The sequence below is a fragment of the Martes martes genome (genome assembly GCF_963455335.1).
Source record: "Martes martes genome assembly, chromosome: 7".
Classification (NCBI taxonomy): Eukaryota; Metazoa; Chordata; class Mammalia; order Carnivora; family Mustelidae; genus Martes; species Martes martes.
The window spans coordinates 50833198-50905286 of NC_137894.1; the positions used below are offsets into that span (position 1 = coordinate 50833198).

The window sequence follows — 72089 nt, forward strand, 5'->3', positions numbered from 1 at the left end:
TCTATAATATCAAAGATACTAAGTTATATAAAAGGAAAAATGGAGAGTATACAAAAATTGCAGTGGTAGGATAGGGCATAATTTAGATCAGATGGTCAGAGAGAGTTTTTGTGAGGTGATATTTTAAACTAAGGGAATAAACTATGCAGAAACCTAGGGGACCTAAATTCCACATAAGTACAGGTATATTATGGAGTTTTCAAAGACAATAAAGATTAATTTTGGCCATGCAGAAGAGAATGGTACATGAGGCTGGAGACATAGTCAGTATTAGATATCTAGAAGGTTGAGGTCACAATGAATTTATCTGAATTCTGGGGAAGCCTGCTCAATAGTATACACTAAGGATAAGGCTTAATAAAATTTCTAATTAAGTAAAAATACTATCTTAATAAAAATCTTACCTTCTAAGCAATTCTTAACTTGGGACTACTTATTTACCAAAATGTTTAATTAAAAATGCATTTATTGGGGTGCCTCGTGGCTCATGTGATGGAGCATGTGACTCTTGATCTTGGGGTTGTAATATGCAATCCCATTTGAGTTTAGAAATTACTTAAATATAAAATCTTTTGGGGTACTTGGGTGGCTCAGTGGGTTAAGTCTCTGCCTTCGGCTCAGGTCATGATCTCAGGGTCCTGGGATTGAGCCCTGCATCAGGCTTTCTGCTCAGTGGGAAGCCTGCTTCCCCCTCTCTCTCTGCCTGCCTCTTTGCCTACTTGTGATCTCTCTGTCACAAAAATAGATAAAAAAAACTTAAAAAAATCTTTTAAAAAATGCATTTATTTAATATATTCCTCTTTGTTCCACCAAGGATTTGATGTATCAACCAAAAATGTACAAAAAGAAAGAAGAGAAATATTAAGTTAAAAAGAAAAGAATGAGGAGCCTGGGTGATGCAGTTGGTTGAGCATCTGACTCTTGGTTTTTGGGTCAAGTCGAGATCTCCGTGTCGTGGGATTGGGCCCTGTGTTGGGTTATTTGCCCAGTCCTGAGTTTATTTAGGACCCTCTCTGCCCCTTCCCCCTGGTCTCTCTCTAGCTCTCAAATAAATCTTTAAAAAAATGAAAAGGATAAAATGAAGATTTGTGACTCATAAGACCTTGTATTTGTTAAAAAGTCAAGTCTTCAGTTATGAATTTCCTTTAAAGCAAATTTGACACTTCTCTATTTAAACTGTATTAGATAATGTAGTTAAATACCCCAGTTGGTACATAAAAATCAAAGTAATACATAATATACCTGTAAATATGAAACTATATTCCAACTAACACCCATCCTGGGAAAAGTTCTTAGCAAACTGGGGATAGACAGAAACAACTTCTTTGATCTGTAGACATTTTCAAAGATCTGTATCTAAAATCATACTTGTGAAAATGAATGATTTTCCTCTAAAATCAGGAATAAGATGTCTGCTCACCACTTCTATTCAAATGTTAGTGCAGTCAGGTTAAGGGAAAAAATGGCATCTAGATTGACAGAAATAGGATTGTCTTTCATTAGATATGAAATGATTATGTAGAAAATTTGGTGAAATCTACAAAAAAGGCTACTAGAAGTATTACATAAGTTTTTCAAGATTTCAAGATACAAGGTACATATAGGAAATTTTTGTACTTCTATATGCAATTACAAGTAACAATCAGAAGTTGATTAAAAATGCCATTTACAAGTCACAGAAACATTAAATAGAGGTAAGTCTGGTAAAAGATGGGAAAGACATATGATGAATACTACAAAACTTTGCCAAGGAAAATTAAAGATGTAAATAAATGTAAATATATAACTTGTTCATGGGTTGGAAAACTCTATATATTTTTTAAATTTGAGTTGATACACAATGTTACATTAGTTTTAGGTATAGAACACAGTGATTCAGCAGCTCTATACATTGTGCTATTCTCACCACAAGTGTAGCTAACTGTCTGTCATGATATGACACTATTACAACACCATTGACTATCTTCCCTAAGCTGTATCTTTTATTCCTGTGACTTATTAATTCCATAACTGGAAGCCTGTATCTTGCATTCCTTTTCACTCTTCATTTTGCCCATCCCCAATCCCCCTCCCTTCTGGCAAACATCAGTTTGTTCTCTGTATAGGCGTGATTCTGCTTTTTGTTTGTTTATTCATTTGTTTTTTAGATTCCACATGTAAATGAAATCATATGGTATTTGTCTTTTTTTGTCTGACTTGTTTCACTTAGCATAATACTTTCTAGATGCATCCATGTTCTCCCAAATGACAAGATCTCTCCTTTTTATGTCTACAGAATACTCTGTTTTATGTATATACTAATTCTTCTCTTTTTATTTTTAATTTTTATTTGCATTTATTCTGTGCAGAATTTACTCCAGGGCTATAAGTTTTTGTTTCTTCAGTTTCTTCTGGGATATCTTTCTCTTCTGTGCAACCTCCTTTTTTGGTTTAGGAATAATCTGCTCTTTTGCAGTAAGGATCATCTCAGTGTGGCAGGGAGAGCTTATGAATGAATTAATCTGACCATGAGCCCTCCATGAACCTTGTAAGTTTTATGCTTCATCTTGGGGGCTTTGTTCACCTGGATGTGCTCAATGACCAGAGAATCGACATCTAAACCCTTAAGTTCAGCATTACTCTCTCCATTTTTTAAGCATGTGCAGTAAAAATTCAGCACTCTTCTTGGGCCACTGACCCTTTGTCCAGCCCCACTGTCTGGCCTGGGCATTCCTACCAACTCCACCACTGTAGTGACAGAATGGCACACACTGCTTCTGCAAAATTACATCTTTCAGATACTTGGTGGATTTTTGTATATGCATATCCTTGATGGCCTGGGAGTTTGACGTGTGTTGTTAAAGTGAACACATATATTTGAACCTCTTGATTTTCATGATTTTGTAGGGTTTTCTGGATCAAGCAAATAGGGAAACATTTTCAGAGGTCACCTCAGGCCGCTTAGGGGAAGAGGAAGAGCGGTGGCTCCTGGGAGTATGCTGATTCTTCTTTATTCATTAACCTCTCAATGGACATTTGAATTGCTTCCATATCTTGGCTAGTATAAATACTGCAAAAAATATAGAGGCGCATACACATTTTTGTAGTATTTTCATTCACTGGGTAAATGCCCAGCAATGGAATTATTGAATCATGTGGTCTTTCTTTCTTTTTTTCTTATTTCTTTTTTGAGGAAACTTCATACTCTTTTTCACAGTGGCCACACCAGTTTGCATTGCCACCACTTGTGCTCCGCAAAGGTTTTTTATTATGACGTAGTTGCAATAGTTTAATTTTGCTTTTGTTTCCCTTGCCAGAGGAGACATATTTAGAAAAATGTTGCTAAGGTCGATGTCAAAGAAATTACTGGCTGTTTTCTTCCAGGAATTTTATATTTTCCCATCTCATATTTAGGTCTTTAATCCATTTTGAGTTTATTTTTGTGTGTAGTGTAAGAAAATGGTCCATTTTGTTCTTTTGCTCTTGGTTGTTTAGATTTCCAAACATCCTTTGTTGAAGAGACTGTCTTTTCCCCATTATATATTCTTGCCTCTTTTGTTGTAGATTAATTGACCATAAAATTGTGGCTTCATTTCTGGACTCCATTCTGTTCTGTTATGTATCTATTTTTCTGCCAGTACCATACTGTTTTGATTACTAGCTTTGTAGGATATATTGAAATCTGGAATTGTGGTGCCTTCAGCTTTGTTCTTCTTTTCAAGATTGTTTTGGCTATTTGAGGTATTTTGTGGTTTTATACAAATTTTAGTATTGTGTGTTCTAATTCTGTGAAAAATGTTTTTGGTATTTTGATGGGAATTGCTTTGAATCTGTAGATTGTTTTGGATAGGGTGAACATTTTGACAGTATTGGTTCTTCCAGTACATAAGCATGGAATATCTTCCCATTTGTTTGTATCATCATTAATTTCTTTAATCATTTTATAGTTTAGGAGTACAGGTCTTTTACCTCCTTGGTTAAGTTTATTCCTGAGTATTTTATTCTTTTTGGTACACTTTTATTTTTTTTATTTTTTTTTTTTAAAGATTTTATTCATTTATTTGACAGACAGAGATCACAAGTAGGCAGAGAGTCAGGCAGAGAGAGAGGAAGGGAAGCAGGCTCCCCGCTGAGCAGAGAGCCCCATGTGGGGCTCGATCCCAGGACCCTGGGATCATGACCCGAGCTGAAGGCAGAGGCTTTAACCCACTGAGCCACCCAGGCGCCCCTCTTTTTGGTACACTTTTAAATAGGATTGTTTTAACTGCCCTTTCTGTTATCCCATTACTTGTGTATGGAAATGCCACAGATCTGTGTATTAATTTTGTATCTTGTGAATTTACTGAGTCCATTTATCATGATCCAATGTTTTTTTCTTTCTGTTATTAATATGATGTATCACAATGATTGATTTGTAAATATTGAACCATCCTTGCATCCCCAGAATAAATTCTACTTGATTATGGTGAGTGATTTTTAAATTTAACTTGATTTAATTTAATTTTTTTTTATTATTATTTTGGGGAGGGCAGAGGGAGAGAGAGAATCTTATGCAGGCTCCACACCAAATGCAAGCTCCACATGGGGCTCGATCTCATGACCCTGAGATCATGACCTGAGCTGAAATTAAGAGTTAGACACTTAACTTAGACATCCAGGCCCCCCCCCGACCAAAGCAGTTATTAAATTGCTTATTTTCTCTTTTTCTTGAATACAGATCTTAACAAAAGGAAAGAGAAAGCTAGTAGTTCCCCCAAGACCAGCAGGTCCACATGGGATTCCATGGTCTTGCTGGTGAGGACTTGAGAAGCATTTGTTGTAACCACCAGATTTCGATGACCCCCCAATCCCTGATGGAGGACCTCTTCTGAATTGCCTCTGATGTTTACATTGATTCATCTGACAAGGTCCTCTCCCACATTTTCAAAATGGCAGTCTTATTTGTGGTCCTGCTGAGCCCAGATTAAGCAACCATGGTTTTAGAAGTGTATTGCTCTCTCTCTCTGATGTGCTCTAGGAGAGACTTGAGTGCACATCTTACTCTAGGCAAGACACTTTCGACAGACCAAATGACATCTCTTTGAAATGCCAGGGAGAAAGCGAGTGGTGCTGGTGTTGTGACTTGTACACAGAGTACGTTGCTATAATCTCGCACGAAAGTGGGTCTTAGGAACTACTTAATTACTTTCTAAATGCTTTCAGGGATTTTCTGGTTCTCAGAGGATTTTTTGAAGGAAAAAGTTTTAAAATTTCAGCTTTATTGAGGAACAAAAGTGTAAGATATTTGAAGTGTACATCATGGTGATCTGATCTATGTGTGGTGAGAGGATTTGTTCCACCTAGTTAAACATAAGTATCACCTCACTTTACAGCTTTCTTATTTTTTGTGAGCACATTTAAGTCCTACTACAGTAAATTTCAAGTGCACAGTACAGTATTAGCAATTATAGTCACTGCACTATATCTTAGATTCTCAAACCTTATTCATCTTATAGCTGAAGTTTGTACACTTTTAAAAAATTTTTTAAAAATTTAATTTCTTCTCAGTGTAACAGAATTCATTGTTTATGCACCACACCCTGTGCTCGATGCAATACATGCCCTCCATAATACCCACCACCTGGCTCCCCCAACCTCCCACCCCCACCCCTTCATAACCCTCAGATTGTTTTTCAGAGTCCATAGTCTCTCATGGTTCATCTCCCCCTCCAATTTCTGTCAACTCCCTTCTCCTCTTCATCTCCTCATGTCCTCCATGTTATTTCTTATGCTCCACAAATAAGTGAAACCATATGATAATTGACTCTCTCTGTTTGACTTATTTCACTCAGCATAATCTCTTCCTGTCCCGTCCATGTTGATACAAAAGTTGGGTATTCATCCTTTCTGACGGAGGCACAATACTCCATTGTATATATGGACCATATCTTCTGACCCATTCGTCCATTGAAGGGCATTGTGGCTCTTTCCACAGTTTGGTGACTGTGGCCACTGCTGCCATGAACATTGGGGTACAGGTGGCCCTTATTTTCACTACATCTGTATCTTTGGGGATAACTACCCAGTAGTGCAATTGCAGGGTCTTAGGGAAGCTCTATTTTTAATTTCTTAAGGAATGTCCACACTGTCCTCCAAATTGCTACACCAACTTGCGTTCCCACCAACGTGTGTTGAAGTTTGTACCCTTTTATCAAACTCCCTATTTTCCCCACTGTCCCCAGCCCCAGACCACCACCATTCTACTCTGTTTCTGCAAGTTTGAACCTTTCTTTCTTTCTTTCTTTCTTTCTTTCTTTCTTTCTTTCTTTCTTTCTTTCTTTCTTTCTTTCTTTCTTTCTTTCTTTCTTTCTTTCTTTCTTTTTTTTAAGATTCCATGTATAAGTGACACCAGACAGTATTTGTCTTTCTCTGTCTGACTTATTTAATAATGCTGTCAAGGTCCATCTATGCTGTTGCAAATGGCAGAATTTCCTTCTTTCTCATGGCTGAGTAATATTCTATTATAAATGTGTACCACACCTTCTTTATATATTCATTCACTGAGGGATACTATACTTCTGTGTCCTGACTATTGTAAATAATCCTGCAAAGAACATGGGGGTTCAGACATCTTTTTGAGATACTGTTTCATTTCCTATGGGTATATTCCCAGGAATAGAATTACTGGATCATATGGTAGTTATATTTTTAGTTTTTTAAGGAACCTCCATTCTGTTTTCCACAGTGGCTGCACCACTTTGCAATCCGACCAACAGTGCATGAGGGTTTTCTCCACATCCTTGCCAACACTTATTTCTTGTCCTTTTTAAAAAAATTAACATATAATGTATTATTTGTTTTGGGGGACAGGTCAGTGATTCTTCAGTCTTAACACAATTCTCAGCACTTACCATAGCACATACGCTCCTTGATGTCCATCGTCCAGCCACCCCATCCATCCCACTGCCCTCCACTTCAGCAACCCTCAGTTTGTTTCCTAATATTAAAACTCTGTTATGGTTTGTCTCCTCTTGTTTCATCTTGTTTCATTTTTCCCTCCCTTCTACAATGACCCTCTGTCTTTCTTCTCAAATTCCACATATCAATGAGAGAAAATGATAATTGTCTTTCTCTGATTGACTTATTTTGCTTAGCATATTACCCGCTCATTCCGTCCATGTCATTGCAAATGGCAAGATTTCATTTTTTGATGGCTGCATAATATTTCATTGTATATATATATCACATCTTCTTTATCCATTCATCTGTTGTTGGACCTCTAGGTTCCTTCCATAGTTTGGCTATTGTGGACATTGCTGCTATATACATTCAGGTGCATGTGCCCCTTTGGATCACTATGTTTTTATCTTTAGGGTAAATACCCAGTGGTGCAATTGCTGGGTCATAAGGTAGCTTTATTTTCAACTTTTTGAGGAACCTCCATGCTGTTTTCCAGAGTGGTTGCACCAGCTTACATTCCCACCAACAGTGTAGGAGAGTTCCCCTGTCTTTGCATCCTCGCCAGCATCTGTCATTTCCTGACTTGTTAATTTTAGCCATTCTGACTGGTGTGAGGTGGTATCTCATTGTGGTTTTGATTTGTATTTCCCTGATGCCAAATGATGTGCATCTGTGCATTGGTTTTATATCCTGACACTTTCCTGAATTCCTGTATGAGTTCTAGCAGTTTTGGGGTGCAATGTTTTGGGTTTTCCACAAAAACAATCATATCATCTGCAAAGAGTGAGAGTTTGACTTCTTACTTGTCATTTTGGATGCCTTTTGTTTCTTTTTGTTGTCTGGTTGCTGAAGCTAGGTCTTCTAGTATTATACTAAGTAGCAGTGGTGGTAGTGGACAGCCCTGCCGTGTTCCTTACCTTAGCAGAAAAGCTTTCAGTTTTCCCCATTGAGAATGATATTTGCTGTGGGTTTTTCATAGATGGCTTTGATGATATTGAGGTATGTACCCTCTATGCCTACACTGATGAATTTTGATAATGGATGCTATACTTTGTCAAATGCTTTTTCTCCATCTATTGAGAGTATCATATAGTTCTTGTTCTTTCTTTTATTAATGTATTGTATCACACTGATTGATTTGAAAATGTTGATCCAAACTTGCAGCTCAGGAATAAATCCCACTTGGTCATCGTGAATAATCCTTTTAATGTACTGTTGGATCCTATTGGCTGGTATTTTGTTGAGAATTTTTGTATCCATGTCCTTCAGGGATATTGGTCTGTAATTCTCCTTTTTGATGGGGTCTTAGTCTGACTTTGGGATCAAGGTAATGCTGGCCTCATAGAATGAGTTTGGCAGTTTTCCTTCCATTTCTATGTTTTGGAACAGTTTTAGGAGAATATTCAGGAGTTTGTATTCAGTATATGTGCTGCTGAAGCGAGCACCAGGAGTTTGTATTCAGAAGAATACAAACATTCTCTGAATGTTTGGTAAAATTCCCCTCGGAAGCTGTCCTGCCCTCGGCTCTTGTTGGGAGATTTTGATGACTGCTTCAATTTCCTTACTGGAAATGGGTCTGTTCAGGTTTTCTATTTCTTCCTGGTTCAGTTTTGGTAGTTTATATGTTTCTAGGAATGCATCCATTTCTTCCAGATTGGCTAATTTGTTGGCATATAGTTGCTCATAATTTGTTCTTATAATTGTTTCTATTTCTTTAGTGTTCGTTGTGATCGCTCCTCTTTCATTCATGATTTTATTAATTTGGGCCCTTTCTCTTTTTGATAAGTCTGGCCAGGGGTTTATCAATCTTATTAATTTTTTCAAAGGACCAGCTCCTAGTTTTATTGATGTGTTCTACTGTTCTTTGGTTTCTATTTCATTGATTTTTCTTCTCCTGCTGAGTTTAGGCCTTCTTTGCTCTTCTTTCTCTAGGTCCTTTAGGTGTAGGTTTAGGTTGTGTACTTGAGACCTTGCTTCTTGAGAGTGGCTTGTATCGCTATATACTTTCCTCTCAGGATTGCCTTTGCTGTGTCCCAAAGTTTTTGAACAGTGGTGTTTTCATTGTCATTTGTTTCCATGAATATTTTAAATTCTTCTTTGATTTCCTGGTTGACCCATTCATTCTTTAGTAGGATGCTCTTTAGCCTCCATGTATTTGAGTTCTTTCCAACTTTCCTCTTTGATTGAGTTCTAGCTTCAGAGCATTGTGGTGTGAAAATATGCAGGGAATGATCCCAGTCTTTTGGTACCGGTCAAGACCTGATTTGTGACCCAGGGTGTGATCTGTTCTGGAGAATGTTCCATGTGCATTAGAGAAGAATGCGTATTCTGTTGCTTTGGGATGGAATGTTCTGAATATATCTGTGATGTCCATTTGGTCCAGTGTGTCTTTTAAAACCTTTATTTCCTTTTTGTTCTTTTGCTTTTAGATGATCTGTCCATTTCAGTGAGGGCGGGAGTGGTAAAGTCCGCTACTATTATTATATTATTTTTGATGTGTTTCTTTGATTTTGTTACTAATTGGTTTAAATAATTGGCTGCTCCTATATTAGGGACATAGATACTTAAAATTGTTAGATCTTCTTGTTGGACAGACCCTTTGAGTATGATATAGCGCCCTTCCTCATCTCTTATTATAGTCTCTGGCTTAATCTAATTGATCTGATATAAAGATTGCCACCCCATCTTTCTTTTTATGTCCATTAGCATGGTAAATGGTTTTCCACCCCCTCACTTTAAATCTGGAGGTGTCTTTGGGTCTAAAATGAGTTTCTTTTAGACAGCATATTGATGGTTCTTGTTTTTTTATCCATTCTGATAGCCTATGTCTTTTGATTGGGGCATTTAGGCCATTTACATTCTGGGTAACTATTGAAAGATATGAATTTAGTGCCATTGTGGTGCCTGTAAAGTGACTGTTACTGTATATTGTCTTTGTTCCTTTATGGTGTACTACTTTTAGGCTCTCTTTGCTTAGAGGACCCTTTTCAATATTTCCTGTAGGACTGGTTTGGTGTTTGCAAAATCTTTTAATATTTGTTTGTCCTGGAAGCTTTTTCTCTCTCCTTCTATTTTCAATGAAAGCTTAGCTGGATATAGTAATCTTGCTGCACATTTTTCTCATTTAGTGCTCTGAATATATCATTTCAGTCCTTTCTGGTCTGCCAGGTCTCTGTGGATAGGTCTACTGCCAATCTATTATTTCTACCATTGTAGGTTATAGATCTCTTGTCCTGAGATGCTTTCAGGATTTTCTCTTTGTCTCTGAGATTTGTAAGTTTTATTATTAGATGACAGGGTGCGGACCTATTTTTATTGATTTTGATTGGGGTTCTCTGTGCCTCCTGGATAATGATGCCTGTTTCCTTCTCCCAAATTAGGTAACTTCTCCATGATGATTTGCTCCAATATAACTTCTGCCCCCTCTCTTTCTTCTTCTGTGATCCTAGTTATTCTAATATTATTTTGTCTTATGGTGTCACTTATCTCTTGAGTTCTCCCTTCATGATCCAGTAGTTGTTTATCTCTCTTTTTCTCAGCTTCTTTATTCTCAAACATTTAGTCTTCTATATCACTAATTCTCTCTTCTGCCTCATTTATCCTAGCCTCATTTATCCTAGTAAAAACCTCCATTTTTAAAAATTTTTATTTATTTTTTAAAATTCCTTTTCAATGTAATAGAATTCATTGTTTATGTACCACACCCTGTGCTCCATGCAGTATGTGCCCTCCATAATACCCACCACCTGGCTCCCCCAACCTCCCACCCCCCACCCCTTCAAAATCCTCAGGTTGTTTTTCAGAGTCCATAATCTCTCATGGTTCATCTCCCTTTCCAATTTCCCTGAACTCCCTTCTCCTCTCCATCTCCCCTTGTCCTCCATGTTATTTGTTATGCTCCACAAATAAGTGAAACCATATGATAATTGACTCTCTCTGCTTGACTTATTTCACTCAACATAATCTCTTCCAGTCCCGTCCATGTTGATACAAAAGTTGGGTATTCATCCTTTCTGATGGAGGCATAATACTCCATAGTGTATATGGACCACATCTTCCTTATCCACTCATCCATTGAAGGGCATCTTGGTTCTTTCCACAGTTTGGCAACCATGGCCATTGCTGCTATAAACATTGGGAGTACAGATGGCCCTTCTTTTCACTACATCTTCTTTTCACTACATCATTGTATCTCTGGGGTAAATACCCAGTAGTGCAATTGCAGGGTCATAGGGAAGCTCTATATTTAATTTCTTAAGGAATCTCCACACTCTTTCCCAAAGTAGAGCCTCCATTTTTTTTTATTGCACCTCATTAATAGCCGTTTTGATTTCGACTTGGTTAGATTTCAGTTCTTTTGTTTCCCCAGAAAGGGATTCTCTAGTATATTCTATTTTTTTGAGCCCAGCTAGTATCTTTATAATCATCATTCTGAACTCTAGTTCTGACATCCTACTAATGTCTGTAGTGATTAGGTCCCTGGCAGTTGGTATTGCCTCGTGTTCTTTTTTTTGAGGTGAGTTTTTCCATTTTGTTATTTGTCCAGAGAAGAATAGGTGAATAAGAGGACAAAATGCTAAAAGGGAACAATGACCCCAGAAAAATATACACTAAACAAAAGAGAAGAGTCCCAAAAAAGAAAGGGAAAAAAATATGAATATGATCGGGCCAATGAATAGAACAGTGCCACACTCTAGATTTTGGGTATATTTTGGCCTGTTAGAAGAAAGTGCCTCCCAAAATTTTAAAGAAAGATAAACACACACACACACACACACACACACAACCACAAAATAAGGTTAAATACAATGAAGGGATAGAATATAGTGGTAAAAATGAAAATGAAATAGATTTTAAAAAAGAAATTGATAAGATGGTAGTTGAAAAAGGCTAGAAGAAAAATTGAAAAAATAGGAGAAAAAGAAAGAAATGAAGAAAATTAAAAAAAAATTAACTCTGAGGGGCCCTTGTGTGGCTCAGTGGTTAAGCCTCTGCCTTCAGCCCAGGTCATGATCGCATTGGACTCTCTGCTCAGCAGGGATCCTGCTTCCCCCTTTCTCTCTGCCTGCCTATCTGCCTACTTGTGATCTCTCTTTCTGTCAAATAAATAAATAAAATCTTAAAAAAAATTAACTCTGAAAGACTAAAGAATCATGGGGAAAAAAACCCATGAATTCTAAGTGCTATATTACCCTAGCACTGGTGTTTTGCAGTTCTGTTTCATCAGTAAACTTGGTCTTGACTGAAGGTTCTTGCTGATCTTCTTGGGGAGGGGCCTGTTGCAGTGATTCTCAAATGTGTTTGCCCAAGGTGGAGTTGCACCATTCTTGTCAGGGGCCAGGCTAAGCAATCTGCTCGGGTTTGCTATGGGTAGCTTTTGTTCCCTGAATGCTTTCTGTACAGCTTTGGAAGATGGGAATGAAAATGGCAGCCTCTCAGTCTCTGGCCTGGAGGATCCAAGAGCTCAGTACCCTACTCCTCAGTGCACCCTCAGAGAAAAGCAGTCTGTATTCCCATTTCCCTGGTCTCTGGCCACACTCTATGCTCACCCATACTGTGACCAAGCATTTCTATCTCTGGCACACAGCCCCATTTGGAGTCTCCAAACCCAGCAGATTCCTGCAGCACACTCCTCCCAGAAGAGGATTGAAGGAGTCTCTCAGATCTGTCACTTGTGGGATCCCTGCTTGAAGAGTAGTGGCCCAACTTTGCCTTGGATCATGGTTTATAGCGACCCCAAGCTGCGAACCCACTCCTTGGCTCCATCTTTGCAACTGGCTTCCCCTTCTGATACCTGGGAGCTCTGCCACACTCAGGCACCCCTGGTCTTTCTGTGCCCCTGAGGGTCCTGAGACCACACTGTCCCACCAAGGGCTCAAACCCCTGCTTAGCCTCTGGAGTGACATCCCTCAGCAGAGCATACTTTTAAAAGTTCCAAGTTTATCCTCCATTGTTCTACAGCTTGCTATGATCTGGCCTCTCTCCCTGTGGTCTTTCTTTCCATATATCACCTCAGATTCACTTCTCCACACATCCTACCTTCCAGAAAGTGGTCACTTCTCTGCTCATAGAATTGCTGCTCTTCTGTACTTTGATCTCCTGTTGAGTTCATAGGTGTTCAGAATGATAATTCTAATATATAATGATAATTTGATAATTATTTAGCTGAACTCCTGGGATGACAACATTTAGGTCTCCTCCTCCACCATCTTGCTCTTCCTGTTGGTGAGTGATTTTTTAAAAATGTGTTGTTGGATTAAGTTTGCTAATATTTTATCGAGAATATTTACATCTGTGTTTATCAGAGTTATTCAACCAGTTTTGTTTTTTTGTGTGTGTCTTTATCTGGTTTTGGTATAAGAGTTATGAGGCCTCATAGAATGTATTTAGAAGCTCTCCTTATTCTATATTTCACAACAGTTTGAGAATAATAGGTATTAACTCTTTAAATGTTTAGTAGAATTCACTTGTGAAGCTGTCTGGTCCTGGACTTTTGTTTGCTGGGAGGGTTTATTTATTATTATTATTTTTTTGATTGTTCATTGGTAGTAATTGGTCTGTTCTAATTTTCTATTTCTTCCTGAGTCAGTTTTGGAAAGTTATATGGTTCTAGGAATTTATCCATTTCTTCTAGGTTGTCCAATTTGTTGGCATATAATTTTTTGTAATAATCTCTTATCTTTTGTATTTCTGTGGTGTCAATCATTATTTCTCCTTGTTCCTTTCTAATTTATTTGAGTCTTTTTTTGATGGATCTGGCTGAAGGTTTCTAAATTTTATTGGCCTTTTCAAAGAAGTTGCTTTAGTTTTTATCAATCTGTTCTATTGCTTTTTTAGTCTCTATATCAATTATTTCTGCTCCAATATTTATTATTTCTTTGCTTCTGCTGGCCTTGGGCTTTGTTCTTCTTTTTCCAACTCCTTTAGGTGTAAGGTTAGGTTGCTTATTTGGTACCCTTCTTGTTGTATTGCCTGTATTGCTAAATCTCTTTCCTTAGATGAGTTTTTGCCTGCATCCCAAAGATTTTGCACCATTGTTTTCATTTCCATTTGTCTCTGTGAATTTTCTTATTTCCTTTTTGATTTCTTGGTTTACCCGTTCATTGTTTAGGAGCATGATATTCAGCCTCTATGTATTTGTGTTCTTTCCTTATATTTTCCTGTGATTGAATTCTAGTTTCATACCATTGTGGTTGGAAAAGATGCATGATATGATTTAAGTCATTTTGAATTTATTGAGACTTTTTTGTGGCCTAACACCTGAACTATTTTGGAGAATGCTCCATGTGCACTTGAAAAAAATGTATTCTGTTGTTTTGGGATAGTATGTTCTGTATATATCTCTTATGTCCATCTTGTCTAATGTGTCATTCAAAGGCATTGTTTCCTTATTGATTTTCTTTTTTTTTTGTAGCTCAGTAAAATTTTTAATCACCATCTAGTTCAAAGTATAGAACATGTCCAGCATCCCAGAATGTTCCCTTCTGCACTCTTCCCCACCTCCCCCAAAAAGATAACCACTATTTTCTATCGCCACAGATGATATTTGCCTGAGTTTGAACTTTTATATAAAGGGAATCATGTATCCTTATTGATTTTCTGCCTAGATGATCTATTCATCGATGTAAGTGGAGTGTTAAATCTTCTATTATTAGAATATTATCATCAGTTTCTCCTTTTATTTTTCTTCATATTTGCTTTGTGTATTTAAGTGTTTTAATGTTGGGTATATAGATATTTCCAGTTGTTATATCCTCTTGTTGGATTAATCCTTCTATGTAATCCTTCTTTGTCTCTTGTTAAGTCTTTGTTTTAAAGTCTGTTTTGTGTGATACAATTATTGCTATTTTTTTTCTTTCTTACATTTGCAAGGTAAGTGTTTTTCCATTCCTTCATTTTCTGTCTGTATGTGTCTTTAGACTCTTATAAACACCATATAGATCGGGCCCTTTTTTTTTTTTATCCTTTCTGCCACCCTGTGTCTTAATTGGAGCATTTAGACCATTTACATATAAAGTAGTTATTGATAGGTATGTATTTATTACCATTTTGTACTACAATTACAATATTAAATGAAAAAAATAAGGTATATCTATTTATATTGTACCTGCATAGAAAATTACAAAATTTTAGAAGAATAACAACTATGACATAGTCTGTATAATGTAATCATTTTAAAGACATCAAAACCATTATATATATATGCATTTGCTTTTTTAAAATAGATAAGTTCCTTAAATATTAAAAAATGTAAATAACCAGTTAATGGTTTTGTGACTAAAATATATTTAATACTAGTGAGGACTGATTTAAGAACTAACTCACTCATCCAATTCTAAAAACTCTTCTTTTCTGGGGTGCCTGGGTGGTGCAGTTGATTAAGCATCCAAGTCTTGGTTTTGGCTCAGGTAATGATCTTAGTGTTGTGAGATGGAGCCCTGCTGATCATGGAGTCTACTTGCGACTTTTTCTCCATTTGTCCCTCCCACTGTGCTTTCCCTCTCTCTAAAAAAACAAAAAACAAAAAACCAAACAAAAACAACAAAAAAACAAACCCCAAAACTCTTCCTTTCTTTACACACTTACTATAAGTCGGTCAATTATCCTGTAACATGCTGGGAATGAAAAGATAAGATCCTCTCCTCATCCTCAAAGGGCTTCCACTCTGGGGGAAGAGACAGACACATAATAGACTCACCTCAAAGAGTGTAAGGACAATGATGAAAAATTATTTTATTTTTTAGTGTATTTTAGATGCATTATGAAGGACACATAGCACAGCCTGGGGATGTTTGGAAGGCTTTCTAGTGGAAGTGTTGTGTGAATCAAATCTTAACAAAAGAATAGGTGTTTGACAAGTATAGCTACATATTCAACCTCTAATACATTGCAGTAGTAAGATACATGTGAGCTATTTTATACAAAATACTTTTTGTTCCTTCTTTAGGTAATGAGTTCAGTTGAATCACTAAAATATTAGTGCTGACTTAAGACAAAACTGTAGTAGATAGTTCAAACTTGTCCTTAGTAGCCTCCCAAGTAGATTTTATGATTCCCTTCCCACCTTTTTTCGATCCCTCTACTTACCTTGAAATATAGTGCTATCCAGTTGCACGATAACACTTTCAGAGAGATATCTTTTGGTCTTCAGGTGAGGGTTTTCTTCCCTTTAGGCTATAGCATTTTAAAAATATTTTTTACTTTAATTATTTAATTGCTTGTTTTAGACTTGGCAGGGTATAAATACAAAGGAATTTTATTTTTTTCTCACCACTTCTACTTCAAACATTTTCTGATGTTCAGTTTTCTCCATCTGTGGATAATACCTTGGGCCAATGTGGTAGTTTTCTGATTATCTTTAGTATTAATACAGGGTCTCCTTTATCCAGATACTGGAAGGTCTAAAGCCAAAATTTTAATTTTAATTTTTTTATCCAAATTAAAACTTATTCCTCAAGACTGGGTCATGTACTTCTTTCCCTCTGCCTTTTTACTCCTCTTCTCCCACATGACTACACTGCCTCTGTTTACTCTAGGTTCCAGGTGGGAGAAAAGTAAAGGTAAAAAGCTTTTCCTTGACTGGTATTGTTGCCCTATTATTTGACAGATATTTGTATGTTGATTTTTCTCTCATGGAGTACTTTTTTGGTGGTGGTGTGGGGTGCTCTCTAAACTGTAGTTCGATGGTGTAGGTAATGCTTCATTGATTGGCTACTTAGGACTTCTTTCATCCCTGGATTCTGGTGACACACACCATATAGACTCACTTTTGGAGTTGCTTTATTCCCCAAGTAGTGCTTTTGGGTGAAATCCCTTTCAAGATGGTCTAAGTTTGTTACTTTCCATAAGCCCTAACTAGGCTAAAGGTGAGTATTCTATATTTGCTCTGTTACAGGTGGGAATTCAGTTTGCTTCTGTTATGGCCCATTTTCTTTGTGGTAATTGCATACTAACAACTCACCAAATATGTTTTTCCTCATGGCTTATACCAAACTTCCAGCCTCCCCTTATATACAGTTGATGAGGGTAATGAGTAAGAACTGTGAAACTGAAGTTACAACCTCTCAGTGTACTGATATTGATGTGTGGGGTGTCTGCCAAAATCCAATAAAAGGTGAAAGATTTGTATGATCTGGAGGGAAACCAGAATATTCTGCCAAAAATCCAGGACAAAAGGCATTTTATGTGTTATGTGTCTTTTTGGCAAAGCATTAGACAGCCATATAAGCAAATAACCAATATAATTAATATCTTTTAACAAAGTTGTATGGGCAGAAATTGCATACTGAAAAAGTCTAAACTTTCCTGGAAATAAATATTAAGATTTTTGAGAGTTATTTTTTTCTCTGTAAGGGGTGGAAATCTCTTTCCATGGAAACACATTTGTGAAACTAAAAGCACATCAAAATACAGTAAAAAACATGATGAATTTTGCCTTACAACACAGGACCATCATGATTATGAATAAAGCCAAGTCCATTTGGGTTGGAAGAAGAGGATTACTGTTTGACTTTCAGAAAATGAGTCACTGTTTTTCACAAAACCTATTCACAAAGGTTGGATGATTTTCATTCCACAAATGACCTGACGGAGGGCAAATTTCATGTCCTTGTTGCGTAGGCTATAGATGACGGGGTTTAAGACTGGTGTCACTACAGAGTATATCAGTGTGATGATCTTATGCATAGCAACTGAGTCGCCAGATGTGGGACTCACATACATCACCATTATGGTTCCATAGAACAAAGACACTACAACTAAATGGGATCCACAGGTAGAGAAGGCCTTTTGCCGCCCAGCTGAAGAAGGAACCTTAAGGACAGCTCTGAGCACCAGGGCATAGGACCCAAGAATGTACCAAATGGTGGTAATGATGATAAGAGAGCTCACCGAATGGAATACGTGCTCTATGATGGGTGCAGGGGCACAGGACAATGCCATCAGTGGGTCCACATCACACAGAAAGTGATCAATAATGTTGGGACCACAAAAGGGTAGTTGAGAAATGAAGAAAATAGTAATTGCATGTCCAAGGAAACCAGTGAGCCAACAAAGAGACACCAGAGTGACACAGAGTTGCCCAGTCATAATGGAGGGATAGTGCAGTGGATGGCAGATGGCCAGGTACCGATCATAGGCCATGACACAGAGGAAGAAGCACTCAGTTGTGCCCAGTGAAAAGAAGAAGTAGAATTGAGTGAAGCAACCAGAGAATGATATGGTCTTGGTTTTGGAAAGAAAATTGACCAGCATGTTGGGGACTGTGCAAGTCACATACCAGATTTCTAGGAAGGAGAAGTTGGCCAGGAGCACATACATAGGGGTATGGAGCCGATGGTCCCATCTTACTGCACAAATGATGGCTGTATTCCCAGTTAGAGTCAAGATATAGATCAACAAAATCATTGAGAAAAGGGTGATCTGTATTTTCCAGGGACCAGGAAAGCCCAATAAGATGAACTGTGTCACAGTAGATATCCCTGACTTATTCATTGTCTCCAGACTGTGGAGAGAAGAGAGATAGATAGCAATAAGTCACTTTGCTGCTGAAACCTTTGAAACGTTTCTTAGGACAGGCAATTTGAGTGATCAGGCAAATGTATTAAAAATCCTAAAACAAGTCTTGAATAAATCCTGCTCTGTTCCGAGTGAGCCATTTGGTCCTGATTCTTTGTAAATGTACAATTCTAGGCTGCTTGAACTATTTGTCAGTGGGCACAATCAGTTAAATTTCACCTTTCTTTTGGTAGAAAGAAATACTTGAGTTAGAGACAAAAAGGGTTTGTTTTATATTTAATTTTTTTCAGTGAAAGTTGTTCATATATAGCAGTGCAATTCACTTCAAAATGTGAGTACACATATGCTATCATTTAAAAATAGGTGTGTATCTGACACATTCTGTAGATTTGAATGGTTTGAACTTTGACATTATTAAAGTTTCTCTCCCTGTCCATCTCTCCCACCATTTTCTTGAGCTATTCCCATTACATTTATTTTCTCTCACTTTTTCATGATGCTGGAAGAAAATCAACAAAGATATCCTAATAGTAAACTCTTACTGCTATTTCTTATTTAAAGATGTTTACATTGCACTAAAGCTCATTTACAATTTTGTATTTAATCCTTTGTTTTTAGCCATGAAAAGTCACTATAATTCACCTAATGATTAATTTCACATGATAATTTATCATGTTTCATGTCCATTTAAAATATCTCATTAAAGATTAATATAACATTGGCAGCATATTGGGGAAGAAAATGAAAATTACCAGGAGATTGTCTTCTAAAGCTCTTCTCATTGCTGTCACAAGTCTTTCTTCAAGTTCACTGTTTGGAAGATTTTACTTTAGTTTACTCAAATAATACTCCCAATTCTGATAGAAAACAAGACTTGCCCTTATTCCCTTTACAACACCATCACCAAAGATGTCTTTTTTTTTCAAAGATGTCTTTTTAAGAATCAAATACAACTCAGAGAACAATGGTAGATTTCAGAAATTTTTTAACAAGATATTTCTAACTCCGATAAGAGGAGAATTTTCCTTAAAAACAGTTTTGATAGAAGTGGTGTGTATAGAATATTCATAGTACTCACTGAACATAATCAAATGGAAAAAATCCTTCTATTCAGTGAGGTTATATTAAGTAACATAAATGTATTAAACCCACTGAGCCACCCAGGTGCCCCGACATAAATGTATTTATAATGAAGCAGTTGTTGCAGTTTCACTAAATGAATAATGCCTAAAGTGAACTATTAACCTATTTATCTAGAAGCAAACATAACCTTCTTATTGGACTGGTTAAGTTAAAGAACATTATAGTCTTGAGGACAAGAAACCAAGAGAAAGACATTGAAAGATGGGGATAAATTCTTTTTAATTTTTTGAACTAGGATGATTATGAAGAAGTAAACTAACCTGCATTGATCATTGTTTTCGTTCAGGGTTCCATAGAACACATCATTATGCAAGAAACAAATGGTTCCCCACTATGGGAACTCTGCATTTTCAAGCAAGAGAACTCTCTTCTCAACAAGACAAGAAAGCAATGAGGCAGAGAGCAGCCACTTACTACCTGGAACAATAACAACAATAACTTGAATCAGATTCACAGACTTTGACTAAAAATCAAAATATGCAAGACTTAGGTCTATGTATTTGAGCTATAGACTACTCTTAAAAAAAAAAAAAGACCTCACAGAATAACTATTAGCTATAGGGAAAGCATGGTAAATGAATTTCACAAATAATTTTCAACATGATTATAAGAGGCAATTCCTAATATATTCACCATTAAATTCTCTGTGAATCTTACTCATTATATACACTGATTTGATTTTGTCCTTAAAAAAATTTTTTTTTAATGCCACCTCTCCTGAAGATGGAGATGAGTAATGGAATGGACAAAGAGGGGAGAGCTGGGAGAGAAGACCAAAACGAAAACAAAACAAATTCCTGTTTTCTCTTGGTTTTGGTCCCAGTGGGTGGAACTAGTTCCATACTGTTTTGTTCAAAATATCTATGTAAATCACATCATTCGTGTGTTCCAGCCACTTCCTGAGAAGGGAAAGATCTTTGGATGGCTTTGGCACCATTTAGTGCACTAATCTGGGGGAATGTAAGTTCCAGGATGATCTAAATACTCTACAAATTTCATCTTTTTGAATTTCATCTTTTTGACTTCAATATTCCTTGGTACTCAGTCTCTTGAGCATATTCAATGAACAAATGTGAAATAGGTGAATAGGCCTACCTGTGGTGCGTAATAGCAATGCCCATTAGAGATGATGTTTCCTATATACTGGGAAGCTTTCCCAGGTCCTGGGGAGAATTCGTAGGGAGGTCACAAAGATTCTCTCCTTCACTGCCCTTGATGTGGAAGCCCTGTGTGAGAGCTTCTTGCATGGCTTATTTCTCTGCCCTTGTACTGTAAGATTCTAGTGGCCCATTTCCAACAGAGTGTGCTAAAGCTATATGCTGGTTTTAATTTATGTGTCAGTTTAGCCATTGTTGAGAATTCTGAGGTATGTCTTCATATGATCCTAAACTTTACATTCCTTCCCTAGGGACTTTCTTTCTTCTTGCCCAGGGATTTCATTAGTATGTCTGATAAGTTGGCCTAAAGTGACTAGTAGGTAATGTGCTACGTTGCCTCTCTGGAGACCTCATAATCTCCTTAAGTTTGTGTTTCTCAAACGGAGTATGTGATTCTGTGCCATGGGATACACACAGCCCCTAATTAAATGTCTTCCTGAAGGGACAGTTTCACTCAGAGAAAATTATTTTGTATTGCACCAAATATGTACATGGAACAGAAAGTATAATTTGTGATTATTTTTAAGATAAAACCTTGACTTTAAAAGGAATATTGCCCCCAAATGCCCCATGTTCTCTGATCACTGTTGCCAAAAACTCTTTGGTGGTGAAAAGGTTTGAGAAATGCTGTATGAGAAGCAAGCCTATCTTCCTGGAACACCTAATTTCACTTCCAGTATGGCCATAACTAAAAGGATATACTTTGATTTTAAGAAGATTGGCCTTTCAGCTAATGGCTTTCCTGTTTCAACATGGTGTTTGGGCACAAAGATGGAATTTATTCTTAGTATAATTTTCTCTTAGTAATTTTCTGACTGGGATTTGCCCTATAGCTTTCTGAGAGGCAAAAAATACATTTAGGACATTGTTATTGCATATTACAAGTGGTATTGTCACAGTTGATTTGGGAAAGCTATGAATAAAGATGTCCAGTTGGGAGAACATATAGATTGATTATTGTGAAGTGCAAGGGTTAGGGACTGAATGGGCATTGTGGCAAATGAGGGCTTTGAATGGTGGAAGAGTTTGTATTTTATGTAATGGAAGTATAAAGTCTACTCTGTTTTTGGTGTGAAAGACAGCTTTAAACAATGGCAAATGTCCATTACTGGGTGGATTTATTAATTTTTTTTGTGGTCCTTTGGTCCATTGTTTTTAAAGAATATTTTCTGAACTTAGAAGATCGCACACCTATTGAAAGGCTCCAGGTACACATGCATTTCATTCTTTCCACCAGCGAAGATTAAACAAGTGAAGAGACATCAAAGACAAATAACATACATATAATAACAGAATGTAATTACTTAGCAAAGTAATGCATGTTTACAATATTTTATTTAGCCTTTTTCATTGATGAGCTGAACTTGAGCTGCTAAGGAACTGTGGGAAAAAAGTATCTTCCTCTACTTAAGTATGAGCCAGAACATGAATTACTGAAGCCATTCTCTATTGCTTTTATAAATAATTAAGGTCGGAAGTGACAAATTCTGCTTTTCTTTATTTTTTTCTCCATTTTTAATTTAAATTCAATTTAGTAAACATAAAGTGTATTATTAGATTCAAGAGTAGATATTAGTGATTCATCAGTTGCATATAACATCCAGTGCTCATTATATCACATGCCCTCCTTAATGCCCATCACACAGTTACCCCATCTCCCCACCCACCACCCCTCCAGCAGCCCTCAGTTTGTTTTCTAGAGTTAAGAGTCTCTTATGGTTTACCTCTCTCTCTGTTTTTATTTTATTTTATTTTTCCTTCCCTTCCCCTGTGTTCATCTGTTTTGTTTCTTAAATTCTACATATGAGTGAAATCATAAGGTATTTGTCTTTCCCTGACTGACATATTTTGCTTAGCATAATACCCTCTAAAACATCTCAGTTTTGGTTAGTTCTTAATCCTAGGACTCTCTTTAGGGCATCTTTCATGTCTTTGTTTCGGAGACTATAGATAAGGGGATTTAAGAGTGGAGTCACTGCTGAGTATACCAAAGTGATGATCTTCTGTATTCCTGTTGGGTTCCCTGATGTTGGGCTCACATACATCACCATAAGTGTTCCGTAGAATAGAGACACCACCATTAGATGGGACCCACATGTGGAGAAAGCTTTAGTTCGACCAGCACCAGAAGGAACACGAAGCACAGCTCTGAGTACCAGAGTATAAGATCCCAGGATGGAAAGGAAGGGCCCAAAGATAATCAGTGAGTTGAAGGTGTAACATATGAGCTCAGTGGAAGGAGCAGGGATGCAGGCAAGTGCGAACAGTGGGCCTGGGTCACACACAAAGTGGTCAATGATATTGGGTCCACAGAAGGGAAGTTGGGAGATGAGGACAATGGGGACTGGATAGCAGAGAAATCCACTCACCCAGCAAACACAGACCAGGATCACACAGAGCTTCCCAGTCATGATGGAGGGGTAATGTAGTGGGCGACAGATGGCAAGGTATCGATCATAAGCCATGACTGATAAGAAGAAACATTCTGTGGTACCCAGTGAAAAAAAGAAATAGAACTGGAGGAAGCATCCAGTGAAGGAGATGGTCTTGGTCTCAGAGAGGATGTTGACCAGCATGTTTGGGATAGTGGAGGAAATGTACCAGATCTCTAGGAAGGCAAAGTTTCCCAAGAAGATGTACATGGGTGTGTGAAGACGCTTGTCCCATTTCACTATGCAGACAATAATCCCGTTCCCCAGTAGGGTGAGGAGATAGACCACCAGGATGAATGAGAAGAAAAAGTTCTGCATCTCCCTTTGACCAGGGAAACCCAGAAGGACAAATTCAGTCACAAAATGCATTGTTGTGTTCTGGGATTCCAAAGCTGCTAGAAAAACAGAAGTAACTAAGGAGTGAATAATAATAATAAACATTTTTAGGTTTTGCTAACAATTCACTTGTTAATGTACAAAGTGTTTTTATTTTACATTATCTCATTTGGTCTTCCAAATGACTCTTTGAGCTGTAGGGAGGTGTGCTTCATCCTTCTCTTTAACAGATAAGAAAACTGAGGTTCAGGGGCACCTGGGTGGCTCGGTGAGTTGGGCCAATGCATTTGGCTCAGGTTCTGATCTTGGGGTCCTGGGATCGAGCCCCGCGTTGGGCTTTCTACTGGGTGGGGAGCCTGCTTCTGCCTCTCTCTCTGCCTGCCTCTGTGCCTACTTGTGATTTCTCTCTCTGTCAAATAAATAAAATCTTAAAAAAAAGAAAAAAAAACCCTGAGGCTCAGAGAAATTTAAGGGGTTTACTTAAATGTGCAAAGGCAGTAGCTCCTAGATACACTGGCCCATTTGGAGATTGGTTTAGAGCAAACCTCACTTCGTTTCAAATATTCCTGTTACCCTGAGTTAGTAACGTATCATCTTACATGTTAAAATCATTGCCTCTTGGATATCCTACATGTAAGTATACACTTTGGATATATTCTACTTTGAAACAAAATTGAATAGAAATCTGAAACAATAAATTGTTTTCTTACTCAGAATTTCACATACTAAAGTCCAATAAAAAGCAGATAAGTGGAACTATGTGGTGGGAGTCTTGAGCTCCCTTGCTTTTCTGTTCTGAGGGAGGTGCTCTAGAAACCTCGGGATTCTGTAAAATGGTGTGAAAATTACTTATGTAGCCCTTTCTAAGTTACATTCTTTTAGGTGGCATCTGGATTTGTAGAACAATTTAGTTCATTTCCTCCTGAGGAACTCTGGTTCTCTCAAAGTACTTAATGTTGAGCAAAATCTGTCTCCTTTATTACTTCTATGCATTGATGCTAGTACTCTCCTTTGCTGAAGCCATACAAAATAAGTCTCATTCCTCTTCTATTATGGTGATGATGAGGGGGCTTAAATAACAGATGGAAGCTATTATGTCCCATATACATTACTTTTTTTTTTTTTTTTGGATACCACCATTTTCCCTGGCTTGTTTCCCCCTAAGCTGCACTATTCTACATCATGGCTAGAGTTTTGAGGTAACTGGTAGCTGGATATGCCAATTTTGTCTAGTATACAAAACAATGTACTTTCTTCTCTCTCTCTCTCTCTCTTTTTTTGGCTGGGAATTAAGCCTTAAACACCATAACTTTCCATTCATCATCTTGCTTTTACCTCAATTAAAGAATGAATTAGAAAGGTCATCTCAGGATATGCTGAGACCAGAAAGATTGTCCTCATACTGGCTGAGTTAGGAATTGAGACATGAGTATAAATTTGGATGTTGCTAACAATCTCTCTAGAATTATTGATCCAGGCTTATTTCTTTCTCTATCTATCTATCTATCATCTATCTATCTATCTATCATCTCTATCTACCATCTATCTATATCATCTATCTATCTAATCTATCTAGCAAGGGGTGGGGGGCAAAAGGAGGGAGAGAATTCCTGAGATCATGAACTGAACCAAAATCAAGAGTCAGCCACCTAATTGACTGAGCCACTCAGGTGCCCCATATCCACTCTTATTTCTTTGTCTTAAAGTTTCCTGGTTAAAATTCAAGATATTTGGCTGGGTAAAACCACCATCAATATTTTAAATTTAGTGATATCTTGACTACATATGTAAGATAATTTGCCATATTATTTATTAATGTTACTGCTAAGATACTCACAAAATTGCATCCTTATGCCATTTAAATAATCTTCAGAGCACATGAGGCCTGCTTCTCAGTATTTGATCAAACCTGGAGAAAACTGAGAGGGTAAAGGTTTTATTGCCAAGGCAACTTTGTATATTTGTATTGATTAACAATATTTTTAAAATGATGAAAAAGGACTCTGTAATAAACATGACTTTCATGAAAATCTGAATTTTGTCCAGGTAAGTTAGTTCAACAGACTATAACTATGACCATACGTATCAAAATTTCTAGGAGAGTTATAATTTCAAATATACCCCCCATAACTATACTTGTATTTGTCAGACCATGTGCTGCCACTTTTGGTCAGAAAATATAGTTATTTGGCTTATAATAAAAAAAAGTTGAATGTTGAATTTAAATTATAGCACATTATCCACTTACTTATTCACTGGCATTAAACACATATTTATTCACTGTTATATTCCCGGCAGTGTTCTAAGGGCTGGGGCACAATGGTAAGCATGAAAAATAAAATTCCTCCCCTTTTGGAACTTATGAGTTATAAAAGCAGTCAAGACTGCCACTTACATCTGTAGTGTCTTGAACAGTGTTTCATAGCACATACCCAATTACATACTATGGGCCTGAAAAAGATATTTATTATAGCTCATAATAATTTAGATAAATCAATGTAATGAGAGGAGTCACATGATTGCCAACTTTGACATAAATGAGATATTTTTGGCTTTTCAAGACAGTAGACAGAGGGCGCCTGGGTGGCTCAGTGGGTTAAGCCTCTGCCTTCAGCTCAGGTCATGATCTCAGGGTCCTGGGATCGAGTCCCGCATCGGGCTCTCTGCTCGGCAGGGAGCCTGCTTCCCGCCCCCCCTTTCTCTGCCTGCCTCTCTGCCTACTTGTGATCTCTCTCTGTCAAATAAACAAATAAAAAAAATATTAAAAAAAAAGACAGTAGACAGAGACATGAGACATGAATTGATTTACTTTACTCACAGGCCAGGAAGTTTTTGTCACCAAGAAAAGAAATATAAATCCAGTTCATGATTTTTGACTTGGAACCAGACCTCATAAGTCTTACCTCCTTCCTGGTCATCTGATTTCATGATGTCCAGGATCTTTTGACATTTGTGCTACCATGAAATTTTAGTTACCTGTGGAATATAGAATCAGAAAAAGGGATAAACAGACTTCTCAGATTATTTGAAATTTTACTGCATCTGTTTCTTCTTCCTCCACCTTAAAGCACACCTATTAGTAGCTCAAAGGGTGAACTTAAATCCACTTCTTTCTACTCACCTCAAGTGATACAACAAATGAACAGTTGGAGAGGTGAGGAGAAACAAGGAGCATGGAGAGTCCATTCTATATGAATGGATAAGGAAGCCAGATCCTCCTTCATAACCCCAGCCACTCATTTGAGAGATTTAAGCCTCTTGCCCAGAGAAGTGCAGGGATTCTTTTCCCTTTAAATATTTATATTTTTAAGGTTAATTTGTAAAATTGGTAATTTTGTAAATTTGGTAAATGAAAAAGGACAAGAGAGTCTGCTTATGACTCTTGTTTTCTATTTCCCACTTGTTACTTATTAAAAATTCTGATAAATAAGAACATCCTGCTTTAGTTGCCCTTGACAAAGGGTATTTGTCAACCAAAACTTTGCTGACCAATATTAGAAACAAAGTGGTACAAGACTCAGGCTCCATTCTAACTGAAGTTTTAACAGCACCCCAAAACATCCAAGGGATTTGAACCCTATGTTCCCTAAGTGAGTTGTATAGTGGGAACTTTGTGATACTAGAGTGAGTCCTTAATGTGAATATATTACCCCAAACAGAAGTGTGTTAGGGAAAGAGAACTGCAGGACCTAACATGTTCTTAGTAAAGAACAAAGGAACAAAGAGAGGGTGGATTTATAAGAGAACCAGCATGCTCTAAGAGTCTGACAGCAGTGGGTATATAGGAGTAATGACGCACTGATGTGGGCAGACTTTCCTTACATACCTGATGGTGTTTCTGGCTCCAAGAGGAAGATTTGAGGGAAACATCAGCCACAAGAGTACCTCATTTAATAACCTAACGGCTCATTCATGAGTGGAGAGCAGTATTTATGGCCCCATAGACTTCCTTCCTTTAGTATTCTGAACTAAATGAAATATATCTTTCATGCCAGTCATTATTAAGAATTTACATGTCCTTCCTGAATCGGATCCATCATTCAGCATGTTCACTGGAAAGCATGTGTTCATGTATCTCTGGGCATGCATCTAATTCTGCCTATATTTGTGCATATTTCCCCTAGTGGTTTGATTAGTAAGACACAGAGGTCAGAATAAACACCCAAGAGAGGCAGAGAAAATTGTCCTCTTGGTGGAATTATCCTTCCTCTAAGGACCCCATCTACCTGAGGGATGAGGAGGAGAGGAGTGAATGGGACAGGTTAACGGGAGAGAAGTAATGGGAGAGAGAGAGAGAGAGAGAGAGTGTGTGTGTATGGGATGGGGGAAGAGGGGGACAGTGGGTTTGGGACTGGGAGGGTGAGCTCTCTTTCCAAGATATACCTGTTTTATCTTGGTGCCAAGCCTGTAAGCACTTAAATTCTAAAACTTGTCTGTTTATATGTAATTTATTTAATTTTTGTTATATTCAACAAAAGGTAAAGAATTTCCATTGTCAATTTTAAGTGTAGCTTGAACACATTTGTTTGAAAAACTTAGTCTTCTATAAAAATAGATTTGTAATGTTGTTGACTTACCTGATGCAATATTAGTAAAAATGAAGGTTTAGCACTATAAATGGCTCAAAGGTAGGAAGTAAGAATTCTTATACTGGTATCGGGAGAAGGAGAAAAACAAGATGAGGCAGAGAGTCTGAGGGATAGATGAATTCAATCATAACAAGAACTCCAGGAAAGAACACTACTGGGTTTAGGAGTGAGGTTGTGTAAGGACAGAGCAGGTTCTCAAGAATGTAGTCCCTGTACCAACAGGGACTTGAAAAGTTGTTAAAATGCAAGTTCTTGGGCTCCTCTCTGACTTAGAAACTTGGTGTGGGCCAAGCAATCTTTTTTAACAAATTTGCCATGTGTTTCTGTTGCATGCTGATGTTTGAGAACCGCTGTGTAGAGGATCAAGCAATCAAGTCTGGGTTAAGGAGTGGGTGTATGAAATAGCATCTAAGTTGGGAGGGATTTCAGTAGGATCAGGAATTAATTGATCATGGTTTGGAGAGAGGGTTAGGAATATTTGTAGAGATAACTGGCACTAGAAGCTGAATTACAGATGATTGTATCTCACAAGCAGGACTGGATTTAAGCATCAGGCTTTTGAAAGAGGCCTGGGAGAGGCAGGGAAGTGGTGAAGAAGGTTATTCAGGCCTCATATGAAATGGGGTGACCTGGGATAAAAGCAGGGCACTTTTTATGGGTGGGAGCAGAGTTGAGCCTAAAGACAAGGTAGTAAAAGAAAACTAAGACACAGAAAATCTTGGTCCTAGCCTGAGTGTTTTCACTTATAGCTGTGAGAGTTTGGTGCACTCATTTCAAATTTTAAATATTAGACACATAATTTTTCCTTGTGTACTCCATAGGGCTGATATGAAAATGAGATGAGATACTAGATATGAGAATATTTTGTAAATGTCTATATATTCATAATATGATTGATATGGTTCAAGAGCCTCAGGAGTGTATTTGTAATTTTCCACTTTTTTTTTAAATTTTTATTTTCAGCATAACAGTATTCATTGTTTTTTCACCACACCCAGTGCTCCATGCAATTTGTGCCCTCCCTAATACCCACCACCTGGCTCCCCCAACCTCCCACCCCCCACCCCTTCAAAACCCTCAGGTTGTTTTTCAGAGTCTGTAGTCTCTCATGGTTCACCTCCCCTTCCAATTTCCCTCAACAGCCTTCTCCTCTCCATCTCCTCTTGTTCACTATATTATTTGTTATGCTCCACAAATAAGTGAAACCATATGATACTTGACTCTCTCTGTTTGACTTATTTCACTCAGCATAATCTCTTCCAGTCCTGTCCATGTTGCTACAAAAGTTGGGTATTCATCCTTTCTGATGGAGGCATAATACTCCATAGTGTATATGGACCACATCTTCCTTATCCATTCATCCGTTGAAGGGCATCTTGGAATTTTCCACTCTTTTTTAAAATTATTTTTAAAATTTTTAATTTTTTTACTCTAATTCTAGCTAGTTAACATACAGTATAATACTAGTTTCAGGTGTACAACATGATTCAATAACTTTATATGTGAAACTATGCTCACAAGTATAGTGCCATCTGTCACCATACAATGCTATTACAATACCATTGACTACATTCCCTATGCTGTAACTTTTATTCCCATGACTTATTCATTCCATACTTAGAAGACTGTATCATCCACCCATTTGCCCCATCCCTTCCCTTCAGTAACCATCAGTTACTGCATTTATAGATCTGATTCTGCTTTTTATTTTTTATGCATTTGTTTTGTTTTGTTTTGTTTTAGATTCTGCAAAGAAGATCATATGCTATTTGTCTTTCTCTGTCAAGTTAAAACTCTATTACATATAAGATAAATTCCTTTTTTAGCTTTGTTTTCTTTTAAAAATTTTTTATTTGAATTGTAGTTAGTTAACAATGTAATTATGGTTTCATGAATAGAATTTAGTGATTCATCACTTACATATAACACCCAGTGCTTATCACAACTGCCCTCCTTCATGCCCATCCTCCATTTAGAACTTCAGCCTGCCCACCTCCCTCCATAAATCCTCAGTTTGTTCTCTGTCATTAAGAGCCTTTTATGGTTTGCTTCTCTCTCTTTTTCCCTTCCCCGATGTTTATCTGTATTTTTTTCTTTCTTAAATTCCACATGTGGGTGAAATCATATGGTAATTGTCTTTCTCTGACTTATTTTTTTTAACATAATACATGCTAGTTCCATCCACATTTTAAAAATTAACATATAATGTATTATTTTCCCCAGGGGTACAGGTCTGTGAATCATCAGACTTACACGTTTCAAGAACTCACCATAGCACATATGCTCCCCAATGGCCATAACCCAGCCACCCTAACCCTACCTACTAACCCCCCAGCAACCCTAAGTTTGTTTCATGAGATTAAGAGACTCTTATGGTTTGTCACCCTCCCGATCCCAACTTGTTTCATTTTTCTCTCTCCCAGCGAACCCCCACCCTGTCTCTGAAATTCCTCATATCAGAGAGATCATATGATAATTGTCTTTCTCTGATTTACTTATTTCGTTAAGCATGATACCCTCTAGTTCCATCCACATCATTGAAAATGGCAAGATTTTGTTACTTTTGATGGCTGCATAGTATTCCATTGTATATATATACACCACTCTTCTTTATCCATTCATCTGTTGGTGGACATCTAGGTTCTTTCCATAGCTTGGCTATTGTGGACATTGCTGCTATAAACATTTGGGTGCATGTGCCCCTTTGGATCACTACATTTGTACCTTTAGGGTAAATACCCAGTAGTGTGATTGCTGAGTCATAGGGTAGCTCTATTATCAGCTTTTTGAGGAACCTCCATGCTGTTTTCCAGAGTGGCTGCACCAGCATGCATTCCCACCAACAGTGTGGAAGGGTTCCCCTTTCTCCGCATCCTCGCCAGCATCTGTTATTTCCTGACTTGTTAATTTTAGCCATTCTGACTGGTGTGAGGTAGTATCTCACTGTGGTTTTGATTTGTATTTTCCTGATGCCAAGTGATATTGAGCACTTTTTCATGTGTCTGTTGACCATTTGGGTGTGTTCTTTGCAGAAATGTCTGTTCATGTTCATGTCTTCTGCCCATTTCTTAATTTGATTATTCTCTGGATGTTGAGTCTGTTAAGTTTTTTTTTTTTCTTTTTTAAAGATTTTATTTTTTTGACAGAGAGAGACACAGTGAGAGAGAGAGAACAGAAGCAGGGGGAATGGGAGAGAGGAGCAGGCTTCCCACTGAGCAGGAAGCCTGATGCAGGGCTAGATCCCAGGATGCTGGGATCATGACCCAAGCCGAAGGCAGATGCTTAATGACTGAAACACCCAATTGCCCCTGAAAAATTCTTTATAAATTTTTGATACTAGCCCTTTATCTGATATGTCATTTTTGAATATCTTCTCCCAGTGTTCCAGTTGTCTTTTGGTTTTGTTGACTGTTTCCTTTGCTGTGCAAAAGCTTTTTATCTTGATGAAATCCCAATAGTTGATTTTTTACCTTGCTTCCCTTGCCTTTGATGATGTTTCTAGGAAGAAGTTGCTGTGACTGAGGTCAAAGAGGTTGCTGCCTGTGTTCTTCTCCAGGATTTTGACAGATTCCTGCTCACATTGAGGTCTTTCATCCATTTTGAGTCTATTATTGTGTGTGGTGTAAGGAAATGGTACAGTCTCATTCTTCTGCATGTGGCTGTCCAATTTTCCCAACATCATTTGTTGAAGAGACTCTTTTTTCCATTGGACATTCTTTCCTCCTTTGTTGAAGATTAGTTGACCATACAGTTGAGGGTCTATTTCTGGGCTCCCTATTCTATTCCATTGACCTATGTGTCTGTTATTGTGCCAGTACCATACTGTCTTGACAATTACAAAAAGAAACAGTCAACAAAACAAAGAGAAAACCCACGGAATGGGAGAAGATATTTGCAAATGACAGTACAGACAAAAGGTTGATATCCAGGATCTATAAAGAACTCCTCAAACTCAACACACACAAAACAGACAATCATATTAAAAAATGGGCAGAAGATATGAACAGACACTTCTCCAATGAAGACAATTACAGCATCTTGAAGTCTGGAATTGTGATGCTTTGGCTTTTTTTTTTTTTTCAACATTCCTCTGGCTATTGGGGATCTTTTCTGGTTCCATATAAATTTTAGGATTATTTGTCCCATTTCTTTGGGAAAAATTGATGGTATTTTGATAGGGATTGCATTAAATGTGTAGATCGCTTTAGGTAACATAGACATTTTCACAATATTTGTTCTTCCAATCCATGAACATGGAATGTTTTTCCATTTCTTTATGTCTTCCTCAATTTCTTTCATGAGTATTCTACAGTTTTCTGACTACAGATTCTTTGCATCTTTGGTTAGGTTTATTCCTAGGTGTCTTATGCTTTTGGGTGTAATTGTACATGAGATCAACTCCTTAATTTCTCTTTCTTCTGTCTTGCTGTTGGTGTATAGGAATGTAACTGATTTCTGTGCATTGATTTTATATTCTGATACTTTCCTGAATTCCTGTATGAGTCTAGAAGTTTTGGGGTGGGGTCATTTGGGTTTTCCATGTAAAGTATCATATCATCTGCAAAGAATGAGAGTTTGACTTCTTTGCTGATTCAGATGCCTTTAATTTCTTTTTGTTGTCTGGTTACTGAGGCTAGGACTTCTAGTACTATGTTGAATAGCAGAGGTGATAATGGACATCCCTGCAGTGTTCCTGACCTTAGCAGAAAAGCTTTCAGTTTTTCTCCATTGAGAATGATATTCGCAGTGGGTTTTTCATAGATAGCTTTGATGATATTGAGGTATGTACTCTCTATCCCTACACTTTGAAGAGTTTTGATCATGAAAGGATCAAAACTGTACTTTGTTAAATGCTTTTTCAGCATCTATTGAGAGTATCCTGTGGTTCTTGTTCTTTCTTTTTTTAATGTATTGTATCACATCAAATGATTTGCAGATGTTGAACCAACCTCGCAACCCAGGAATAAATCCCACTTGGTCGTGGTAAATAATCTTTTTAATGAACTGTTGAAGCCTATTGGCTAGTATTTTGGTGGGAGTTTTTGCATCTGTGTTCATCAAGGATATTGTCTGTAATTCTATTTTTTGATGGGGTCTTTGGTTTTGGGATCAAGGTAATGTTGGCCTCATAAAATGAGTTTGACAGTTTTCCTTCCATTTCTATTTTTTTGAACAGTTTCAGGAGAATAGGAATTAATTCTTCTTTAAATGTTTGGTAAAATTCCCCTGGGAAGCCGTCTGACTATAGACTCTTGTTGGGAGATTTTTGATGACTGCTTCAATCTCCTTACTAGTTATGGATCTTTTCAGGTTTTCTATTTTTTCCTGGTTCAGTTTTGGTAGTTTGTATGTCTCTAGGAATGCATCCATTTCTTCCAGATTGTTAAATTTGCTGGCATATAGTTGCTCATAATTTGTTCTTATAATTGTTTCTATTTCTTTAGTGTTCGTTGTGATCGCTCCTCTTTCATTCATGATTTTATTAATTTGGGCCCTTTCTCTTTTTGATAAGTCTGGCCAGGGGTTTATCAATCTTATTAATTTTTTCAAAGGACCAGCTCCTAGTTTTATTGATGTGTTCTACTGTTCTTTGGTTTCTATTTCATTGATTTCTCTTCTCCTGCTGAGTTTAGGCCTTCTTTGCTCTTCTTTCTCTAGGTCCATTAGGTGTAGGGTTAGATTGTGTACTTGAGACCTTGCTTCTTGAGAATGGCTTGTATCACTATATATTTTCCTCTCAGGATTGCCTTTGCTGTGTCCCAAAGATTTTGAACAGTGGTGTTTTCATTGTTATTTGTTTCCATGAATATTTTAAATTCTTCTTTGATTTCCTGGTTGACCCATTCATTCTTTAGTAGGATGCTCTTTAGCCTCCATGTATTTGAGTTCTTTCCAACTTTCCTCTTTGATTGAGTTCTAGCTTCAGAGCATTGTGGTGTGAAAATATTCAGGGAATGATCCCAATCTTTTGGTACCGGTCAAGACCTGATTTGTGACCCAGGGTGTGATCTGTTCTGGAGAATGTTCCATGTGCACTAGAGAAGAATGCATATTCTGTTGCTTTGGGATGGAGTGTTCTGAATATATCTGTGATGTCTGGTCCAGTGTGTCTTTTAAAGCCTTTATTTCCTTGTTTATCTTTTGCTTGGATGATCTGTCCATTTCATTGAGGTGGGTGTTAAAGTCCCCTACTATTATTGTATTATTTTTGATGTGTTCCTTTGATTTCATTTTTAATTGGTTTATATAATTGGCTGCTCCTATGTTGGGGCAGAGATATTTAAAATTGTTAGATCTTCTTGTTGGACAGACCCTTTGAGTATGATATAGCGCCCTTCCTCATCTCTTATTATAGTCTCTGGCTTAATCTAATTGATCTGATATAAAGATTGCCACCCCATCTTTCTTTTTATGTCCATTAGCATGGTAAATGGTTTTCCACCCCCTCACTTTAAATCTGGAGGTGTCTTTGGGTCTAAAATGAGTTTCTTGTAGGCAGCATATTGATGGTTCTTGTTTTTTTATCCATTCTGATAGCCTGTGTCTTTTGATTGGGACATTTAGGCCATTTACATTCTGGGTAACTATTGTACAATACGAATTTAGTGCCATTGTAGTGCCTGTAAGGTGACTGTTACTGTATATTGTTTCTGTTCCTTTCTGGTCTACTGCTTTTAGGTTCTCTCTTTACTTAGAGGACCCTTTTCAGTATTTCCTGTAGAGCTGGTTTGGTGTTTACAAACGCTTTTAGTTTTTGTTTGTCCTGGAAGCTTTTTCTCTCTCCTTCTATTTTCAATAATAGCCTAGCTGGATATACTAATCTTGGCTGCATATTTTTCACATTTATATATCAGGTCAGCTCCTTCTGGTCTGCCAGGTCTCTGTGGATAAGTCTGATGACAATCTAATGTATCTACCATTTTATGTTATAGACTTCTTGTCCTGAGCTGCTTTCAGTATTTTCTTCTTGTCACTAAGACTGTGAGTTTTACGATTAGATGACGGGGTGTGGACCTATTTTTATTGATTTTGAGGGGGTTCTTTGTGCCTCCTGGATTTTGATGTTTGTTCCCTTTGCCATATTAGGGAAATGCTCTACTGTAATTTGCTTCAATATACCTTCAGTACCCCCCCCTTCTTCTTCTGGGATCCCAAATATTCTAATATTGTTTCATTTTATGGGATCACTTATCTCTCAAATTCTCCCCTTGTGGTCCAGTAGTTGTTTGTCTCTCTTTTGCTCAGCTTCTTTATTCTCAATCATTTGGTCTTCTATATCACTAATTCTCTCTTCTGCCTCATTTTTCTAGCAGTAAGAGACTCCATTCTTGATTGTGCCTCATTAATAGCTTTTTTGATTTCAACTTGGTTAGATTTTAGTTCTTTTATTTCTCCAGAAAGGGATTCTCTAATATTTTCCATGCCTTTTTTGAGCCCAGCTAGTACCTTGATAATTATCATTCTGAACTTTAGTTCTGACATATTACCAATGTCCATATTGATTATGTCCCTAGCCATCATTACTGCTTCTTGTTCTTTTCTTGTGGTGAGTTTTTCTGCCTTGTCATTTTATCCAGATAAGAATATATGAATGGGAGAATAAAATACTAAAAGGGTGGCAAAGACCCCAGAAAAATATATGCTAACCAAATCGAAGGGGACCCGAATTTGGGGAGCAAAGAAAGGGGGAAAAAATAGAAGAGAGCCTGTTGAATAGAAGAGAGCCATCCACTTGATTTTGGGTGTATTCTGGTCTCTTATAGGAAACTATCTCCCATCATTTTAAAGAAAAAAAAAACATATATATATGTATATATACACACACACACACATACATACACGCACACACACACACACACACAAACAAGGGTAAACACGATGAAGGGATGGAATATGACTGTAAAGATTTAAGTTAAAAAAAAGATTTTTAAAAAGGAATTGATAAGTTGGTTGGAAAAAGAAGTGAAAAAAAAGGAGAGAATGTGATTAGGCTGGAGACTAGAACACAGCCATGTACAAGATTTAGGCTATATTTTGATCTATTAAAAGAGATTTTATCCCAATGTTTAAAAAAAACCTATATGTTTACAAAAAATAAGGTTAAATATAATGAAGGGATAAAATATGACTATTAACAATGAAAATTTAAGAAGATTTTTTTAGGGGTGCCTGGGTGGCTCAGTGGGTTAAGCCTCTGCCTTCAGCTCAGGTCATGATCTCAGGGTCCTGGGATCGAGCCCCACATCAGGCTCTCTGCTCAGCAGGGAGCCTGCTTCCTCTCCACCCCTCTCTACCTACTTGTGATCTCTCTCTCTCTCTGTCAAATAAATAAATAAAAGTCTTTGAAAAAAAAAGAAAAAAAAAGATTTTTTAAAAAGGTATTTTTGAGATAAAATAGTTAAAAAATGTTAAAAGAGTAAAGAGGAAAAGTTAAAAAAATAGAATAAGAACAAAATAAAATTTAAAAAATTTAATTTTGCAAGACTAAAGGGTCGTGGGAAAAAAGCCATGAATTCTATGTGTTGCTTTCCCACAATTCTTGTTGATAGGTGAGCTTGGTCTTGGCTTGATGTTCTTGCTGATCTTCTGGGAGAGGGTCCTGTTGCAGCGGTTCTCAAATGTCTTTGCCTGAGGCGGAATTGCACCACCCTTTCCAGGGGACAGGCTAAGTAATCTGCTCTGGCTTGCTCTCAGGAGCTTTTGTTCCCTGAATGCTTTCCGTAGAGCTTTGGGGGACAGGAATGATGATGGCAGCCTCTCAATCTCCAGCCTGGAGAAACCAAGAGCTCAGGGCCCCACTTCTCAGTGTGCCCTCAGAGAATAGCAGTCAATCCCTCCCATCCTGGTCTCTAGCTACACTCCATGCTCACCCGACCTGTGACCGAGCGTTTCTATCTCTGGTGCACAGTCCCGTTTGGAATCTCCAAACCCAGCAGATTTCTGCTGCACATTCCTGCACTGCTTCTTCTGGAGGAAGAAGGTGAGTCTCCCCGGATCTGCCACCTGTGGGGTTCCTGCTCGAAGACCTGTGGTCTGACTGTGACTTGGATCATGGTTTAAGGTAACCCCGAGCTGAGGGCTCACTCCTTGGCTCTGTCTCTGTAGCTGCCTTCCCTGCTTTGATACCTGGGGTCTCTGCCACACTCAGACACACCTGGTCTTCCTGTGACCCTGTGGGTCCTGCGACCACACTGTCCCCATGAGGACTCCACCCCCTACATAGCCTCTGGAGCAACATCCCTCAGTGCAGCAGACTTCTAAAAGTTCTGATTTTATGCTCTGCAGCTCCACTGCTTGCCACTAGCCAGCCCCTCCCCCCACGGTCTACCTTCCCATAGCTTCAGATTCACTTCTCTGCATGTCCTACCTTCCAGAAAGTGGTCAATTTTCCATTCCTAGAATTGCTGCTCTTCTTCTCTTCTATCTCCTGTCAGGTTTGTAGCTGTTTGGAATGGTTTGGTCACTATGAAGCTGAACTCCTGGGACCTAATGATATTTCAGTATGCTACTCCTCCGCCATCTTGCTTCCTCCCCCAGGACCATAATGTTTTGATTACTACAGCTTTATGCTCTATCTTGAAGTCAGGAATTGTGATACCTCCAGCTTTGTTTTTCTTTCTTAGGATTGCTTTTAGTATTTGGAGTCTTTCTGTGATTCCTTACAAACTTCAGGATTATTTTTTCTAGTTCTGTGAAAAATGCTGTTGGTATTTTGATAGAGATTGAATTTACAGATTGCTTTGGGTAGTATGGACATTTTAACAATATCAGTTCTTCCAAAACGTGAGGATGGAATATCTCTCCATTTATTTTTTTGTTTATTTTTTAAAAAAATCAATTTTTATTTATTTGTCAGAGAGAGAGAGAGAGAAAGAGAGTGAGCACAAGCAGGGCAGCAGCAGACAGAGGGAGAAGCAGTCTCCCCACCGAGAAGGGAGCCTGATGTAGGACTTGATCCCAGGAACCTGGGATCATGACCTGAGCTGAAGGCAGATGCCTAACTGAGCCACCTAGGTGCCCCTATCTTTCCATTTATATGTGTCATTTTCAATATCTTTCATGAATGTTTTATAATTTTCAAAGTACAGGTCTTTCACCTCCTTAGTGATGTTTAACTCTAGGTATTTTGTTCCTTTTGGTGTCACTGTAAGTGGGATTGTTTTCTTAATATTTCTATTACTTCATTATTAGTATATAGAAACACAATAGTTTCCTCAGTATTAGTTCTGTGTCCTGAAAATTTACTGAATTCATTTATTCTAATAATTTTTTGGTGGAGTCTTTAGGGTTTTCAGTGCATTGTATCATGTCATCTGCAAATAGTGACAGTTTATCTTCATCCTTACCAGTATGGATGCCTTTTATTAGAAGCACTTTTGTTTTGTAACCTGAGGTGTACTTATGAAAAGAAAATGCCCTATGATTAGCTATGCCTTAATTCTTTTACATGACACAAATCCATGTTTGCACACATGCTACTTCTTATGATCTTTAATAGTATTATTCTTTCCCCCATTATTGCACTTGTACCGCTTAACAAAAAGAAAACACTTGCAATTTTATTATGCATCTCTACTATGACACTGTGAGCCCTATGATGGAAATAAAATGTCTCTTAGGTACTTTTGTATCAAATTTATTTCCTGGTTCAATAGCTGGTATTGTAGGTGCTCAACAACAAAAACAAGAGTATATAGTTGAACAATGGGAGGGACCTAAATATAAATATGATACAGTAGTTACAGTTTGTCACAGTATATTTGTAGAAGCTCTAAGAGGAAAAAAACATGTCTCATATTTTCTGTGAAGTGCCAAAAAGTCAGTGAAAAAATGTGAAGATGTTCTTTGGAGCTAACTTCTACTTTTTAATACATGAATAGGCTCCTATGGACTCACTCCTAGAGTTGTTGAGGGGGTATTGGGGGAATGATTTTCTAGATCTAATTATTAGAAAATTCCTCTGAAAGTTATTTTTTGTTTAAAAACAACTGTATTATTATTTATTTAAATTTTTTTATTAATTTCTTTTCAGCATAACAGAATTCATTGTTTTTGCACCACACCCAGTGCTCCATGCAATCCATGCCCTCCATAATACCCACCACCAGGCTCCCCCAACCTCCCACCCCCTGCCCCTTCAAAACCCTCAGGTTGTTTTTCAGAGTCCATAGTCTCTCATGGTTCATCTTCCTTTCCAATTTCCCCCAACTCCCTTCTCCTCTCCATCTCCCTATATCCCCCATGTTATTTGTTATGCTCCACAAATAAGTGAAACCATATGATAATTGACTCTCTCTGTTTGACTTATTTCACTCAGCATAATCTCTTCCAGTCCCGTCCATGTTGATACAAAAGTTGGGTATTCGTCCTTTCTGATGGAGGCATAATACTCCATAGTGTATATGGACCACATCTTCCTTATCCATTCATCCGTTGAAGGGCATCTTGGTCCTTTCCACAGTTTGGCAACCATGGCCATTGCTGCTATAAACATTGGGGTAGAGATGGCCCTTCTTTTCACTACATCTGTATCTTTGGGGTAAATACCCAGTAGTGCAATTGCAGGGTCATAGGGAAGCTCTATTTTTAATTTCTTGAGGAATCTCCACACTGTTCTCCAAATTGGCTGCACCAACTTGCATTCCCACCAACAGTGTAAGAGGGTTCCCCTTTCTCCACATCCTCTCCAACACACGTTGTTTCCTGTCTTGCTAATTTTGGCCATTCTAACTGGTGTAAGGTGGTATCTCAATGTGGTTTTGATTTGAATCTCCCTGATGGCTAGTGATGATAAACATTTTTTCATATATCTGGTAGCCATTTGTATGTCTTAAATTATATTATTTGAATGAATTAAATAAATTTTAAATAAATAATATATAATATTTAATAATAGAATTTAAGTAAATTTTTAAATTTATTTTTAAATAAATAACACAGGCATATACCAAAGAATTTAAAGAGTTCAAAAGAAGTTATGAAGTAAATACCTCCTTCACTCTCTTGTTCCTCAGACACCAAATTCTCCTCCCCTGAAGCAACCCCTGTTACCAGTTTTGGGATCTCTTTCAGGAGATAGTCTATACATTTACATGAAAGATAGTTACACTCAGCTACCCGCCTTGTTTTCTTCACTCAAGAGTATATCTGGGATGTCAGCTATCCTTCAGAAATAATAATAAGTCCCAAGATAAAATATATCTTGGAGATATATATATATATATGTATAATGTTACATATGAAACTACTTCACATTCTATAAGACTGAAGACAATATTCCATTGTATGATTGAATCATAGCTTATTTAACTAGTCTTCTATTAATAGGAACTGACATTTTCCTCAATATTTTGCTATTATAGCAATATTGGAATGAATATTCCTATACTTTCATCATTTCCTATATGTGTGAGAATATCTGTACACCGAGCACCTTAGAAATTGGATTGCTGGCTTACAGGGTGTATGTCTTCTAAATTTTGATCAAAGTTGCCTAATTGTCCTGTATAGAGCTTGTAAAATTTATTCTCCTACAAGCGTGAGGGAAGTCATTTCACTATCCTCAACCACACAGTGGTTATCAAAATGCTTGATCTTTGTTACTCCTGTGGGTTAAAAATGAGATAACATTATAGGCTTATTTTACTTGTATCTTTTTTTGAATGAATTAGTGCTCTTTTTATAAGTTTAAGAATATTTTCTGCATGTTGTCTATATCCTTTTGCTTATTTTCCTATTAGGATATTGTTCTGTTCTCCTGTTCATACAGTTTTATGTATATTAAGGAAACAAATATTGTTTAACTGCCAGATGATTGAGACTTACTAAATTATTGATGGGAAAATAATTGAAATGTACTAAAGATAGAAATACAGTATTAGTTTGTAGCAAAAAAGCTACTTGGGCTAGTGAAATGGGTGGTGGATAGAAAATTTTTGTGTTTTACCATTAAACATCAACATACCACTCCTGATTCCCAACCTTTATTTTTTTCATTTGCAGATCAGGTCTTTGAATTGCTAGAGACATTTCAGTATTAAGATGACCTTTCATTTAAGACCTAGGAGGGAGTTCAAGGAGAACTAGTTCAAGGGACTAATATAACTCCTGGGTAAATGTATTTACTGATCTACAATTGCTGAGTGCCTCCTATACAGGGAAAGAGGAAAAAAAAAAAGCCTGAATCTGTTCTCCGTGGTTCTGGCATTACCGCTCATTTATTTATTTTTTTAATTTAATTTAATTTAATTTTTTTCAGTGTTCCAAAATTCATTGTTTATGCACCACACCCAGTGCTCCATGCAATACATGCCCTCCACAATACCCATCACCAGGCTCACCCCTTCCCCCCAAACCCTCAGTTTGTCTCTCAGAGTCCACAGTCTCTCATGGTTTGTCTCCCTCTCTGATTTTACCACTTATTTTAATGTAAGCAGGACTACCCCACCCCGACTTCTCCTTGGAATCTGGAGCTGCTTGCAATAAGAAGAAAAGCAAGTCTGTATCCCAAACCTGTGTTTATGCCAGTCCCTATATCCACTTGTCTCTGCATTTTTGCATGATTTTGCTATAGGGTCATCTTAGGAAAGTGAAGGAAGTGAGACCATGTGGAATTTAGATGCACCAGAAGTAATAGAAAAGAATTTCTGGTTTTGTCCTGACTAAGCAGCTTGTATTAAACTAACCTTTCCTCTGGAAGTAACCATAGAATCTGGACAGAATACCTAACAGCATCATTTGAAGGCTCTGGAAAACGGTCAACACAGGTGACTTCAGGGGTTACAGTTCCAATAAGGGAGGGACAAGGAAAGGAGTTCTACATTCACCTTGAGTGGTGTTTTCCTGAGAATGTTTGACAGTTCACTGGGTATGGGCAATATGGGGATATGGAGGCATGTGGGAAAGAATGGGAGAAAGGAGGAATAAAGTCTCATCAGAAAGCAGTAGTATCACTGATAGGAGAATATAAAGACTTTGGTGTTTGTGGCCTCTAGAGAAGCTGGAGTTTGAGCAACAAATCCTGGAGAGAGGAGAACCACAGAGAAGTGAGTCTCAAAATATGATGCAATATCCCTTTCAGGCATTTGTTGATTTCTAGTCCATTCATGTGCAAGATGAGATTTCAAGAAATCTAGCAGAAAGCAAAACTGGGAGTCTAAAGAGCTGAGCAGAGCTTTCAGGAGCATGGCGTTCAAGGAGTGCAGAAATAGGAAACTAGGGTGCACTAAAGTGGAGGGACCCTGAAAACAGTCCAGGCTTGCAGATGAGACTCAGAGGACTATTCTTGGAGTATGAGTCATATTTCAGGAATAAAGGCAAAACTAACCTAGCCTATTTTTATACTTAAATTATAGTCTTTAAGTGAAATCAAAATGATCTGCCTCTACTTTCTCTACTGCTACAAGAAAACTTAACTTTTGTTGATTTACTACACCTGCTGTCTTCACAAGTTTTGAAATAAAATATTTAGCTTCAATTTAAAAAATTGCATGGTAACAAACAGGACAAATGATCAAGAACCAGGGTAAGAAGTAAACAACAGACACATGCTTAAGGTTTTTGGTCAGTACTATGGTGAATAATTTTTGGAAAAAAGTAGTTTTTTAAATTATTTTTTAAATTTTCAACATCTCTAATCATCAAGAACAGTGTAAGTCAAAAACCACAATGAGATATCACCTCACATCTGTCAGAATGGCTAAAATAAAAAACACAAGAAACAAGAAGTGTTGGCAAGGATGTGAAGGAAAAGGAACCCTCATGCACTGTTGGCAGGAATGCAAAGTGGTGCACCCACTGTGGAAAAGAGTATGGAGGCTCCTCAAAAAATTAAAAATAGAAATACCATATGATCCAGTAATTCCACTACTGAATATTTAACCAGGGGAAACAAAAACACTAACTCAAAAAGATGTGCACATCCCTGTGTTTATTGCCCCATTATTTACAACAACTAAGACATGGAAGCAACACAGTGACCAGCCACAGACAAATGGATAAGGAAAATATGCACAATGGAATATTGCACAGCCACAGAAAAGGGTGAGAGCTTGCCCTTTGAGACAACATGGATGGACCTAGAGGGTATTTTGCTAAGTGAAATATGTCAGAGAAAGACAAAATGCCATAGGATTCCACTTGTAAATGGTATTTAAAAAATGAATAAACAAAAAGAAGAACCGAACTTATAGAGAACAAACTAATGGTTGCCAGTGGGGAGCAGTGTGGGTTGGGCAAAATGGGTGAAAAGGAAGGGGACATACAAGTTTCCAATTATGTATTAAGTCACATGAATAAAAAACCAGAGCATAAGGAATGCAATCAATGATAATGTAATAGCTATATAATGAGACAGATGGTAGCTATATAGTGGTGAATGTAGCATAATGTGTAAGCTTGCCAAATTGCTAAGTTGTATACCTGAAACTAGTGTAATATTGTGTGTCAATTATACTCAAATTAAAAAAGAAACTAACTTTTTTTTAAGTGGTCACTTTTGTTTTGTTTTCTTTTTTTTAAATTTTTTAGTTCTTTTCAGCGTAACAGTATTCGTTGGAGAAACTAACTTTTTTAACCTGAAGATAAGTTAAATACAATTTTTGTAAATAAGTTAAATGTAATATTGAGCTCTAATTTCTCAAAAGCCATTTTGATTAACACTTTTTATATTCCCAGAAGTTTCTGCAGGGCATTTTTCATATCTTTGTTCCTAAGACTATGTATCACAGGATTAAGGAGTGGGGTCACAACAGAATAAAACAGAGTCACAATCTTTTGTGTTCCAGCATCATGCTCAGATGTTGGGCTTCCATACATGACAAGTACTGAGCCATAGAACAGTGAAACCACAGCCAGATGAGACCCACAGGTGGAGAAAGCCTTTCTTTTCCCAGCTGCTGAAGGGATTTTCAGTACTGCTCTTAGGACCAGAGCATAGGACCCCATGATGAAGAGAAAGGGAATGATGAGGGGCAGAGGACTTAAAGTGGAGAAGACAAGCTCTATCACGGGAGCTTTTTTGCACATGAGTGCTAGAAGAGGACCTGGATCACACAAAAAGTGGTCAATGATCCTGGATCCGCAGAACGACATTTGGGAGATGATGACGATGGGAATCAAGAACCAGAAGAAACCAAGTATCCAGCAACTGACCACAAGATTGGTGCAGAGATCTCTTGTCATCATGGTTGGATAGTGCAGAGGTCGGCAGATGGCAAGATATCGATCAAATGCCATAATAGCCAAGAAAAAGCATTCTGTAGAACCCAAGGAGAAGAAAAAATAAAACTGGAGAAAGCATCCAGAGAAGGAAATGACCTTGGTGTCAGAGAGGAAGTTGGCCAACATGTTGGGGACAGTGGAGGTGACATAGCAGATCTCTAGGAAGGAGAAGTTGGCGAGCAAGATGTACATGGGAGTATGGAGTCTCTGATCCCAGCGCACGGCACAGATGATAGACCCATTGCCCATGAGGGTCAGGAGGTAGACAACAGAGAAGACCAGAAAGAGGAGGATCTGCCCTTCCCTGGGGCAAAGGAAGCCCAGAAGGATGAAACCAGCGATGGTGCTGGAGCTGTTGGAGATTATCATGTGTCTGGGAACTGCGAAAAGACCGTCAAATTATTGAATGACAGTGTAAAGACAGATGAGGACCCAGAGTTTATTTAAAACATCTTGGGAAAGAAAATAGAGAACTCTATGTTTATAGTTACTTTTTTTCTTTGAAAACAAAATATTGACCTGGGTTACTTTTTATTCTCACTGACATTTTTTTTAAAATTTCTTTTCAGCATAACAGAATTCATTGTTTTTGCACCACACCCAGTGCTCCATGCAATACATGTGCTCCTTAATACCCACCACCTGGCTCCCCCAACCTCCCACCCCCCCCGCCCCTTCAAAACCCTCAGATTGTTTTTCAGAGTCCATAGTCTCTCATGGTTCATCTCCCCTTCCAATTTCCCTCAACTTCCATCTCCTCTCCATCTCCCTATGTCCTCCATGTTATTTGTTATGCTCCACAAATAAGTGAACATTTTCATTGTGGACTCAAGATAACTCTGGTTAGAATTGATAAGGTCTTGAAGGAGAGTGTTGTAGAGGTGTTTTAAGATTAGATTAGACCTTATATTTAATAGAGTTTCTGTTTACCTACCTATTCTCACAAAAGTGGAATTTTTTCCATTTTCAGAAGTGGTGACATCATTTGTGGTTGTGGCAGAAGTTGCATCAAACTCTTTATTATGTAACATAAACTTGGAACTTTTTTGAATGACTTCTTTTACATGATTTTTGAAATTGGCCTCATTTAATACTAAATGATTACCTTAATTTGATAATATTACACACCAATTTTATGTGTAAAACAGCCAAGCCAACTGGAGAGAATTAGGTTTAGTTTCTGTTGTGTTAAAATAGCAATTGTAGCCATCCATGGTTGACCAAGGTGAGAGAATTATTAATGGGCCATGTAGAAACAGGTCTGTGTTTACCTAAAAAAGAGATATGAATTTGCCTAGTTTATAGTTATAATTCTATTCCAACAATATATACTATGGTAATTATTAATAATATGGAATTCCAAATAGTGGTGGATTTGTAGGGGATGCAAAGCTAAAACTTTACTCCATCCCTCGGTAACTCCTTAGGATGATCTCAAGGCAGAGTGGCTTTTAAAGGTTGAATATTACATACAATGCTTTTCTTTTGTTCTAAATGAGTTAGAATAACTTTGTTAAGCAATTATGTACTCAGGCCTTGGAATCAATTAGAACCCTCTGTAAATAAATGTATAAATAAGCAACAGAAAATCTGTGTCCCCCACCCCTCATTTTATGTTAAGTCCATATTTTGCTTTTTGAAAATTGGCACAGGTACCCAGGGAGTCTAATAATTTCTTATAGTGAGTAATCGAGTTCTGAGAAAACTGTAGGACCAAGAGCAAAAAGTGACAACAACCAGCTGATACTCCATCTCAAGTATTAGGTTTGGGGGCTTAAAGAGTTTCACTGGAGGAAGAACATTTGTGTAAAGGGGGGTAAGGCAGGGTAAGACTGGGACAGTTACAACATAATAATATTCTTTTAAAACCCTTTCTGGGTCATTTGAAACTAAGGATCCCCTGATTCTGTGGGGGATTCTTGGGGCTGTTAAATCTCCACAGATCTGCCTGACTCTATTTAGCATGTATAAACTGGAATAGGGTTTAATGGACTCTGGTCTTGGTGGAGGAAAAGTGAGCTAGATTCTTTTGGTACCTGCACTATGAACTTCCATTTCCTAGATGTCTTTTCCTTTTCTGCTTTTAAACTCATTTGTGTAGGGGCCTAATAAATTTCCGAGACCACACATTTACCTTTTAAAAAGGGTAGTTGGAAGCAGACAACAGAAGAATGTATTATTTTTTTGAAGTCGCTCTGTACCAGCTTTGTTCATGATTAAGGACATTAAGCAGTTAGCCTTTTTTTGCAGCATGCCCTGCAGTGTTTTCAAAGTTACATTGGAATCACATGAGACTGCTGATTGCTAAAGAATTAAAACAGGGACATGGGAAAGATTTTGCTATGTGTAAAGTCCTTGATGGATTCTAAAAAAAGATAAAGTCTATAAGTCTAGCGCTAATTCAGAGGAAGGTAACTTAATTATGAGCAATTAAAAACAAGGGTTACTAATAATGATTAGTATTTTTGACCAGGGTTGTATTGCTGGTATTTGTGAAATTCCATTTTAGGAGTAAACATCTGCTAAACAATCTAATAATTGGCCCTTGGATTAAATGTTTAAGAATTTCCCCCCTCCCCGCCATAGAACTTATTTCAGTGTGGTATTTCTTCCCTTTCTCTTACCCTCACATCTCATTCGTCAAAACTTTCTGTTCATTTGTCTCCAAAATAAGTCTCTGGTCCACCTACTTCTCTGTAGCTTAAGCTGTCATCTTTTCTCTGCTGGACCACTGGGATGCTGTTCTGATTGCTTCCTGCTTCCACCCTTCCCATCTACAACCTGCTATCCATGCCACAGCCAGAGTGACTATTTAAAAAAGGAAAATCAGATCAGTCCTTGTTCTTGCATGTGATTTCAATTAACTTCCCAAAGCACTTACAGTAAATAAAATCTCCACACCAGGGTCTTTGATTTGACCCTGCTTAATATTTCTAACTTCATCTCATGATTCTGTTAATCAAACACACACATACATACTTTCTTTGTCTCTCATACACACATGCCCCCCCTCCCCCAACATACACGGTTGTGCAAAGGAGGTGAACACATAAGGGCTTCAGATATAAAATAGGGTTCAACAAGCAGAGGGGTTGCAGAATGTGCCCTTCTCTGCACTGATCTCATTGGGAGGTGTACATATTTGAATTATACCCACACTAGCCAGCATTTCAGTAGAGATGGACCCATTTCTGTAATGCTTTACACCAAGGGCCAGAAAATTTTGTCTTAAAAATTTTGGGTTGTAGGGGCATTTGGGTGGCTCAGTCAGTTAAGTGTCTGCCTTAGGCTCAGGTCATGATCCTAGAGTCCTGGGATCAAGCCCCATGTCGGACTCTCTACTTAGCAGGGAGTCTTCTTCTCCCTCTCACTCTCCCTCTGTGCTCTTCCTGTCTCTCAAATAAATAAATAAATAAAAATCTTAAAAAAATTTTTTGGCTTGCAGGCCATGTAGTCTCTGTCACAACTACTCACCTTTGCTGTTGTGTGAAAGCAGCTACAAACATTATCTAACTGAATGCACATGGCTGTATTCCAATAAGATGTTATTTATGTCCACTGAAATTTGGATTTCATGTAACTTTCATGTGTCACAGAATGTTACTTACATATTGATTTTAACATTTAAGTTAAAAATGTAAGAATTCTTAGTCTATTGGTCATACAAAAACAGACAGCAGACCAGATTTGTTCCATTTTTTATAGTTTACTGACTCCTGCTCTTTCGTATTTACAAGCAGGAAGGCAGGGACCATCCATTTGATTGTGGAATGATGGCAACTTGGTCCAACAATAATGACCTTTTAAGAAAAAGAGGGGACAGCTGTTGGAATCTACCTGCTCTGCTTAGCAGATCTGTTAGGACAGCTTTCCATTAAATTACAAAAATGAATTAAAAAAGCTATCAGGATTTGCCCTTATCTCTTTGTCTCTGACACACATGCACACATGTATATGTGCACATGATAGTTCAGAAATACAACATTGGCCGCCTTCTAGTTTCTAGAAGTGAATACTTTCCCGACTCAGGCTCTTTGTTTTTGTCCTTCAAGTTCATTCTTCATCCCCAGTGCCCAGGACAGTCTGAAGAAAATAGTATTTTGTAAATATTTGTCAAAGAAATTATCTACATTGTTACAGAGAATATAGCTAGGTGATAGATACATAAATATTTATGAATTACTTCATTTGAACTTCAAAAATCCTGTGAGATGAAATTTTAGGAAATGAAATGTAAAGAAAGACTCCAAATGACCTGGGACTACAGAGCATTGGCCCATACTTGAGAGGAATTCCATTCAAAAAAAGCAATGCAAGATGGAATGTTCTGGATCGTAGGGCATGTTGAACCCAAACCCAGAGGTTTCCTGTCTGACTGCTAAAGATGGTTGTGGTCCCACAGCTTTTGGATGTTGAAGTAGGAAAGAGTGGGATGGAAATTCTAGATTCAGTGCGGCGACGGAGTTGCTCAGTGGCTCTAGTGGGTGTTTCTGTTTTGTTTTCTTTTTTTAATCTTTATAAGCTTTGATTTCTTTATATGAAAAGGAAGTAGTAGCATATGAGTTTTATCACTTTTAATTATAAAATGCTTTATATGAAAAGGGAGTAGCAGCATATGATTTTTATCACTTTTAACTATAAAATGCTTACTCTCATTCCAAGTACAGCAAAAGTGCATATGCTCTGGAGACTTTATAGATCTACAGGCGATATTTTAGTCACATTTATGTCTCAGATAAAACATCACTTGGATAGGTTGTTGCTTATATATGAAAACCAAAAGATCCAGGCCAACTATCTTTCAGGGCAATTCTCCCGTGTTGAGTGCCTGACAGAGTTGCCCTAGAAAACAAGAAGTGTGTGAAAAATGAGAATCTGTGTGTCATCACGATTTCATGCTTGACCTAACTAAATTGACAGTGGGTGAAAAAAAGGTATTTCTAACAAGACCGCATTCTTACTCACCTTTTATTAGTTGGCCTCTCTGTACAGAGAGTGGCAGTGTTTACCTGGTATGGGGCTTTGGACAATGGCAGGAAGATTCTCCAGACTCAGTTTTAGAAAGTGCTATGTAGATGTAGTGCATATATGGATACAGTGCTGCCAAAGCTGTGGTAGGTATTCAGGATGCATAGACTGAGTTAATTAAGAAGTCAGACAAAATAAACTACACTCTCACCTTCATTATATCTTGGAAAGGTTGGGTAGACCCAATCTAGGACAGCCAAGGCCTGAGCTTTCAGATGAGAGAAAGATGTTTCTCTGATATTTCACCTTGTTTCCTAAGGCAGGTCTGAGAAGACAGGATGGTATGGAAGTACTATTGGCCTACTCTCTTAACAGCACATCCTTTTACTTCATTTGGTTTGGACAGATTACCACACCTGTCCCATTTCTGCAAAGCACTTGAAAATAGGAACAGTGTTCTCATTTATGAGAAGTGATTGGTAGTTAAGCCTAGTAGAAAAGCAAAGTATTTGGAGTCAGGAGCCTAGGGTTTGAATTACAAATCATATTTTACCAACTATATGAACTTTGTCAAGTCAGTTATGTAATACCATTTCCCAGTCTTTTCATCTGCAAAATGGGCAGAGTAACACTTTCACTAAGGGGTGGGGGACTCTGAGATAACCTGTGGAAGAGCCTTATCTAGGTCCTCACACAAAAATGCTTTAGGAATTGTTAACTATATAATATGTACCTGAAGCAAAGTGAAGGGGAGCCTTGTTTAGGGGGTGGTAGTTTTTCTAGCACTTTTATGTTTATTTTTCTCCTCTAAGCATTATGTCATTGCTTTCAAGGGGACAAACGGGGGATCCAAACCTGAAGATTCTCTTACAGTATCTGGTCTTCCTGGAGAGGAGAGCGGGTCTCTTCCACAATAACCCTCAATGAGAGAAGGTGTAGAAATAGGGTGATCTCTTTGTATTTGCTGGAGGTTGGAGGGATTATAAGCAGAGCCTCTAGGGAGTGGGCCCTGCTCCATGAGGATAACCTTTCCACTTCTAGAAAGAGAACTGTGTCAGGAGACTGTTCTGTGCCAATTCTTTTCTTCCCCGGGGGCCTGCCTTCTCTGGAGACCCCGGTGCCTTCCACCTTTGTTTTCTAGTAGAGGAGAAAATATTACCTTTTCCAGCCCTAATATTCTCAGGGATGACCTGAGATCTAGTCAACCTCCAACCGACTCAGAGCACCTGCCAGCTGCCCAAAGGAAAGTCTATCCAAGTAACAGGGTGTGGTGACTACATGCAGGAAGCTACTTACTGGGCCTCTAGTGAGTGGTATGAATCATGGGTTTTAGGGACAGAACCTCTTCTGACTTTCCATAAAGGAGAGATGCGGGAAGGTGTGATGAGATCTCAGGCATAGAGGGCTGTGCAGTTGCAGCAGGAATTAATCTTCTTGGCTCCTACCTGGTTTCTTTATAGATATTTTCTTTCTTGTTTATGGTTGGGCCCTGTGAGCCTCAAACAGCTGAATTTTAGGGTACACCGCCCAGGTCCAAGAGAGGCCAGAGCAGGGCATTTCACAGTTCCTCTCCAGCAGTTGCATCTGGCAGCTGGGTTCTATGCCTCCCTCATCTCTGATGGAGTGCAGGTTTTTTTTTTTTTTTTTTTTTTTTTTTTTTTTTTTTTTTTTTTTTAGCACAACTCATTTTCTGTCTTTCTGTTTCCAACTGTGGAAGAAGGTTCATCTTAAAGACAGTTAGTTCATTTTGCTTCCTTGTTTGAACAGCTTTAATGTTTCCCTCAGTCACAACACAAGATTCAAAACTGACAAACAAGAACACCTGCAATTCATCTCTAACATTATTATTATTTTTTTAAAGATTTTATTTATTTATTTGACAGCAGTGGTCACAAGTAGGCAGAGAGGCAGAGGGGAAGCAGGCTCCCCACTGAGCAGAGAGGCCAATGCAGGGCTCAATCCCAGGACTCCGAGATCATGACCTGAGGTGAAGGCAGAGGCTTAACCCACTGAGCCACCCAGGCACCCCTCATCTCTAACATTATTATTCCTGTTGTTGTTATTTTCCTTTTCCCCACTGTTTCTTACAGATGTTCTTGTGTCACGGCCACATCAAGCTACATAGCATGCAATGGAAGGTCATATATTTTCATGGAATGAATAATTTCACCCTCTGAAAAGTAGACAAGAACACTGCATTAATGACTGGCAGTGGGAGAGTTAAGCCCTGTGGGGTGAGGGACCTGGGGAGATTAATTTACTCATGCAGATAACGAGAGCTAATTTATGACGTGTCCTCTTTGTATTCTTTGTATTCCTTTTCTTGTTTAGTTTTGTGTTTTGTTAGCATCTTCTCTTACTGATCCCCTCAGCCCAGATATTTTCTCACAGAATTCTTGGAGGTGGTATTAGTACAGTGTAACAGAGGTCATTGGTTCCCTGTGTATATTCCCTCTATATTTCCTCCTTTGTTCACTTTAGTGTAGCTGCCATCCTCCACGTTTATTTCCCAAAGGTTTTTTTTGTTGTTGATTTTGTTTTGTTTTCTGACTGGGAAACCTGCTTTGCCTGCCTGTTCTTCATTCTTTCACACCAGAAGTTCTGGGAAGTTAATGACCTCTGTACTCCCTAGAAGCCCTCAACTATGGACAGATGAGAACTGGGATATCAAAATTCCAGCTCCCTTGCAGAGTGAAATAACTCTGGGATGTCTATGGGACTTCTCTGGGGTTCTCCAGAGGGATTAGCTCCAGTTACCCACAGTGGTAGCTGGCTTGACAATGTACCTTTTCTACTGGAATACTTCCTTGTTTCACTCTTCTGTCAATGTTCCATTCATTACCCAAATGAACTACTTGCACTGGAATCCTTCTCAGGATTTTTTTCTGGGGAGACCAGCAGAGCCATAGGGGCAGGTACATTATGACCCTACCACCATTTGTAACTGTTTAGACGAGCAAAGTTGTTTCAAGTTTCAAACAACCAGTAAACATTTTTTTCCCAAATAAACTTTTTGACAATTTAAATATTGTTAGATGGGTGCTATTCTTTATAATGGTTTCTCTAAGAGTATTACTAATTTTGTTTGGAAAGATGAATTATGAGAGTTTATGAAATAAAAACATCAATAATTTACCCTTAAAATTCATCTATAAATAGCTTATTCTCCATATTACTCACTCTACAAGTTTTTAAGAGAAAGAACAAAACATTTTTGTTTTACCTAATTCTGTCGTCTCCATTTCATTTGTCATAATTGCTGGACAAGACTAGATTTTGAACAAGTTTTCTGTTTCTTTTATGATAATTATGAAACTAAACTAGCATAACCACTCAGTTTAGTTTACACCAGTAAACTTTGGTCAAAATTGAATTTTTTTTTTTTTTTTGCTTTTGAGTTGTAGAAATTCTTTATGTATTTTGGGTTTTAACCTCTTGTCAAATATATGGTTTGCAAACACTTTGCCATTCTGCAGGTTCCCTTTTCATTTAGTGTATTCTTTCTTTTGCTGTGCAGAAGCTTTTAAGTTTGATGTACCAGTTGTTGCTTTTTGCTTTTCTTTCATGGGCTTTGGTGTCATATCCAAAAAATAATTGTGCAGACCAGAGACTTTTCGGTGTGTTTAAGAAGCTTTTCCCTTATGGTTTCTTCTAAGAGCTTTACAGTTTTTAGATCTTATGATTATCTATTTGTGTTTATTTTTGTGTATAATGTAGGATATGGTTCCAATTTCATTCTTTGGCATGTGGATATTCAGTTTTCCCAACACCATTTATTAAGGAGACTATCCTTTCCCCATTTGGTGTTCTTGGTCCTTTTGCCAAAGAGTAGTTGATCTTATATGCATAGGCTTATCAGATGTGTCTTCTTTCAACTTTGTAAACTTACTGTTATCATTTTGAAGCTTGCTACACATTGGGATGTGCTGTGCTGTCTCATTGTTTATTTTCTCATCTGTGGGCTGAACTGGAGAAGAGCATGCTGTACTTTCTTTTCCAAAGCAGTCATTTACACAGTCAAAACAGAAGATGTGTTCACATCCTCCTCAGCATGTAGGTTCCTTCAAGATATTGCTATAATCCAAATATTTCAGGTTCTTATCCAGTTGATTGTATCAGTTTCTTATTGATGCTTCCACAAATGCCGAAAATTTAGTGGCTGAAAACATGCAACTGTATTACCTTAGGGTTCTGGAAGATAGAGTCCAAAATAGGTCCACTGGACTAAAATCAAGATGTCAGCAGGACAGAGTTCCTTATGGAGGCTGTAAGGGAGAATCATTTCTTTGCCTTTTTTTTTTTTTAAATAGCTTTCAGATATCTTCTGCATTATTTGGCTCATGGTTTCCTCTTCCATCTTCAAAGACATCTTCAAACCTCGCTCAAACTCTAATCTCTACTTCCATTGTCTTATTTCCCTCTTTGACTCTTTTCTCCTTCTTTCCTCTTACACTTATAAGGAAGTTATAAGTGTCATATGATATGTTTTGTTCTTTTTCCTGAAAACTTGTAGAGTGAGTAATATGGAGAATAAGCTATTTATAGATGAATTTTAAGGGTAAATTATTAATGTTTTATTTCATAAATTTTCATAATTCACCTTTCCACACAAAATTCATAATACTCTTAAAGAAACCATTATAAAGAATAGCACCCATCTAACAATATTTAAATTGTCAAAAAGTTTATTTGGAAAAAAATGTTTACTGGTTGTTTGAAACTTGAAACAGCTTTGCTCATCTAAACATATGATAATTGTCTTTCTCTGATTGACTTATTTTGCTCAGCATAATACACTCTAGTTCCATTCACGTCGTTGCAAATGGCAAGATTTCATTTCTTGATGTCTGCATAGTATTCCGTTGTATATATGTATACCACATCTTCTTTATCCATCCATCTGTTGATGGACATCTAGATTCTTTCCATAGTTTGTGGACATTGCTGATATAAACATTCAGGTGCACATGCCCCTTTGGATCACTACGTTTGTATCTTTAGGGTGCAATACCCAATACTTTAGGGTAAATACCCAGTAGTACGATTGCTGGGTCGTAGGGTAGCTCTATTACCAACTTTTTGAGGAAACTCCATGCTGTTTTCCAGAGTGGCTGCACCAGTTTACATTCCCACCAACAGTGTAGAAGGGTTCCCCTTTCTCTGCATCCACACCAGCATCTGTCGTTTCCTGACTTGTTAATTTTAGTCATTCTGACTGGTGTGAGGTGTTATCTCATTGTGATTTTGATTTGTATTTCCCTGATGACGAGTGATATGGAACATTTTTTCAGGTGTCTGTTGGCCATTTGGATGTGTTCTTTGCAGAAATGTCTGTTCATGTCTTCTGCCCATCTCTTGATTGGATTATTTGTTCTTTGGGTGTTGAGTTTGATAAGTTCTTTATGGATTTTGGACACTAGCCCTTTATCTGATATGTCATTTATGAATATCTTCTCCCATCCTGTGAGTTGTCTTTTGGTTTTGTTGACTATTTCTTTCGCTGTGCAAAAGCTTTTGATCTTGATGAAGTCCCAATAGTTCATTTTTGCCCTTCCTTCCCTCACCTTTGGCGATGGTTCTAGGAAGAAGTTGCTGTGGCTGAGGTCGAAGAGGTTGCTGCTTGTGTTCTCCTCCAGGGTTTTGCTGGATTCCTGCTTCACGTTGAGGTCTTTCATCCATTTTGAGTCTATTATTGTGTGTGGTATAAGGAAATGGTACAGTCTCATTCTTCTGCATGTGGCTGTCCAATTTTCCCAACACCATTTGTTGAAGAGACTGTTTTTTTCCCATTGGACATTCTTTCCTGCTCTGTTGAAGATTAGTTGACCATAGAGCTGAGGGTCTATTTCTGGGTTATCTATTCTGTTCCATTCATCTATGTGTCTGTTTTTGTGCCAGTACTACATGATTACATTACTTGATGATTACAGCTTTGTAAGAGAGCTTGAAGTCTGAAATTGTGATGCCACCAACATTGGTTGGCTTGCTTGCTTTTTATTTATTTATTTATTTTTCTATCTATTTATTTATTTTTTAGATTTTGGTTTTTTTTTTTCAGTGTTCCAAAATTCATTGTTTATACACCACACCCAGCACTCCAGGGAATATGTGCCCTCCATAATACCCACCACCAGGCTTTCTTTTTTCAACATTCCTCTGACTGTTGGGGGTCTTTTCTGGTTCCATATAAATTTTAGGATTATTTGTTCCATTTCTTTGAAAAAAAATTGATGGTATTTTGAGAGGGATTGCATTAAATTTGTAGATTGCTTTAGGTAGCATAGACATTTTCACAATATTTGTTCTTCCAATCCATGAACATGGAATGTTTTTCCATTTCTTTATGTCTTCCTCAATTTCTTTCATGAGTATTCTACAGTTTTCTGACTACAGATTCTTTGCATCTTTGGTTAGGTTTATTTGTAGGTGTCTTATGCTTTTGGGTGTAATTGTACATGAGATCGACTCCTTAATTTCTCTTTCTTCTGTCTTGCTGTTGGTGTATAGGAATGCAACTGATTTCTGTGCATTGATTTTATATCCTGACACTTTTCTGAATTCCTGTATGAGTTCTAGAAGTTTTGGAGTGGAGTCTTTTGGGTTTTCCACATGAAGTATCATATCATCTGCAAAGAATGAGAGTTTGACTTTTTCTTTGCTGATTCAGATGCCTTTAATTTCTTTTTGTTGTCTGATTTCCGAGGCTAGGACTTCTAGTACTATCTTGAATAGCAGTGGTGATAATGGACATCCCTGCCATGTTCCTGACCTTAGCAGAAAATCTCTCAGTTTTTCCCCATTGAGATGATATTTTCTGTGTGTTTTTCATAGATAGCTTTGATGTTATTGAGGTATGTACCCTCTATGCCTACATAGAGTTTTGATCATGAAAGGATGTTGTACTTTGTCAAATGCTTTTTCAGCATCTATTGAGAGTATCATATGGTTCTTGTTCTTTCTTTTTTTAATGCATTGTATCACATTGACTGGTTTGCAGATGTTGAACCAACCTTGCAGCCCAGGAATATATCCCACTTGGCCATGGTGAATAATCCTTTTAATGTACTCTTGGATCCTATTGGCTAGTATTTTGGTGAGAATAGTTCATTCAGGGAACACAATTGAAGAGACCCTAATGAAGAGAATTTTTATAGAGACACAGACAGAGTTAAGATAATCCAGAATGGCTATTGAGCCACTCAGAGCCTAGTAACACAGAGAAACTATTATTACCCAAGACCTCACAAGGTCGGAAGAGGAAATAGTGTTAGAGGAGCCCCATAAGAGCAAGAGTGGTAAAGCAGGTATCATCTGAGAGAACCTGTATTCCTAGAGAGATGTAGCCATTGCTAGAACAAAGTAGTGAACACAGAAGATATATACCATCCAGGCTGAGCCATAACATTCATAGGGCCCAGGGCAAAAATACAAGTGGACTCCCATATGCAATATGTCTAAATATTTAAAAGATAAAAATCAAACTAAGAGTGTCCTGTAAAATATGTCCTATCCTTCTACATTTTCAGGTGTACTTTGTATGGACTTAGAAACCTAGGTTCAGAAGTAGAATTCTGAGATTCCTCAGAGTTTCATGCAGAACCGTGGTGCAGAGAGAGCTGACCTCTTACTCCAGGCCCTTTCTCTTGTGGCTCACTCCCTTCTCTTCCTACCCCTGAATCAGTTTGACAATGTGAGAGGCCCTCACATACTCACATAGGAGGACACCTATCTTGTATATCCAGGCTCTGTCCATACCACTTCAAATAACCCCATTGTCACCTCTGTGATCCAGGGATGTACACACAGACTGCCATTCAGATGATAGAATAGGGGAAAATGTTCACACAGGCCAGGGAAGTGGGCCTGGGGCCATTAGAGAAGGGAATTCCAGAGACCTGAGTAGTCAGAGCTTGATCTAGAAAAGGAGAGGGTGAGGCCCTCTGTGGGAAATTTTATTGGTCGCATGGTCAGTCACCATACCATTAGGAAACAAAGTGAGCAGAGCGAGGCACTCTAAAGCATAGGAATAATGGGATCCATTTTCCTGGGTCTATGCGCTGTGTTGAAGCTAACTTCTCTTTCTTCCCTCTGATCTCCTGATGGTGTTCCCCATTAGCTTTATTTAGCAGGAAGCCATACATAATGGAGCTTGTGGGGTGTAGTGCTTTTAGTGGACAAATAGGGAAGAGCACAAAGAGGAGGATCCAAAACTCCTTGGGGTGAGAGGAGTCAGAGTGTTAGCATTTTGGACGTGTTAAAATGTTCAGGTATCTGTGAAATGTAGAAAAGCCAGCAGTTAGTGAATGTTAATGGAATGACTTAGGGTTGTCATTTCTGTCATCCCATTTACATCAAGCTAGGTGTTGCAACAAGACTCTACTGCCTCTTTTGAGTGTTGTAGTAGAGAATGACATTTCAATCCCTAACATTTTCTATACTCATATATTCATATTTTATTGAGAGATATTTGACATACAAGGTTATGTTTCAGTTGTACAATGTAAAGATTTGATATATGTACATATTGGAAAATCATCACCACAATAAGTCTAATTAAAATCACCACACATGATTACAAAATTTCTTTTCTCCCTCGTTCTTTGTTATACTACTATGACTAACTGGAATTATATGTTTATCTGATTATTATTGGTCTCCCTCACTAGATTGTAAATTTCACAAATGCAGGGACTTTCTTTTCTACATTGATGTAGTTCATTAAATTTTTAAAAGATTAGTATATTTGATTTTGAGAGGGTATGTGAGTGGGAGGAGGGGCAGATGGAAAGAAGCAGAGTCCCAGCTGAGTTCAGAGCCTCACACAAGATTTGATCCCATGACCCCAAGATCATGATCTGAGCCAAAATCAAGAGTCAGACAATTTAACCGACTGAGCCACCCAGGCATCCCTCATTAAATGTTTTTAATGAATGAGTAAGCAATAAAGAATATAAATATAATAGTTCTGAAAAAGAGTCTGGTTATAACTTTAATACAGTTTATTTCCTCCCACAAATTCTCAGATGACAAAGTAATTCCCATTTGCTCTCTCCAGAACTAAGAAGTCTGAATGAAATGATGTCTGTGGACTCTTAGATCCTGGCTCCTTCATATGTTATGGAAGGCAGCCTCCTTTATAGATTATGCAAGGGACTCGGGAATTGTGGGGGAACTGTTCCTCAGGACCCAATTCTTGGAAAATTTGCCAGTAGAGATGATGTCGTCGTCGTCGTCGTCATCATCATCATATCATCATCAATAAAATTTTGTCTCCGGGATAACAAAGGGTATAGGGGGGAAATAAATCTTCCTTTATTTTGTATCTAAGACACCCTCCATCCTCTTCCCAAGTGAAACCATTGTTAGGTTTCATATCTATCCTTTGAAAGTATAGTCTATCCTTTAAAAAATGCACAAATTTATAATTTAAACAGAAATGACAGATTATATCATTTATTCACTTAACAAAGTAACTTGTATGTGGTTCTATATCTGTACATCTAAACTCCCTCATTTAAAAAAAGTTTCACTTTCCATTGCATGGGCACATCATGTTACTTAAAGAGGTCTCAATAAATGGGCATTTAAGTGGTTTGCTATTACAACATTGCAACAATGAATATTCTTCTGCATGCATATTTTCACATATGCGTGCTTGTATGTGTAGACTAGGTATTTAGGAATGAGTGTAATTGCTGGGTTAATGGATAGCATGCATTTTAAAGTTTGTTAAATTGTTTGTGATTTGTTCTAAGTAGAAGTTGTACCAGTTTACATTTCTATCAGTAATATACATATTTCTCCCTGCTCAGATGAAAGGCTATTTGATGGCTGCATATCTGAATGGCAAACATATTTTCTTATAGTTTATTATGTATTTCTTTCTTTATGAGTAGAAAGAGCAGCTCTTTAAAAATAAAAAAAAATTCTGTGCATTATAAAGTTATGACCAGAGCAGGTCCCTCAAAATTTCCATTCTCCAGCTTATTCATCTATAAAGTGAGGGAATGGGGCACCTGGGTGGCTCAGTGGGTTAAAGCCTCTGCCTTCAGCTCTGGTCATGGTCCCAGGGTCCTGGGATCGAGCCCCACATTGGGCTCTCTGCTCGGCAGGGAGCCTGCTTCCTCCTCTCTCTCTGTCTGCCTCTCTGCCTATCTCTATCTGTCAAATAAATTAAAAAAAAATAAAGTGAGGGAATTGGATAATGTCTCTGAGTCCTTTCTTGCTCTAATGATTCTAGGAAAAGTATGAACAGCCACAATGAATAAATTCAATAATAGGATGAACAATTCTCAGAGTGGTATTGGTTATTAATATTTTTTTCACCTGAAGAAGTATGAAGGTAGGCTAGTTACTCAAAGTTTTTTTTTTTTTTTTTTACCAAAGTAAAAATTTTTTATATTCCTAGAAATTTCTGCAGGGCATATTTCATATCTTTGTTCCTCAGACTGTAGATGACAGGATTAATGAGTGGGGTTCCTACAGAATAAAACAGGGTCACAAGCTTCTGCATCCCAGATTCATGTTCAGATGTTGGGCTCAGATACATGACCATCACTGAACCATAGAACAGTGAAACCACAGCCAGATGGGACCCACAGGTAGAGAAAGCTTTTCTTCGTCCAGCTGCTGAAGGGACCCTCAACACAGCTCTCAGGACCAGAGTATAGGATACTATGATGCAGAGGAAAGGAATAAATAAAAGCAAAGAACTTAAAATCATCCAAAAGAACTCCATTATTGGGGCCCTGGCACAGGTGAGTGCTAATAGGGGACCTGGATCACACAGGAAGTGGTCAATGATCCTGGACCCACAGAATGACATTTGGGAAATAACAATGATAGGGACCGGGAACCAGAGGAAACCAAGTATCCAGCAGGTGACCACCAGATTGGTACAGAAACGTCTTGTCATAATGGTTGGATAGTGTAGAGGTCGGCAGATGGCAAGGTACCGATCAAATGCCATAATAGCCAAGAAAAAGCATTCTGTAGAACCCAAAGAGAAGAAAAAGTAGAACTGGAGAAAGCATCCAGAGAAGGAGATGACCTTGGTGTCAGAGAGGAAGTTGGCCAACATGTTGGGGACAGTGGAGGTGACATAGCAGATCTCTAGGAAGGAGAAGTTGGCGAGCAAGATGTACATGGGAGTATGGAGTCTCTGATCCCAGCGCACGGCACAGATGATAGACCCATTGCCCATGAGGGTCAGGAGGTAGAGAAGGGTGAAGAGCAGAAAGAGGAGGATCTGCCCTTCCCTGGGGCAAGGGAACCCCAGAAGGATGAAACCAGTGATGGTGCTGGAGATGTTGAGGGTGTTGGAGATTTTCATGTATCTGGGAGCTATGAAAGAACCCATAATTACTGAATATTCCTGGAACAGTGGAGAGGTTTCATTTTCTTTGTCCAAAGAAGAAACTGAGATTAGTTTATTTATTCATTATGAATTCAATATTTATTGAATGTTTACTGCTGACAAGGTATTTTTTCTAGATACTGGGGGTATAGCAGTGAACAAAATAGATTAAAAATCCCTATTGCCTTTAGCTTATCCCTGGTAGTAGAACGCAATGTAGGTTGACATTATTACGTGTAATTCTTTTTCTCTCCTCTTAAACTAAATATACTGGGTTATCTCTCTTCTTGACAAATGCCTTTATAAGAGTAGGCTGAGGTTATTGTTATGTCTGGCAGCAGAGTCATGGAGGTGACTAGAGCTATAGATGATCCTAGCATTTAGAAGACTTTCTGTAATTTTTTAAATGAATGGATAAATGCATTGCCTTTAGGAACTCCAGGAACAGTCACCTGTTCATGCAGCTTCTTGTGGTCAGGTGCCTTGTTGGTCATGTGATTCTAGAGCAAGAAAAATGTGGGACTTTTGATTTCAGTTAAAAATCACATGATGTTTAGGCTATATTTTAACTTAATTCTCTCTAGTGGCATTATCTACCAATTTCATGGGCAAATCCATCAAGTTTTCTGGAGAAAACTACCTGAATAAATAGCACTTAAGGCCATTTGGGTAAATGGCTTGGAAAATAAAATTAACATCAATAATCTGACCTGATTGGAAAAGGTCTATTCTCTGGGGTAAGGATGCAGTGGTATGCTGGAACCCCTTCTCTTGGTCAAGTTGATTTAGGACATTTATTTAATTCCCAGGTTAAGGGTGGTCATGTGTCCCCTAAGAAATTCCAAGATTCTAACCATCTCTGTCTCAATGTCTACTACCACAGGGCTTTCCTGGCCTCAGCTAGGGTGGGAAGGGTTGGGGAGATGATGACTGCATTATGAGCACTCTTCTGTATGCTTTTGCCCAACTTTAAATTTGTCTGTATCAGATCTCAGGTTAAATTCCAAATGATTATCTATTTATTTCTCATAAAGGGGAACTGAAAGCAGGTTTTATTTACAAATCTCTTATTTATAAAACAACTCTCTCATTTAGGATGAAAATATTCAGGACTTTTTGCCTTTGTTGGAGAAAAATTTTTGCCCTAATTTGCCTGTCTCTTTGTAGAATGTGTTAAAACTGATATTGGAGGGTGCCTGGATAGCTCAGTCGTTGAGTGTCTGCCTTCGGCTCAGGTCATGATCCCATGGGATCGAGCCCCGCATTGGGCTCCCTGTTTGGCAGGAAGCCTGCTTCTCCCTCTCCCACTCCCCCTGCTTGTGTTCCTACTCTTGCTGTCTCTGTCTCTGTCAGATAAATAAATTAAATCTTTAAAAAACAAACAAAAAACTGATATTGGAGTCACATGAACTCAGGTTATCCAGTCTCAGAAGTTAAAACAAAAATTTTATGAAGCTTGTGAGTTTATAATATTAATTTACAGACATAATACCTGGATTTAAGCAATTCAAGGAATCTCTTGCTTAGTCTTAATTGTGTGTTTTTGGTTTGGATTGTTTTGCTGCTTTTCCTCAAATCTCAATTTATACTCAGTCATCTATTTGACCATTTTTTTTTTAAACCAGAAATGTGGATAGTTTAGTAAATCTTTGAGGGCTTTCTTTTTTTTTTCTGTATGTTTAATATCATATCTCCCTCTCTCTTATCCTTTATAACTCAGTTTCAATTTCTATTTGCTCTGTTTCTAAAATTTGTCTTGATGCATCTGCTTTTCTATGTTTCCCCTGCATCTCCTTGTTCAAACTACCATTATTTCTCTGGATTACTACAAAGCCTCCTGAATGATCTCTTTTCTTCCTGCCTTTGCTTCTTTTTAACCCGTTCTCTACAACAGGCATACTGACCTTTTAATAATGTAAATAAGATTATGTCATTTCTTTATGTAAAAACATTCAGTAACTTCCCCACCCTAGAATAAAATCCAAGTTCCAATTTATGGCCCATGAGCCCCTAAATGATTCAGCCTTCACCTACTTCACCAGTTTCTTCCCTTTCTCCTCCTCTTCCCCTCGTCTGCCTTTCTCTCTTTCTACTTACTCAGTTACATGGGGCTTCTTCCTATACTAGCATAAGCCAAGCCCATCTCTGACCAGGTGCTTTTGCTTTAGGTTTTTTTTTTTTTTTTTTTTTGGTCTGGGAATCTCATCTGGAAGCCTTTCTTCAGTTTTCAGCACAAATACTCTCTTCTTCTGAACACTCTCTGTTAGTTCCTCTGTTATTCTTTCGTTACTAAATTTCTATTTATTTTCTTTTTAGTACTTATCAAGATCTGAAATTATTTCTTTACTTAATTATTCTATTTGCCAGTTGAATGAGCTCAGAGAACTTGTCGAATTCATTGTTTGATTAGGGCTGTGGCACATAGTGGGGATTTAATAAATTGTTGCATAATTTTTTTCCAAAAATATTTTTTAAATTATGAAATACATGTATCATATAAAACTCCAGAAAAACACATGAATTGCAGAGAATAATGCAGAGAATAATAAAAGCTTTAAAAAATATCTATAAAAGCCATTTTAGGAAAAACATGTTCTAAGTCTTAAAATGATATTATTTATATGAAACTGATTTTTATACCATGGGGACTTAAAAAAATAATGCGAGTAAAATTTGCAGGAATGTATTATTTAATAACTTCCATGTTTTACCTTGAGTTACTAGAGTTCTGATACAGATTTCAGGGAACTTATTTGAAAGGGGGTTATGAGAGATTGAATGTTCTTGGTAACAGAATATATTCTGTTTTTAAGTGATCTGTTCAGCTGCTAAAGGATGGGTAGCGGAGTGGAAAAGTAGAAAGACAAGGCCTAAATTCTTTTGATTAAAAAAATTACTTATTTATGGATCTAGCCTAGTTATTTAACATCTCTCTTAGTTTCTCAAATGTTTGAATGGGAACTGTACTACAGAATTCTTAATTCTGTTCCTCTCTGAGAAGTTAGTTGTTATTCTGGGAATGCCCAGACTGCACAGGATACTTAGACTTGCAGGTCTAGAAGTGATATATGATTCTAGAATGAAAACCCTTGGCTGGATATTGTATTAATTAATCCAAAGGAGGATAAATCAGAGAGTGAGATGAATCATGAGAGACTATGGACCCTGGGAAACAAACTGAGGGACTCAGAGGGTGGAGGGGTGGAGGGAAGGGGGTAACTGGGTGATGGGTATTAAGGAGGGCACGTGTTGTGATGAGCAGTGAGTGTTATACGTAACTAATGAATCGTTGAACACCATAGCAAAAATTAATGATGTACTATACAGTAGCTAACTGAACATAATAATAATAAAAATAATAATTATATATGAAGGTACAAGGTATAGGACAACTCCCTTGCAGAATAGTTATCCAGGTAAAAGCCTAACAAAACTGTCCTGGAAAAGAGGAAATGTGTAAAAATATTTTATGCTAAGTCTAATGAAATTAAATGTGGTTAAAGATAGAGATATTTGTGCTAATAGAGATAGAGATAGAGATATTTGTTACTATTTTTCAGTTAGCTCCTAAGCATAGAAAGCAGCTGCTACGTTAACTGTCTGTCTAAGTTGGTTTGGTCCCCTGGATTGGTCTCAGAGGTGAAACACGAGCACAGGGGCCTCAACTGTGTGTGTATGCACTCAGGCTGCTTGGACAGAGAATTAACAAAACAAAACAAAAAGAAGCTTCACTTTTTAACTTGGGAAATGAATATCCATAATCTTGATGCGTCCTCACTTCTTTTTCCCTAAAGCTGATCTCAGAAACACATTGGAGTACAAGTCTTGGTATCCTCACTAGTTAAATTCTTCAAGCAGCCACACCAGACAATTCCCCCATGAGCATAACCCTCTGCCTTATGTCCGGGGAGGGGCTGCTCCATGGAGGACCACAACCACTTTCCACCTGTGAATGCATATTCACTTTCCTGTGATTTGGTTTTCTTTTCTGTAAGGTAGAGAGAGTGGGCTTTTTGACTACAGAGGGTGTTTTGAGGGTTAAATATTTGTAAAAAGCCTAGCAACCAGTTAGTGATACATAGCCCTCAATCCCATTGTATAAACTTTCTTGGAAGTCCTTGAAATAAGTGTATTTATCCATTGCTGATAAGCAGTAGGCAATTGTGTAATAGAAGTAGCCCTGGATTTGAATTCTAGGACTTACATTGCATTGTTGTAGGAAATTCTACAGGCCAGTTATTTCTTATCTCTTAGTTTCCTCAAATGTCAAATGGCGGTGATAATACCTTCCCCAAAGGGTTGATATAAAGACGGCTGAATGAGATAATGAATTGACAAGGTGGAAGTACTTTGTCGATATCTGACATATAATAAATGTCAGATGTTTTCTGTAAGACTGTAGCAGAATTAGCAGGAAACTTTTTTTCAGAGATGTAGATTCTCCAGCTATATTTTAGTATTTTTTTCCTCTCTAAGCATGATATTACCTTCTTCCCTGAAGCAGGAAAGGGAATCCCAACTGAAACATCTGTCAGTTTCTTGTAGGCTTTTCTGAGGGTAGAAGTAGTTGCCTTTGTAGTAACCAGCTGGAGAGAAGGTGTAAAATAGGTTGGAATGAAGATCAATGAATGTATGTGCTGTAGGATCCAGGAATTATAAGCAGAGTTTGTCTTTTGCTCCTTGAGGATTCATTTACTCTTTCTAGAAGGGGTACAGTGTCAGGAGACAGGTCTGTGCTAGTTATTCCCTTGCTCACTCCCTGTCTTCTCTGGAGACCATTGTGCTTTCTGTCTTTTTTCCCCCAGTGGTGAAAGAAGTAATATTTTTACTGGGTTTAAATCTCTTAGAGACAGCTAGAGATGCAATAGTGATTGATCCCTCACTAACCTGTTCAGCATATCTATCATATGCTCAAGGGAAATTCTGCCAAACAAAACCCTCGATAAGGTGTCATTATTTTTCTGGGACTTCTGATATATTAATGTCAGTTGTGGGTTTTGGGGAAAGATTTCCTCTCTTCCTACCAGAAACTGGAGATCGGTTGGGGAACCTTAGCCAAGGGACTGTGGCACTAAATTCCCAATACCACCATGGCCCCCTCTTCTTTCAGATCCAGGTTCTGAGTTACATCAGTTTCACTGAGGAGTCCTGCCTCTCCTGGGACACTTATCTTGCCTGAGAATACTCTTGGTCAAGGGGCCATATAGCAGGGCCATTCTGCAGCAATGTGTGGAGAAGCTGCGCTTGGGGCTTGGGCTTCAAGTTTTCTTCATCCTCAACAAAGGAGCAGATCTTTTAGCACAGCTTGCTCTTCTTGAAGGAGCTTTCATCCTAAACATCTCACATCCTGTTGACACACCTTTGACATTTCCCCCAATCATGGTGTAAAACTCAAAGTCTGTAGCCTGGTCAGTAAGGCCTCTGCAACACAGCCCTGCCCTATCTTTCAAGTCTTGCTTCTCAGAGTTTCCTGCTCTTTTCTCCCCTCTCCTCCAGCCATACTTACCTATGCACACACAGAATTCCAGCCACGTATTTGTTGAGGAAGTCATTTCCCCTCTGAAAGACTTGAAAGAACACCCTGACTCTGAAAGAGGGAGAACCCACTCCTGTGGACTGAGCTGAATTCACATAACCAAATAGCAGGTTTACAAGTTAATTACGTGCAAGAGTATCCATATGTTGCTCTGCTTACTTTTCCTCCTTTTTATTTGCCATTTCCACCCCTCCTGGTACCTGTAATTAGGTCTCAGAAAACATCGATAGGACATTGTGTGCTGACTTAGGCACCTAATCACCATTTACAATGTTTAGGTGGGAAAAACTTGTTGCACATTTCAATCAGTCTTGTCTTGTATTTTCAGCAATGGTTACTTTATTTTTATTTTTATTTTTTTTTAAAGATTTTATTTATTTATTTGACAGAGAGAGAGACAGAGAGCACAAGCAGGCAGAGAGGCAGGCAGAGGCAGAGAGAGAAGCAGGCTCCCCACTGAGCAAGGAGCCCAATGTGGGGCTTGATCCCAGGACCCTGAGATCATGACCTGAGCCGAAGGCAGCAGCTTAACCCACTGAGCCACCCAGGCGCCCCAGCAATGGTTACTTTAAAAGCATACACTTCATAGAGAAACTTGTCACAAGAGAGGATAGAAAACAACATCAGTGACAACTAAATCCTCAGGAGAGTTGATGGTGTTTTATTTCACAATATTCTCCTTTTCCTCCACATCTACAGTCAGCTATTTTTAAGGGTAAAGTTCAAGGTATTTGCACATCATAATATACTGTTAGTAGGTGAAACAATCAGGTGTAACAAAATTTTGTTTCTCTTTTTGTTAATTATGAAGTACACAAGCCCATCAGCTCAATTTAGTGCTTATACTGAGTTTAGACCAAAGCTTAAAGCTTAAAAGCTTAAAGGTTTATTTGTTTATTTTAGAGAGAGAGCATGAGCAGGGGGAGGGGCACAGGAGAGAAAGAAAGAGAGAGGAAGAGAGAGAAAGAGACTCCCCATTGAGCACACAGCCCATTGTGGGACTGGATCTCATGACCCTGAGAGTTGAAATCTAGAGTCGGGTGCCTAACTGCTGAACCACTTAGGTGTCCCAATATTAAAATTAGTTTTTTTTCCTGGAGAAAAAAATGATTAAAAATCTTGCATAGAATCTGATAAGCATTTATCATTTAGGATCAATGGTTTTTATCCTATTCTCTATATTTGTGCTACAAACAGTTACTTTAATTTTCAAATATGAAAGTTTAACTTTGAGAACAAAAAATCCTTTCCATAGAAATCTATGGAAAGAATGACTTTGTTTTTAGAAATCTACTTTAGAACCTTGAAGTTGTCACCAATTTACTAACATCTGAAGGCTCATTTGATATTAAAAATGGTCAGATTGTAATCTTGACTGGATGCTGGACCAGAAAAAGAAATCTGTCCCTAACTACTACTATAAAAGATATCAACAGAATTGGAGAAATTACAGAATAAGGTCTATAAATTAGATAATAGTATTATGTCCATATAAATATAAACCACATACTGTGGTTATGTGAGAAACCATTCCATATTTCTAGAAAATACACACTGAAACATTTAGGTGTAAAGGTGTTACTGAACTCCAAGTTCAGCTGCTCATTGCTGGAAATGCAAATACTCAAGAGAGGAGTTTTGCTTGGAAAGGAATTTGAACTTTATTCAGGAGGCTGGCTACCGGGGGAGAAGGCAGACTTGTCCAAAAGCCAGCTCTGAAGTTTCTGCTTTACTCAGGAGTTTTTAAAGGGGCTCAGGGTAGTTAATCAGCAAAGGGAGGACAGTGGTCTCCTATATTGCTTGATCATGCACAGAACTGATGGTGCCAGGGGTAAATGTTGTGTCAATGTTGGGAGTTGTGTGAGGGTCATATCTCATGATATGCCAGAGTTCAGTCAGAATGGCTAAAATTAATAAGTCAGGTAACAACAAATATTGATGAGGATGCAGAGAAAGGGGAACCCTCCTACACTGTTGGTGGGAATGAAAACTGGTGCAGTCACTCTGGGAAACAGTATGGAGTTTCCTCAAAAAGTTAGAAATAGAGCTACCCTATGATCCAGGAATTACATTACTAGGTATTTATCCAAAGAATACAAATGTAGTGATTTGAAGGGGACACAGTGCACCCCAGTGTTTATAGCAACAATGTCCACAATAGCCAAAATAGAGAAAGAACCAGGTGTCCATCAACAGGTGAATGGATATAGAAGTGATATATATATATATATATATATATATATATATATATATATATATATATCGTGTGTGTGTGTATACATACACACACTCTGGAATATTACTCAGCCATCAAAAAGAATGAAATCTTGCCGTTTGCAATGACATGGATGAAACTAGAGGGTATTATGCTGAGTGAAATAAGTCGGAAAAAATAAATATTGTATGATTTCACTCATGTGGAATTTAAGAAACAAGATGAACATAGGGGAAGAGAAGGAACAATAAAATAAAATGAAAACAGAGAGGGAGACAGACCATAAGAAACTCTTATTATAGGAAACAAACAGGGTCCCTGGAGGGGAGGGGAGTTAGGGAACAGGGTAATTGGGTGATGGGCATTAAGGAGGGCACTTGATGTAAGGAGCATTGGCTGTTATATGCAATTGATGAATCACTAAACCCTGTCTCTGAAATTAATAATATACTATATGTTAATTAATTGATTTTTAAATAAAAATGATAATAATAAAAATGATAATAAAAAAGATAAATATGTAGAGAAAAACAGGACACAGTGAAAGATATAAAAAGATGCAGAGGTTAATAAAGCAATTATAAATTTTAACCAATTGGAACCTGGATAAAGGGCATATCTATATTATCTATATTATTCTATATTATTCTTGCAACTTTTCTGAAAAACTGAAATTATTTAAAAATAGAAAATTACAAAAAAGTCATCAGCTATTTTGTATTTGTCAAGTATGTCTTTTTTCTGTTGACTTTCAAGATCATATTTGGAAGCACATCCTTTTTTTAAAACAAGATTTTATTTATTTGAATGAGACAGAGAATGACAGAGCATGAGTGGGGAGGGGATGCAGAAGGAGAGGGAGGAGGAGGATTGCCCACGGAGCAGGGATCCTGATGTGGGGCTCAATCTCAGGAATCCAAGATCATGACCTGAGCTGAAGTCAAGAGTAGGGTGCTAAGATTATCCACCATGACCAGGTGGGATTTGTCCCTGCGTTGCAAGGGTGGTTCAACATTTGCAAATCAATGTGATAGAACAAATCAAAAAGAGAAGAGAGAAGAACCACATGGACCTCTCAATTGATGCAGAAAAAGCATTTAACAAAGTCCAGCATACATTCATGATTAAAACACTTCAAAGTATAGGGGTAGAGGGAACATTCCTGAACTTCATAAAATCTATCTATGAAAAACCCACAGCAAATATCATCCTCAATGGGAAAAAGCTGATGGCCTTCCCTTTGAGATCAGGAACACGACAAGGATGCCCACTCTCACCATTCTTTTTTATTTATTTATTTATTTATTTATTTGACAGATCACAAGTAGGCAGAGAGGCAGGCAGAGAGAGAGAGAGAGGGAAGCAGGCTCCCTGCCAAGCAGAGAGCCTGATGCGGGGCTCGATCCCAGGACCCCAGGATCATGACCTGAGCCGAAGGCAGAGGCTTTAACCCACTGAGCCACCCAGGCGCCCCCACTCTCACCATTCTTGTTCAACATAGTATTAGAAGTCCTAGCAACAGCAATCAGACAACAAAGAGAAATAAAAGATATCCAAATTGGCATGAAGAAATCAAACTCTCTCTCTTTGCAGATGACATGATACTTTATATGGAAAACCCAAGACTCCCCCCCCAAACTACTCATTCAGCAATTCAGTAATGTGGCAGGATACAAAATCAATGTACAGAAATCAGTGGCTTTCTTAGACACTAACAATGAAAAAGACAGAAAGGGAAATTAGAGAATTGATTCCATTTACTATAGCACCAAGAACCACAAGATAACTGGGAATAAACCTAACCAAAGAGGTAAAGGATCTGTACTTGAGAAACTAAAGAACACTCATGAGAGAAACTGAAGAAGACACAAAAAGATGGAAAACCATTCCATGCTCATAGACTGGAAGAATAAACATTGTTAAAATGTCTATACTGCCTAGAGCAATCTGTACTTTTAATGCCATTCCAATCAAAATTCCACCGGTATTTTTCAAAGAGCTGGAGCAAACAATCCTAAAATTTGTATGGAATCAGAAGAGACCCCAAATTGCTAAGGAAATGTTGAAAAAGAAAAACAAAACTGGGAGCATCACATTGTGTGATTTCAAGCTTTACTACAAGGCTGTGATCACCAAGACAGCATGGTACTGGCATAAAAACAGATGCATAGACCAGTGGAACAGAGTAGAGAGCCCAGATATGGACCCTCAACTCTATGGTCAAATGATCTTCGACACAACAGGAAAAAATATCCAGTGGAAAAAAGACAGTCTCTTCAATAAATGGTGCTGGGAAAACTGGACAGCTATATGTAGAAGACCATTCTCTTACACCGTACACAAAGATAAACTCGAAATGGATTAAAGACCTCAAAGTGAGGCAGGAACCCATCAGAATCCTAGAGAAGAACATAGGCAGTAACCTCTTCAACATTGGCCACAGCAACTTCTTTCAAGATATGTCTCCAAAGGAAACAAAAGCAAAAATGAATTTTTGGGACTTCATCAAGATGAAAACTTCTGCACAGCAAAAGAAACAGTCAACAAAACAAAGAGGCAACCCACAGAATGGGAGAAGATATTCACAAATGACAATACAGCAAAGGGTCGATATCCAGGATCTATAAAGAATTCCTCAAACTCAACCCACACAAAACAGATAATCATGTCAAAAAATGGGCAGAAGACATGAACAGACACTTCTCCAATGAAGACATACAAATGGCTATCAGACACATGAAAAAATGTTCATCATCACTAGCCATCAGGGAGATTCAAATTAAAACCACACTGAGATACCACCTTACACCTTAGAATGGTCAAAATTAACAAGACAGTAAACCACGTGTGTTGGAGAGGATGTGGAGAAAGGGGAACCCTCTTACACTGTTGGTGGGAATGCAAGTTGGTGCAGCTACTTTGGAAAACAGTGTGGAGATTCTTAGGAAATTAAAAATAGAGCTTCCTTATGGCCCTGCAATTGCACTACTGGGTATTTACCCCAAAGATACAGAGGTAGTGAAAAGAAGGGCCATCTGTACCCCAATGTTTATAGCAGCAATGGCCACTTTCGGCAAACTGTGGAAAGAACCAAGATACCCTTCAATGGATGAATGGATGGAATGGATAAGGAAAATGCGGTCCATATATACTATAGAGGATTGTGCCTCCATCAGAAAGGATGAATACCCAACTTTTGTATCAACATGGATGGGACTGGAAGAGATTATGCTGAGTGAAGTAAGTCAAGCAGAGAGAGTCAATTATCATATGGTTTCACTTATTTGTGGAGCATAAGGTATAACACGGAGGACATGGGGAGATGGAGAGGAGAAGGGAGTTGAGGGAAATTGGAAAGGGAGATGAACCATGAGAGACTGTGGACTCTGAAAAACAATCTGAGGGTTTTGGAGGGGTAGGGGGTGGGAGGTTGGGTGAGCCTGGTGGTGGGTATTATGGAAGGCACGGATTGCATGGAGCACTGGGTGTGGTGCATAAACAATGAATCCTGGAACACTGAAAAAAAAATTAAAAAAAAAAAAAAAAAGAGCAGGGTGCTTAACTGACCAAGCTACCCAGGCACCCTGAAAGCACATAATCTTTTTAAATAGACAACTTCCAGAAATCCATCCACAGTTACTTAATCAACATTATCATGTGTCTGCCACTCTTCTGTGAATGAGTATGAGAATTGCATAGAG

The 72089-nt window shown here is 38.0% G+C and overlaps 4 protein-coding genes and 1 pseudogene across 5 annotated transcripts; all 5 read right to left on the reverse strand.

The window, feature by feature from the left end:
• Nucleotides 1-2351: 2351 nt before the first annotated feature.
• LOC308346836 (large ribosomal subunit protein uL22-like) lies at nt 2352-2917 on the reverse strand (annotated as a pseudogene). Its single transcript has one exon. The product of its transcript is annotated as a large ribosomal subunit protein uL22-like (transcript).
• Nucleotides 2918-17466: 14549 nt separating this feature from the next.
• Nucleotides 17467-18422, reverse strand: LOC308346620 (olfactory receptor 11H7; the record flags this gene model as incomplete). The annotated part of the gene is made up of 1 exon (XM_080809680.1): nt 17467-18422. The coding sequence occupies exon 1, from the start codon at nt 18409-18411 to the stop codon at nt 17467-17469; it is 945 nt and encodes a 314-aa protein (XP_080665806.1). The 5' UTR covers nt 18412-18422.
• A 4190-nt stretch (nt 18423-22612) lies between these two features.
• LOC308346777 (olfactory receptor 11H6) lies at nt 22613-23608 on the reverse strand (the record flags this gene model as incomplete). The annotated part of the gene is made up of 1 exon (XM_080809819.1): nt 22613-23608. The coding sequence occupies one exon, from the start codon at nt 23606-23608 to the stop codon at nt 22613-22615; it is 996 nt and encodes a 331-aa protein (XP_080665945.1).
• A 20147-nt stretch (nt 23609-43755) lies between these two features.
• On the reverse strand, nt 43756-44682 carry LOC308346820 (olfactory receptor 11G2-like; the record flags this gene model as incomplete). Its single annotated transcript, XM_080809868.1, has 1 exon — nt 43756-44682. One exon carries the CDS (start codon nt 44680-44682, stop codon nt 43756-43758), a length of 927 nt encoding a protein of 308 aa, XP_080665994.1.
• A 14995-nt stretch (nt 44683-59677) lies between these two features.
• Nucleotides 59678-60640, reverse strand: LOC308346787 (olfactory receptor 11G2-like; the record flags this gene model as incomplete). The annotated part of the gene is made up of 1 exon (XM_080809830.1): nt 59678-60640. The coding sequence occupies one exon, from the start codon at nt 60638-60640 to the stop codon at nt 59678-59680; it is 963 nt and encodes a 320-aa protein (XP_080665956.1).
• Nucleotides 60641-72089: the final 11449 nt, after the last annotated feature.